General features: G+C 36.9%; 4 protein-coding genes across 13 annotated transcripts; 2 read left to right on the top strand and 2 right to left on the bottom strand.

Annotated features, from left to right (window-relative positions):
• The first annotated feature begins 15,506 nt into the window (after positions 1–15,506).
• Positions 15,507–18,840, top strand: LOC121798656 (ABC transporter E family member 2-like). Its single transcript, XM_042197764.1, has 9 exons — positions 15,507–15,817; positions 15,897–16,014; positions 16,093–16,182; positions 16,850–17,181; positions 17,262–17,457; positions 17,541–17,726; positions 17,813–18,082; positions 18,167–18,412; positions 18,495–18,840. The coding sequence occupies exons 1-9, from the start codon at positions 15,735–15,737 to the stop codon at positions 18,612–18,614; spliced, it is 1,641 nt and encodes a 546-aa protein (XP_042053698.1). The 5' UTR covers positions 15,507–15,734; the 3' UTR covers positions 18,615–18,840.
• A 544-nt stretch (positions 18,841–19,384) lies between these two features.
• Positions 19,385–34,095, bottom strand: LOC121798654 (myosin-6-like). The gene is made up of 39 exons (XM_042197762.1): positions 33,670–34,095; positions 32,641–32,769; positions 32,254–32,397; positions 32,001–32,146; positions 31,770–31,926; positions 31,596–31,654; positions 31,338–31,497; positions 31,009–31,158; positions 30,773–30,909; positions 30,528–30,674; positions 30,303–30,404; positions 28,201–28,258; positions 28,019–28,120; positions 27,645–27,682; positions 27,429–27,555; positions 27,150–27,320; positions 26,914–27,045; positions 26,719–26,828; positions 26,572–26,632; positions 24,975–25,152; positions 24,675–24,880; positions 24,432–24,551; positions 24,075–24,173; positions 23,766–23,978; positions 23,524–23,663; positions 23,258–23,369; positions 23,133–23,177; positions 22,922–23,002; positions 22,659–22,829; positions 21,975–22,118; positions 21,700–21,894; positions 21,479–21,607; positions 21,331–21,401; positions 21,134–21,233; positions 20,977–21,033; positions 20,810–20,866; positions 20,557–20,637; positions 20,386–20,468; positions 19,385–19,861 (listed from the first exon to the last, which is right to left on the bottom strand). The coding sequence occupies exons 1-39, from the start codon at positions 33,670–33,672 to the stop codon at positions 19,747–19,749; spliced, it is 4,530 nt and encodes a 1,509-aa protein (XP_042053696.1). The 5' UTR covers positions 33,673–34,095; the 3' UTR covers positions 19,385–19,746.
• Positions 34,096–42,064: 7,969 nt separating this feature from the next.
• On the bottom strand, positions 42,065–51,942 carry LOC121798994 (ribokinase-like). Of its 5 annotated transcripts, none has more exons than XM_042198292.1 (13): positions 51,830–51,942; positions 51,680–51,743; positions 51,457–51,546; positions 51,266–51,343; positions 51,111–51,185; positions 50,883–50,935; positions 50,239–50,389; positions 50,034–50,144; positions 48,957–49,080; positions 48,732–48,829; positions 42,772–42,910; positions 42,463–42,515; positions 42,065–42,377 (listed from the first exon to the last, which is right to left on the bottom strand). In XM_042198292.1, exons 1-13 carry the CDS (start codon positions 51,892–51,894, stop codon positions 42,294–42,296), a joined length of 1,185 nt encoding a protein of 394 aa, XP_042054226.1. In that variant the 5' UTR covers positions 51,895–51,942; the 3' UTR covers positions 42,065–42,293. The 5 variants fall into 5 exon arrangements, 4 of the variants coding, with proteins under 4 accessions (XP_042054226.1, XP_042054227.1, XP_042054229.1 ...); XM_042198293.1 differs by having other exon boundaries at positions 51,683–51,743; XR_006050128.1 differs by lacking the exons at positions 42,065–42,377; positions 42,463–42,515; positions 42,772–42,910 and adding exons at positions 48,263–48,321; positions 48,426–48,621.
• A 5,909-nt stretch (positions 51,943–57,851) lies between these two features.
• On the top strand, positions 57,852–64,577 carry LOC121798653 (WD repeat-containing protein WDS homolog). 6 transcript variants are annotated; one of them, XM_042197759.1, is made up of 6 exons: positions 57,853–58,067; positions 58,551–58,654; positions 59,268–60,039; positions 60,459–60,560; positions 63,253–63,888; positions 64,134–64,577. In XM_042197759.1, the coding sequence occupies exons 3-6, from the start codon at positions 59,380–59,382 to the stop codon at positions 64,320–64,322; spliced, it is 1,587 nt and encodes a 528-aa protein (XP_042053693.1). In that variant the 5' UTR covers positions 57,853–58,067; positions 58,551–58,654; positions 59,268–59,379; the 3' UTR covers positions 64,323–64,577. The 6 variants fall into 6 exon arrangements, with proteins under 6 accessions (XP_042053689.1, XP_042053693.1, XP_042053694.1 ...); XM_042197755.1 differs by lacking the exon at positions 58,551–58,654 and having other exon boundaries at positions 57,852–58,067; positions 59,318–60,039; XM_042197760.1 differs by lacking the exon at positions 58,551–58,654 and having other exon boundaries at positions 59,331–60,039.
• The last annotated feature ends 7,512 nt before the right edge of the window (positions 64,578–72,089 follow it).

Genomic DNA, 72,089 nt, shown 5'->3' with positions numbered 1-72,089 from the left:
TGTACAGCGACAGTATGTTCAGGAAAATACAAGAAGAAATTGTGGAGGGTAATGACAGATGCACGTGTTCTTGGTTTTTCATCTATAGATATGGTTGACACCTACAAGCTTGGGGATAGCCATCGCAATTCGTATTCTATGAGACACGATAAGACTGATGATTCATACTCATGCGAATGCAAATTGTTCGGTAGGCAGGGATATTTGTGCAGCCACATCTTTTTTTTTGTTCAGGAACAATGAAGTGAAAAAAAATCCCGAGAACTAATGCGAAAGCCGATGGATGAATACTCCGTTAGCCAAGGCTGTACATGGGCAGTTTGATGACACCGTAGCTACCAGCTCCATCGTTGACGATAGGCAAACTATTTCAAATCAAGGGATTTCGTTGTTCTACGGGTTTTTTTTGACAATTTGAGATGGACATTGATGTGCTTCGTGCATTCGTAGGTGGTTTGGAAGAACTTGGTAATTCTCTTCAAGCTGGAACTCCTACAATGTCGGCCTCTGAAAAGAGACGAATGATTGAAGAGTTTTATGGAATGCCAAGGCCTGAAGTAGTTGAGGTCCATACTCCGGATGTGGTCAAGACCAAGGGTCATGCTAGCAGCTCCGCGAGCCGTTTGATTTCAAAGAGAGAAGAGGCCATAAAGGAGGCTTCTAGGCCTCTTAGACGTTATAAGGCGTGCGATGAGTTGGGCCATCACGACTCTAGAAACAATCCAATGCTTAAAGAGATGGCGAAGGAGAAAGAGCTTCGTAAGGGCAAGAGGAAAGCTTGATGTTTTTTACCTACTAACATTATTAGTTTTCGTTGTCGGTTTAGTCTTGTCATTCATTTCGTTGTCTTAGTGTTATTAATCCTACCACTGTCAACATTTTATGCATAATAAATTTGCATTTTTAGGCCGTTAATGTGCATTATAAGTAAAGAACTTGTACATTATTGTTTACAAGCTGTTAACTTTATTCGAGTACAGTTCATTATTACAAACATTTTGTACATATCCAATAAGAGCCTTGAATTATTAACCTGTTACCGTGCATTATCATTCACGAATATGTACATTATTGCATTTCCGGATCAGTTCATTAATAAGCACATTATGTTCATTATTCGATTTATTTCTTCCATTACTTGGTTCATTACATTACTCCGTAACAGGCCAAGCAACAGTTAACCTTTTTCACATTATTAATCCCTTTAACTTGTTACCCTTTTTCACATTATTAATCAGTACATTGCCATTACTTGGTTCATTACATACATTATATACCCTTTTTCACATTATTAATCAGTACATTGCCATTACTTGGTTCATTACATACATTATATATGTTGTGTTTAAGAGATCACACACTAGTACCACAATATGCTTCAGTTAAGAGCTATGTATTGTTCAAAACAGGCTAAGCAACAAGTCATCTTTTTTCCCAAACAAAATGAGTTATCCAAAAAAAACCAGATAGTTAAAAGTAATGTAAATAGCGTTTCCAATGATTACTCATGCGATCAATCCAGTCCGTAATCTTCGACCCACTTCTCGAAGTTGAACCTAGGTGGCCTCTCTTTCCAAAACGTGGTGGCATACCTTTGGTTGTTGGTACCTTTGGAGTTATGTGGAGAAGTCAGCAACGCATTTGCAACCTTAATTCTGAAATTTTCCAAGCTTTTGTCCCCTTAGCGCTGAATCCGCACTCCCAATCCTTCTCCCTCTCGGCGAAATAAGTCTCCATAGGTTTGTGTTTAAATGACAACACCTCTTAAAGTGACACTGTGACACTACATATCCAGCAATATTATTAACGATACACAACAATAGTATAAACGCTAGAAAGCAATTTATAGATTGTTGTCTAGCGTATTGGATATTGCTGGCCGAGAACATTTGTTGTATATTGTATTGGATATTGCTGGCTGAGAAAATTTACCCTTGAGCATTTTTTATGATTGCCACATGGCAGCTGATTATTCGTCCACATGTACAAATGATTGGCTAGGAATGGTGTTATGGTACTACTTTAAGAGGTGTTGTCATTTTAACACACTCATATATATATATATATATATATGGGGTTTTGATCCATGCAAAACTAGATTTAAATACAGAAACGCAGAACAATATCATACGTAGGACACTTTTAGGTCATAGTTAGTTAATTTTTAGGTCATGCTAAAAAAGCATGACCTAAAATGATCTTAGCATGACATTAAACCCAAATATTATAATATGACCTAAAATTATTTAATTATGACCTTCCGTGTTTTTGGTTAATTATTGACCATTAGATCATCTAATCCTAGGGCCAAGATTTGAGCTGCATTTCTAGATCTAAATGCATTTTTATTTTGATCATCTCCCTATATATATATATAGGTGTGATCAAATACAAACTCTCTATAATACAAACTATACAAACTGATGTCAACGGAGTGTACAAATTCTGTCAACGGGGGCTGATGTCAACGGAGTGTACAAATTCTGTCAACGGGGGACTGATGTCAACGGAGTGTACAAATTCTGTCAACGGGGGCTGATGTCAACAGGGTGTACAAATTCTGTCAACGGGGGTGTACAAATTCTGATTGTTCTATGTCAACGGAGTGTACAGATTTGTAGGAAATGTTGACATTAGAAAAATCTCTTATATTAACCGTTGATTAATTGTATTAAGTGAGTAGGATTAAAGTTTGTATAGTTTGTATTATAGAGGGTTTGTAGTTTATCAGAATTTGTACACCCCTGTTGACATCAGCCCCCGTTGACAGAATTTGTACACTACGTTGACATCAGCCCCTATTGACATCAGCCCCCGTTGACAGAATTTGTACACTCCGTAGACATCAGTTTGTATTATAGAGAGTTTGTATTTGATCACACCTCATATATATATATATATATATATATATATATATATATATATATATATATATATATATATATATATATATATATATAGGGTAGTGATCAAGATATAACTAATCTTAAGTGTATAACTAGAGAACAAATCTCAGCCACACATCTTAATGGAACAAATATTATTTAGTTTAATAATATAAAATAGGAGAAGGGTATTTTTGGAAATTACATTTGAGATTTAAACCTGCGATCAATTACGCAGTTTTCTTCTTTCTCATTCCAAATCTGCGATCAAATCTCCTTCCAAATTTCCTTCCAAATCTGATCACTTCATCCAAATCGCGATTCCATGATCTGTGATGAAATTAGGTGTGTTTGGTTGCAGAGGATAGGGTGAATTTAATAATTGAATGCTTGGCAGTTCCTGTACTCTTTATTCTTCAATTTTTTCTGTAAAATTTGGGTTTGACTGTGGAGCAAGTCCCCTTGCAGTTTATATTTGTATCTGAGGTGGGGAACTTAAATACAGGAAATATATTGTAATGATCCTTGATAATTAATAAATTTTCATAACACGATCGAGCAAATGAGGGATGTATTACAGTTTGGTTTTACTGTATATGCTAATGTTTGCATCATAAGTCATACATTGTGATTTTCAAAACACATCACTCTTATTCTGATTTTACTTCACTCTTGTTTACAAAACACATCACTCTTAGCATGATTTTACTCCACTCTTGTTTACAAAACACATCACTCTTAGCATGATTTTACTTCACTCTTGTTCACAAAACACTTCACTCTTGTTCAGAAAACACTTCACTCTTGTTCACAAAACACATCACTCTTATTCTGATTTTACTTCACTCTTATTCTGATTCTACTTCACTCTTGTTCACAAAACACTTCACTCTTATTCAGAAAACACTTCACTCTTGTTCACAAAACACACCACTCTTATTCTGATTTTACTTCACTCTTGTTCAGAAAACACTTCACTCTTGTTCACAAAACACATCACTCTTATTCTGATTTTACTTCACTCTTGTTCACAAAACACATCACTCTTATTCTGATTTTACTTCACTCTTGTTCACAAAACACATCACTCTTATTCTGATTTTACTTCACTCTTGTTCACAAAAAACATCACTCTTATTCTGATTTTACTTCACTCTTGTTCACAAAACACATCACTCTTATTCTGATTTTACTTCACTCTTGTTCAGAAAACACTTCACTCTTGTTCACAAAACGCATCACTCTTATTCTGATTTTACTTCACTCTTGTTCACAAAACACATCACTCTTATTCTGATTTTACTTCACTCTTGTTCACAAAACACATCACTCTTATTCTGATTTTACTTCACTCTTGTTCACAAAACACTTCACTCTTGTTTACAAAACACATCACTCTTAGCATGATTTTACTTCACTCTTGTTTACAAAACACATAACTCTTAGCATGAATTTACTTCACTGTTGTTTACAAAACACATCACTATTAACATGAAATCACCAATAGGCTGATACAAGGTTTCACTTGTTTTTATCATAGAGCAGACAAATTCATGCTTATTCTGATTGACCTTAAAAAACACATGACTCTTCTGAGATTGATCATTTATCACAATAGGGAATAAGCTAAGCAGCGCAAGTGTGCATCATATTTTACACACACACGCAACCTTCCTCCTCCCCTTCCTCTCTCTTCCTTTTCACGTTGCTCTTCATCACCAGCGTGTTCTCCTCCTCTACCTTCACCTGCAGCAATTCCGCACCAATTTCATAAATACCTTCAGCTCGAGCGAGCTATTTCGCATCAATTTCATGAATTCCTAAAGAAATTTTGTTTCAATCAAGCAACACAGCTTAAATTCTGGTGAATTTCCAGAACAGAGAAGATGAGAAGAGAGAAGAGTAATTGCGGTTCTTTTTCAAATGAATTCAATTTGCGGGTGAAATCTAATTTTGGCTATGCAATGACTATTATACCCCCGCCTTGTTAATGTGGAGTAAATTTGTGATTGAGGGAACTAATTTCTCTTTAAATTTGAAAATTACATATTTTAATACTAGCCCTTGATTTTCTTGATCTTGTGGCTATGATTTGTTCTCTAGTTATTTGGTTAAGGGGTGTTTGTCATAGATCACTACCCTATATATATATATATATATAGAGAGAGAGAGAGAGTTGCGATCAATAAGTGAACCCTTCTTAAAGACCAAACTAGAGACTCCGTTGACATCAGCTATCCATTTTTATCAATCTTGTGGTTATGATTAATTTACAAATAATTTAATATTTTATTCAATAAATACTTTTTATTTTAATTTTTTTTAATTTTTTTTATTTTATTTATATTTTTTTAAATTTTTTTAAAATTGTTTTTAAAAAAATTCAATAAAAACTTGTCGGAGTAATAATGAACTATATTCACTAAATAATGAACTAAATAAAGTATGCTATGAAGTAATTTTGACATGTTATTGAAATACGTTAATGATCCAACAAATTTTAGTATTAAACATTAAGTGGTATTAATTAACTATATTCAATAAATAATGAACCAAATGAACGTTAGTAATGAAATGAATATGACATTTTATTGAAATACATGTGTTAAACGTCAAGCAGTAGTAATGAACTTATTACTTCATTCAGTCATGTCATTACTTCATTCAATTAGTTTATTGCTTTATTTCCTTAGTTTATTACTTCATTAAGTCATATGTTATAACTTCATTGCAATAGTTTATTACTTCATAATGTGTTATGACATAATTATCATTCAGTTGAAGTAAATTCGGTATGTAATCAATGGAAAAAATTACTTCATAACATACGTTCATTTAGTTCATTATGTAGTGATCGGGATGTCAATCGGGCCAACCCGTTCGGGTTGTCGGGCCATTCGGGTTATGATTTTTTCGGGTTATAAAAGTTCGGCCCTAACCCTTCGGGTTTCGGGCTAACCCATCGGGTTATTTGAACTAATTCACTTTTTTATGTTTTTAATATTTTCAAAAAAATAATACGCATTTTTAATTTTCTTTAATTATGTACATATTTTTAATTAGTCATGCAACAATAAAATATGTATTTTAAATGTTCTTTAATATTTTTAAAAATAGATTAAATTTTTCAAATTAAAATAACTTTTTCATTATGCCAATATATACAGAAAGTTGAATCTCTTATGCCAAATTTGATCGAACTTAGTTCGGTTGTTTTTGATAAAAAAAACAAATTTGCATAAATTTGCATAGATACCTATCGTCGCCCTCTCTCTCTCTCTCCCCAGAAACGCAGGTGATACCTTTTGGGAAAATCGGGTTTCTAGGGCACTTTGCCTTTAAGAAAACGTAAATGTACCCATTTTATTATCTCTTCCATATATGGGAAAAACGCCAATGAAGTTGGCGTGTTTTTAAGTAAAAACGCCACCCGTATTGGCGTGTCTATACGTAAAGACGCCAACATAGGTGGCGTTTTATATTTCTGTCATATTTTGGGCGTATTCTCTCAAATTACAATTACGTTGAAACACGCCAACTTGGTTGGCGTGTATTACTAGAAAACGCCTTTGGAGTTGGCGTGTTTAAGGAAAGACGCCAACATATTTGAAGTAAAAACGCCAACATGAGTGGCGTGTTTTAACAGGAAAGACGCCAACAACAGTGGCGTGTTTAAGGAAAAATGCCAACTTGAGTGGCGTGTTTTAAGAGGCTGATATACCAGCCTCCTCCCCCAAATCGCGAAAACATCACAGCACACACTTCGTGATTTTCTCCAAGCAGCGCCAATCTCCGCGAATTCGCCCTCTTCTCCGTGATTTCGCCATTCATTCATCAGTCGGTGCTATTCTTCCCCAAATTCATATATTTTCTTCTGTTAGTATGCTTATCTTTTACATTATTAGAGTAATTGTTGGATAGTTAGCTAGGTTTATAATGGGTTGTGAATTGAGTTGAAATATTATGCATTTTGGATTGTTTGAATGACGTTATTGTTGATTATTATGTTGGATTGTTTGGGTTTAAGTGAATTTGTATATAAATTTGATTATAAACCTAAACCCTATGGTTGTTATAGCTAAAAAATTGGGCAAATTGATTTGGTTTATGTGTGTTTTGGTTGATGTATATTGTTTAGTTTGAATTGTTAATTTTGTTTATATTGTTAGGTTGGGCAATTTGAAATTGGCCAAATTGAAATTGTTAGGTTGGACAAATTGTTAATTGAAATTGTTAATTTTGTGTAGGTGAATTGTGTTATGATTTTGGATGTGCAATGTTGTGTAGGTGAATTTGTGTATTGTGAATTATTTGATTTTGGTGTTCTATTTTGTGAAATTGGATTAAATTGTATCTAATTATTGAAATGATTTATGTTTGGTAATTGTTTAATTTGGATTATGAATGTTGTGTAGGTAAATTATGGCATCATCTTCAACTTCTGGTCGTCGGCTTGCATGTGGTCCTGCGGATCCTTCTGTATTGGATTTTCAGAGACAACACGTCTTTAATAACATATGGGCAGGAGTTCCATCCGAAGACGTACGCTGCCGACGATATGAAGGAATAATTTGGAATGTTCCCATACATCACCGTGTTTTGGCAATAGTGGACCAGATGAGGTTCGGCGGTATATTGAGGTGTGGTCAACCAAAGGACATTGACCACCATCTTATCACCTCTTTGATTGAACGTTGGAGGCCAGAGACTCACACGTTTCACTTCCCAGTCGGTGAAGTGACTGTGACATTGGAAGACGTGGAGGTCTTATGGGGCCCGAAAGTTGATGGAGAGGCTGTGACGGGTTACATCCCCCCGACGGAAGCGGGATATTGGAAGGACAGGTGTATGGATTTTCTAGGATTCATACCGGACGCATCCGAGTTGAAGGAAATGGCTTTTAAGCAGACAAGCTTATCGCGTCAATTGAGGATTAAGCTGAATGATGAGCACGATCACAACATATATGATCAGAGGGCTCGCATCTATTGTCTGCTATTACTTGGTGGTCTGATGTTCCCGAGTTGCTTTCTTGTACCACAATTTGTGTGAAGCTGCCGTTGCTAAGAGGACGGATGTCGGGGGAGCCTTGACTCTGTTACAGCTGTGGGCTTGGGAGAGAATCCCAAATATTAGACCGAGGATGCTAGATCCCGTGCATACAGACTATCTACCATGTGCAAGCGCGTAAGTTGTTCACTAATTCATTTTTTAAGCTTAATGTTCATCAATCTTTGTGCTATTCGCTCATAATTTAAATTTTTTAGATGGAATGGTCTGCCGTCATATATAAAAACACTCGGACATTGTATTGAAAATTTCCGAGATCAGTTCTCCATGATGCATGCCAACCAGGTACTTCATATACTTATAAATTGTTTTTTGTTTGTTATTTTTTATTGAAATTAATTTGAATAAATTTGTGTCACATGTAGTTTATTTGGAGGCCTTATCTCCACCGCGGTCGCCTGTGCGAGATGATTTTTTTTGGGTGGATCTAGAGAACGTTGTTGTTCAAGATACTCTTCCCTCAAGGATCCCTAGATCTACATCCAGAACTGGGAAAGGGATACGGGGCCTGTTTATGCGGAAACGGCGAGATGATTAAACTAATTTGAACTCTTTATATTATTAATTGGATACATTCTGTTGATATTGGTGTTTTTTCATTGATTTGAACTCTTTATATTAGTAATTTGATAAATCTTCTTTTTATATGTATTCATATTGATAATTTGAACTCTTTATATTACTAATTGAACAATCCGTGAGGATCGACATTTTGTGAAAAACGCCACTCGAGATGGCGTCTCTAAGTTGAGCAAAATTTTGCCAATTTTTCCCATGCGGACGTCCTGAACAAACACGCCAACGCCGTTGGCGTTTTTATGAAAAACGCCACTCGAGATGGCATCTCTAAGTTGGGCAAAATTTTGCCAATTTTTTCCACGACGAAGCGGACGTTCTGAACAAACACGACAACGCCGTTGGCATTTTTCATAACACGCCAACTACATTGGCGTTTTGTGAAAAACGCCAATCGAGATGGCGTCACTAAGTTGGGCAAAATTTTGCCAATTTTTCCCACGACGAAGCGGACGTTCTGAACAAACTCGACAGTCCCGTTCACGTTTTTCATAACACGCCAACGCCAATGGTGTTTTTGTGAAAAACGGCAATCTAGATAGCGTGTCTAAGTTGGAAGAAATTTTGCCACTTTTTCCCACGACGGAATCGGACATAAGTAAAACGTTACAATGTTCAATTCAGTAAATAACTAGGATTATAAAAAAAACAATGTTCAATTCAACTAAATAGTTGTTAAACGTTCAATTGTCTCGCCTTTTCCGCGTAAAAAAGCTACGGATACCCTTCCCGATTCTGGCGGTTGAGAGTCTAGACGGAGGAGTATCTTGCACAATGACCTTCTCTAAATTAACCCCGAAAAAATCGTCTCGCACAGAAGACCGGGGTGGAGAATGTGGAACATCACTGAGACCGATGTCGACGCCTGTACCACCAGTGTGGCTGACAGAATGATGACCTTGAACTGCAGATCTTGGTGGAGGTGGAGGAATAAAATCGTGATCGCCAGCATCAGTGTGGCTGATAGAATGACGACCTCGAACTGCAGATCTTGGTGGAGGTGGAGGCATAAAATCGTCAGCGGCCTCATCTACCAACTGAGTATCCATCCTTGAAAGAGCATTCGGGCAGTTGCGCCTGTCGTGACCTGGTTGACGGCAATGTTTACATCGGCGTCGGGGTCGTGGCTAGTCAGCTTCACGGACATCCATCTGATTAGGAATCCTAGTAGTACGGTATCGACCGCCACTTTTAGGCATTAACTGAGCTCGTGAACATTGCAAAGTCCATTCAGGCACGGCCCAATAATCTTGGTGTCTGAGTGGATTGAACACCGTAGAATATTGGTGTACCCAAACACTTGTGCGGTATACGGGATCAACAAGCGACAGCGTGTTGTCATTTCTAAACCGCGCAACTGTCGCTGCATGTGAACATGGAAGTCTCCACATCTGTCACTTTTGACATTTGCACTTCGACTCCAAGTACTTTACCTTCCACTTGTTATTACCCTTTCCACCAAGTCGACGTTTTGTTCGAACCAAATAAATCCATGCAATTGCGTTTGATGCTCTGACATTATGTAACTGACCTTTTACATCATGTTTGCACACTTTCTCATGCGCCCACGGGGTAAGTGGCGTGACACACTGTGTCGCTGCAATTGACCGCTAATTGAACCATTCTACAGTCCTCCAAAATATCATGTCAATGCAAGCTTTGATTGGGAGTTGTCTTGCGCCTCTCAACACATTGTTGTAAGATTCCACAATATTAGTGGACATCTCACCCCATCTTTTGTGTTTGTCGTACGCCAAATTCCATTTTTCTAACTCCACGGCATCAAGGTACTGCAAAGCCTCGTTGTCGATGTTTCGAAGTAAACGACGTCTTTTCTTAAACTTGCGCTTTTTGGTAGCTATACCAATTTTCCAAACAAGTCTTTTAACCATGATACCTTTGTGACTCTGCATAACATTCTTTCTAACATGTACCAAGCAAAACTTGTGATGACCTAAAGGTTCTTCTTTCCATATGGAAGAATACATTGCATCTATGATTCCCACATGCCTATCAGATATGACACATATTTCATGCTTTGCTACATGAAGTCTAATGCGTTCCATAAACCAATTCCAACTTTCTTTGGTTTCCTCATCAACAATGGCATATGCAACAGGCAAACATTTCTTATTAGCATCAAATCCAACGGCAATAAGAATTTTACCTCGACATCGTCCACGTAGATGAGTTCCATCAACCGTTAAAACTGGTTTGCATAGTTGAAAAGCCTCCACAGCTGGTCCAAAAGCCCAGAATACGTACTTGAATACCTTGTTCATACCATTGCTTAATATGTCATCGTGCAACCATTCCACAATTGTGCCAGGATTTTGTCTTTGCATTTCTTTCAAATAAGCTGGTAAAACTTTGAACGACCACTCTCATCCACCGTATACAAGCTCAATCGCTGTCCTCCGAGCATACCATGCTTTCTTGTAACTAACTTTGACATGAAATCTATTTTCAATATCCGCCACAATTGCTTTTACCTTGTAGCAAGGATCGTTTTCTATCTGATGTCGAACACTCAATGCTATCATACCCGACGAAAGATTAGCGTGCCCATTATAGTTACGATCCCCGATGCAAGTATGAGCAGGGCTAAACACTCTAATTTTCCAGTGTTCATCATGCTTTCTCAGTGTTGTTCGGCACTCCCACATACATTTCGGTAATGAGGTATCCTTCGGATTTCCTGGTGGCCACTTACAAACTGCATGCCATCTCTTTCCTTTACTCAATTCATAAAAATACTCAGTTTGTAAGTATGAGCAGGGCTAAACACTCTAATTTTCTTTTTTCTTTCTTCTCTAAGAACTTCATTCTTTTCACCTATGCATTACATCAAGTCTAGAAATGTCTACTCTTTATAATTCACCACCCAACACTCAAAACTCAAACCACAAAGCTCAAACTTGTATTTAGCACCCTAATAGTAGCAAGGTTTATTGATGAGGCTAAAATGAGGCTTATTTAAGTAGCTAAGTGATTGGCTAAGTGTTTACACAAACAATATGGATTAAGCTCAAAGTGGCTTCTAGGGGATCATGTGTTGGACTAGGCGTGTGATCATTTGGTCATGGAGTTCATCCTAGTGCCTTATCCTTCCATATCATTGACACAAATGAATACAAGCACTTCACTCGATAAAGCAAATCAATCCAGGATAATTTCCACAAGACATGTGACTTTCATACTCTCCTCAACTCAAGAAATCGGTTGTAATCACAACATGTTCTTTCAAATAAATCATGCACAAATTCCATTCATCCTAAGCTTCAAAGATCAAGAAAAATCAAGCAAGAATTCCCAACCAGAAAGCCGAAGATCTAGCATGCAACCGTCAATTACATGATTCAAAACACCTTTATCATACAAGACACCTAAGCAACATGTATCATGCATAACAAATCAATCACAACCCCCCCAAACTTGAATGCTTCATTGTCCTCAATGCAAGCAAATAAGAACATAAAAAGTAAAGGGAAAGCAAACTCCCCCCAAACTTGGCATGAAGTCCATAGTGCATTCGGGTGGGTGGGTGGGTGTATCTTCCTTTGTAGGTGTGCTTCCTCATAAGCTCGAATGTGAATCCTATCTCCATATTGCTCCTACAAAAAGAAAAACTAAAACAACAAAAAGAAAACAAAATACTCAATTCATAAAAATACATCGAAGGAAAGAATTGAGCGAACAAAACCCTCGATTTATTAAAAGGAAATAAAGAAAACTAAAAACTCATTGGGTTGCCTCCCAACTAGCGCCTTTGTTTAAAGTCGTTGGCTCGACTTAGTCTTCTAGCTACAACTCTGAAACAAAAAAAATAAAATGTTAGAAAGCTATACAAAAATAAAAACAAAAAGAATCCTAAATTAAATAACCAGTTGCCTCCCCGGCAACGGCGCCAAAACTTGATGTGTATTTTTCGAGCTTTTATATCAATGAATTAATAACACACAAGTAAATTAAATAGCTCTAAAATTACAACTTTTCTGCAAGAGTACAGATGCAGTTGTAGTAAAAGAGTGTCGATCCACAGGGATGCGTATGATTATTTAACAAGATTTGACACGATTAATAAACCAAATTTAGAAACTAAAATACGGGAATAGGGAAACTCAAGAGATAAAGAACATTGCTCCTAACAACATTCGGATGAATCACTATTGTATTGATTCTATATTCAAGTTCATAAGCTATTGAGAACGATGTATAAATTTTACACTCTAAAAGTACCGAACATACTTAAAGAATTATAGTACTAGTGCTAGCTGAACACATAGCCACAAGTACCTACTCATTAGACTAATATTCCCGCGGAAGCGCGGTAAATACTAGACTAACTTCTCAAAGCCAACAAGTATTATGGTTAGTTGAACACTTAACACATAAACATCTTCTAATCAAACTAAACTCCTACAGATGCATAGTACGTATTAATTCAACTTCGAAGACTTTTTTACATCAATATTCACTTGTGCATTCATCTCTGAACAAGGTAAAATTCACAAGTTTTTCATCTAAGTTTTCAGCCAATTTCCAAGTTAAAGAGACATTAGAAAGAGGCACATAATATACTACATTTGATGCATCAAAACATAGCATATATAAAATCAGAACTATAGACGAAAACCAAAGCAAATGATTAAATATATAATCTCTACAATAAATTCATCCTACTAATGTTAGGAGCAATGAAGAAAAATTATCCACACATGCTAAAGAAGAAAAACCGTAAGATTAATGGTGTTCTCCTATAGCCGGCGGTAATCCGTCTCCGAGATGATGAAGATTGGATGCCGGATCTTCCTCTCCCTCTCTTCTTTTCTCTCCTCCTTTCTCTACCCAGTCCCGTAACTTCCCTCTCCAATTTCTCTTTCTTTTTTTCCCCCAAAACTGCCGAGAAACTGCCTTTCAGCAGTTAAACATGAGTCACCCGGCCGGGTGGATTTTCAAAACTAAAAAATCACCCGGTCGGGTGATTGAAATCCCACATAATCTGGATTCCTCATGCCTTACGAATGTCACCCGACCGGGTGGATTTTTCGGTGCAAAACTCACCCGGTCGGGTGATTGATATCTGCCAACTCGGGCGTTTTTTTGCACTGCTGCGCAGCCTTCAACAAATGGCCATAACTTCTTCATCCGAGCTCCGATTGAGGCGTACAAGGTACCCACGCGAAGCTATTTCAAAGACGAGATAGTGGTGGTAAAATAAAATAATTTGGATGTCATCTTGATAGGTAACAGACAGTTTGAATCAGACCCCCTCATTGTAGTCACTCCACATGTACATCTATCAACTAATATATAAAAATCAAACTCTAATGATCAATTGATAGATGATTTAAACATACAAAATAGGAGAAAACTTAGAGTAGAATTTGCATTATTTGATTTACATCAAATGGTCTTGAAGCAACAAATTGTTCTTCATCCGACGGATCACCATCTGAGTCTGTCCTAACCGGGTCAGAATCTTTAGAATAATAAGGTGATTGTGGATCAAGAAAGTCGGCTTTATCAGGAGCTATTATGTCCTCAACCACATCACAATTGTCACTTTCCCCTAAATGCACGCCTCCAGCTTCAAAATCTTGTGTTGCAGCAAAATATGGTTCTTGGGCTCTCGTAAACGTACCAACATCAAAATTTGTGTTGCAGCAAAATATGGTTCTTGGGCTCTCGTAGACGTACCAACATCATAACTTATGACATGATGACTATGATGTTAAGTAGTTGCCGAATACTCAACATATAATTCAATTAGACCTCCAATAACCGTACTCTCACTAAACATTAGTTGCATGCATACTTCTTCTAGTAGAACACCTACAAACGTGACTCCGGATCCAAAGCATATAGTACGTTTCCATATTATTTGAATTTTGTTTTCATATATGCTTATCCTCATCCTTTCACAAATTTTTTCCACAAACTCATCGTACGAAATTGTTTCATCCAACATAATGAATCATTTAGCAAAAGGAGGATCATACGAAATAACTGCTCCGGGAATTATCTTTCCACCCCAATATAAATTCACACACCACGTCATACTATCTGCAATAATGTAAAACACAAATAAATATGTATTATTTTTACATTCATCATTATGCAGAGTCAGCCAAAAAATTGACAAAATATTTCTATTAAATACACTACAATATATATTATCATAACAATCCATTAAATATTGGTAACAAAATTAGATATACTACAACATATAATAGCATAACAATTGGTCAAAATATTTCTATTAAAATATATTTTATCATAATAATCCATCAAAATATTAGTGTGCCCATAACAATTAGTCAAAATATTATATTAATTACACTAAAATATATATTATCACAACAATCCATCAAATCCATGAGTCTAAAATTTGATATACTAACCGATTAGAAGGACTAATGTTTGGAAGAATGAGCCAAAATCGAAATCTCCACGCTCAAATCAACCACCGGGTCGACCCGAGCAAGGTTTTTCCGCCTTGGGAAGGGTTTTCGCGTTTTGGGGAGGGAAAGTGTTTAGGGTTCGCGATGTTGGGGGAGATCTGATTAGTATATGGTTCAACAGAAACACGCCGACCAGGGTGGCGTGTTTTATGTTAAAACACCGATCTCATTGGCGTCTTTTAGTTGAACACGCCAACTACATTGGCGTTTTTAAAATTGAACACGCTAACACAGTTGTTGTTTTTTCTTATAACACGCCAATTGAGTTGGCGTTTTCTAACGTAGTTGTATTTGGAGAAAATACAGCTAAAATACGACGAAATTATAAAACGCCAATGTTGTTGGCGTCTTTACTTATTGAAACGCCAATGCAGTTGGTGTTTTTCTTATATATGGAAGAGATAACAAAATGGGTACATTTACGTTATTTTAAAGGCAAAGTGCCCTAAAAACCCGATTTTTCCATACCTTTTCTTATGCCAATATATACATAAAGTTGAATTTCGGTTACGATTTTTTTTTATAATTTCAAGTTTAAATCTCGCCAGAAAATTGTTGAATTTGGATTACGTTTTCTTTTTTTTTTTGCAATTTCAAGTTTAATTTCGTCAGAAGCCAGTTGATTTAGGGTTTCGATTTTTCTTAGATTTTGATTTCAAGCTTAATGTCGTCAGGGATCTGTTGAATTAGGGTCACGTTTTGTGATTTTGATTTCAGGTGTTAATCTCGTTGAATAGAGATGTCGAATCAGGAACGTACGCTTATCGCCTCCGACAAGGATACATCCTTTCATTATGGCCCTGACTCCTTTAAATTGCTTAGGTGTGTTCATTAAACCGCAGTTTCATACGCAACTTGCTTGTTTCTGTTGATTTCTAACTTGATGTGAACATTTTCACAGATTACCTGTACCGAGACCTGGCGAAGTTCTGGGAATCGTGGGAAAAAATGGAATTGGGAAAACTACTGCTATTGAACTTTTGTCTGGGTCGCTCAAACCTAACTTGGGTCGCTTTGATGTAACTTTCTTTGCCTATTCACCTGCCCTTCCTTAACACGTTCCTTGACATTTTCTCTCTGCTTTTATTTTTTTGTAGGATCCTCCTGAATGGAAAGAAATTTTTAATTTCTTTAAGGAATCTGAGCTGCACGATTACTTCAACCGTCTTATTAACCATAAAATGAAGGTATTAGCTCATGTTGCTAGAATCCTTTTAGAGTTTTGGCTTCTTATATCTCATTCATTCTTGCAATCTTACAATTATATATATTATATTTCAATATCATCTTCCATTGCTTCAATATAATTGTTAAAGACCCTATTGCATTGTTGGAGGTTTTTAGATCATGAGAACTTCTATACCTGAGTTTAATATGATATTTAAGTTTAATATCCCTATACTCTTTTTGTTGGCTGTTAAAGGATTAGGTCTGTAGATTATAAGTTGTATTTGAAATTGTATATTGACCTATGATTGTATCAGCTTATCTTAAACATCAAGTCCTTTAATCTTGGGATTTATTGGCATAATAATGCAGATGAGATTTTATTTACCTTAAGTAACTAAGGTTTCTTATCATAAGCTTGTATATGAAATCATATATGGCCTACTGCCATATCCTTATCTTAAATATTAAGTTTTTAATCTTTACTTATTTGCATAATAATGATGATGGAAATTTTTCGCTTAGCAGGTGATACTACTAAATGCAAATGCAAATTTCTCGAATACCTGCAACTTAATTCATCTGCCCTACTCTATTCTATATGTCAACATATTGATATTTTCCATGTCTTTATTTTTCTCTAGTTCATTAATTTGTCACATCTCTTTGTGATTCATTTCTTCTCAGACAACCTTCAAGACCCATCACACCATATGTATACCTAAATTTCTTGAAGGCAAACTTGTCCCTAAAGCTGTTCAATGCAACGTTGGGCAATGCCTTACTGAGGTAGATGAGAGAGATATGAAACAACAACTTGCTGCTGACCTTGAGTTAATTCCGGTTATGAACAGTGATGTGGGAAAGTTATCGGGTGGAGAGTTTCAGAGGCTTGCAATAGCTATGGCTGCTGTAAAAAATGCAGATGTCTATTTGTTTGATGAGCCATGCAATTATCTTGATGTTAAACTAAGATTAAAAGCTGCCCAAGTTATCAGATCCTTGCTTCAACCTAATATGTCTGTGATGTTCATTTTTTCTGATAACTATCCAAGCATGAAAGTTTTACATGGTTATGACTTGTCGTCTTTGTTTTCAGCTATGTAATTGTGGTAGAACATGATCTTACTATGCTTGATTATTTGTCGGACTGCATATGCTGCTTTTATGGGTCACCTGGTAGCCACGGGACAGCTACCCTTCCATTCTCTGTCAAAGAAGGAATTAATATTTTCCTGGATGGATATGTGACAACCGAAAAAATTAGGTTTAGAGATGAATCTTTGACACTTAAGGTAAGTCGTATATTATTGCTGCTAACATGTAGCATTTGGGCAACTGAGATGCCAATTCCCATAAAATGTACTTCTCCTCTCAGGTTGCTGACACTCCACAAGAAAGTGCTGAGGAAATTGAAACATATGCAAGACACAGGTATCCAACCATGACTAAGACTTATGAAAATTTCAGTCTCAAGGTTGTGGAGGGTGAATTCATTGATTCCCAAATAATTGTGATGCTTGGAGAAAATGGGACAGGAAAGTCAACCTTCCTACGGATGCTGGTACACTTGTATAGTTTGTTTACTTTTGAAAATACATTTAAAAACTTGTTATATATGCTGAAACTGGCTGCCCTTCCAAATGTCAGGGTCGCCTTTTAAAGCCTGATCCAGTAGAAGGATCTGATGTTAAAATTCATAGACTCAAGACCTCTTACAAGCCACATAATTTACGTTCCAAAATTCAAGTTACCGTGGAAAGGATGTTGCATAAAGTTACTCGTGGTTTATACACGGATCCTGAGTTTGTATCCAATGTGATGGGGCCTCTGTTGATTATAGAATTGATGGATAAAAAGCTAGTGAATCTTTCTGATGGAGAACTACAGAGGGTTTTTCTCGCTCTTTGTCTTGGAAAGGTGAGGTTCCTAGTGAATGTTCTATGGGTCCTTTTTGGTGTTTTGCTTGTCAATTACACTTGTTTTCTTTTGGTGTGACTGCAGCCAGCTGATTTATACTTGATAGATGAACCAAGTGGATTTCTTGACTCAGAGATGCGTATTGTTGCTGCAAAAGTCATAAAAAAATTTATATGCCAAAAAAAGAAGCCTGCATTTGTTGCGGAGCATGATTTCATCATGGCAACATACCTTGCTGATAGGGTAATTGTGTATCAGGGGAAGCCATCCATTGATTGTGTTGCCAATTCACCTCAATCACTAGTGACTGGAATGAACCTCTTCTTATCTGTAAGCCAAATCACATTTATTCTTTTATAAAGTTCTTCCACAATGGTATTATTAACCAGTAATCCATTTTTGTAATATGTAGAACCTGGATATCACATGTAGAAGGGACCCCACAAGTTTCCGACCTAGAATCAACAAACATGGGTCGACTCACCATTTGGGGCAGAAGTCCACTGGATCTCTCTATTATATGGATGACTAACTGCGGCAATATTCGAATACTTTAGTAGTTAATATTCGAGTTCTTTAGTAGTTAATATTTGAGTACTTAGTAGTTAATATTCGAGTTCTTTAGTAGTTAATATTTGAGTACTTAGTAGTTAATATTCGAATGCATTAGTAGCTAATATGCTCTCTATGTTTGGACAAATGGTTTGTTTTTTCACTATTCGGATGTTTTAGTATATACGTGTATTTTGGTTGAGTAACTTTTCGACTCAAAACACTGCACAAACTATATGCACGCGTAAATGTGATATATTTACTGTTATTATTTTTGATATTGACTGTGTTTTAAAATACTACTATTATTTAATTATTTGGTCTCTCTTTTATTTTACTGCCTTGCCCACCATTAATTGGTTCTGTCAGGTTTTAAGAAATGAATTAAAAACTTATGAAAAAAGTAATTAGGAGATAGCTTTTATTTTTATATTGTGCACTATTAAATTTTAATAAATATTTAGCTGAAGGGTGGCTGAAGTAATTTATCAGCTTTTTTGCACCTAACAACCAACGAAAGGAAGGATATAGAAGCAACTGAAGCAAGGGGAAAGACTGAGATATAAAAGTAAAATTGATAGAGTCATAGAGATATAAAAGTAAAATTGATAGATTGAATTATTAGTGTTGTAGTATTTAGTTTGATTGATTATTGTGTACACTAATGTAAAGTCAAGTTTCTGGTTCCTCAGTGATTATTTCTCCATATCAATGCTTGTGATTAATTTACAGTAGTTTTCTCTGTTGAAGTATACAACGAATATGAAATAAAATACAATAGGAGAATAACTGAGATACAACCTATAAACATTCTTTTCACTATATTTGTTTAACATCAACGGCTTACGCTATATGGAAATGTAGCGTGGTAATCCTCAACCACCTCGAAAAGGGTAATGTATTACTACTAATCTAAAAAAAATGAACGTTGCCAATTTGGCTGGACAAAAACCAAACAAAGAATAATTTCCCTGCGACCCCAACTACAGACAAACTTCGAACAAACGAAAAAACAACATATAAAGGCATGATGCTCAACGAAAAAATTGAACAGGTTCAGACGAATTTACATTATGTGATGTCCAACCCCCCGTCATCTTCGTTCCACTGCCTCAGTTGTGTAAAAATTGGAAGGCATGATGCTCTAGAAGTTCTGGTGCTGGGTTCACATCTAAGAAATCCTTTATGTCAATGGAGTTGGAAAGATCGTCCACCGAGAACGGGATGCTGCATTTACATACATAGCCATGTGGTTTGATTAGCACAGCAGGGCAAAACCAGTTAACCACATGCAGCATAACATCTTTATTTCAACGTTACCAAAATACATAACGAAACAATATAAATAAAACCACAGGTCAAAACTTTACAACTATGTTGTTGTGGCACTCAGAATATAAGATGTCAGCAAATAGTTAACTGCATCATCAATCAATTAACAGCAGCTACAAATATGCTTTTATCTTTACTTTTAACAATCCAGAGAATTTATAACAAGACTCATATTTTCCTTGTACAATCTGGATGACCAGTACCAGATTCAATTTAAAGTTCTATGTACAGACAATAATCCTATACCAGATATAATGGATAATGTTGAAAACCCTTAGGAATAGAAGCAAATAATTAAAAATTAATCAATTATACCTACAGTAAAAGACAAATAAGTACTACTTGCCTTCCTATGGTTGGACTTCTAGAGACACACGGTCCTTATATCAAGCTCATAATTTAAGAAAAACAGAAGTTACCTGGAACTGTCATCCAACAGGAATGAATTGCCACCTGAAGTGCTCGACTCCTCTGTCATAAGCACCCTCATACTGGCTATAACCTGTAATTGAAGTAAAAAACAGATTCACTCTAATTAGAATGCCAGCAAGATGATGGGGGCATGTAGAAGACAATGAAAATCGACTTACTTCAGGGGACACACTACGAGTATTATAGTTGTCGTCCCAGTATATTGTACATATTCTGTGGAGCTGCTGCACATTCAACATCTGAGATGCCAATGGCATTCAATGTGAGATGATATTGATGATATTGCCTATATCATATTAATTTATAACACAATTATCTGCATGAATTTTCTTGTAACCAATTCAATTATTAGTTCATTTTGTTCGTTCCTTTTCTTTTGTGCTGAATCAGATGCAGAGGTTGATGACTTACAGGACACAAATCATTGGTGATTTCATCATAAGATATTCTGTACTTCTGATGTATAACCTACAGGTAGGACCGAACAGAAGGTTGGATAAGCGCGAATTCCAAAAGTGTATATTAAAGGATTAATAGACCTAACAGAAAGCATAGTCCTTCAACAGAAATGAACTTACCAGGAACCCAACAGCTTGTCTTATGTGTTTCAGTTCATCCCAAGCCGAACCTGCATACTGAGAACCAGGAACATTTCAACAAGGTAACAGAATAACAGATGGTCAATTTTAGCCTGAAAACTGAACGACTATTAATTTCACACCCATGTGGGAGTACCTCTTCTTTTGCTTGGCAGCACCACAACTCCAGCTCTGCCAATCCAGATTTGACATACTCCCCGTTGCTGAATGTACAGCACTCACGGCGTAGTAGAAGGCTACAAGTAATATATTGGACGTGATTAGTCATTAGTGATTCATAAACACAAAAGAAGTATACAAGGTTTCATACATAATAAAACACTCCATAATCACCTGTGAAACAGTTGTACATTTATAGACGCAAATGTTTGAGCATATATCTTCTGGATGAGAACAGGAGGAACCTGAAATGGTGAATACATATAAGCATAATAAATCTTGCAAAAATCAGTATCCAAATTCAGCATAATTACAGACATACAAAATTTTCTTTCAGTATGGTCAAAAGGGAGTTAAGGCAATCGATAATCCCCTGCCAATGATTTGTTTGAGAATCTTTGCCAAAGGATCGCCCAGATCTTAGCACATTTCCTTTATAGGTTCTTGGAGCCTGAGTAAAAAGAGAGAACAACAAAACACTTCATACTTCGTGCTATCAACTTTCAAGTAAAGCTCACATATTATTCGATGGTCTAAATATACCTGAATGCATAAGGCAAGCAGTGAACTTAACTCCTTCTTCAAGTTGTCTCGAATAATTCCATATATCTTCTCAACATATGCAGTGAGCTGCTGCTTGAAAAGGAGAGCAGGATACTTGGCTTCAACTTGGCGCACTGTATCCAGTGCTGCTGCTGCAGCAGCAAGGCTGACCGTTGAAGGTGAAGAACGGAAACCCTGTAAACAGAGTATTTATATTATTCAAGTCATCCAGTAGTACCATCACTCATATGGAAAATCAAAAAGAAAATGAATACCATGGCCATCCTCCCAAACAGGGAGGTCGGCTTGACAGGAGTTGCAGCAGCTGCACCAGCAGGTTTTAGACTTTTTTGGAGTAAGAACAGCAAAGTAGAGGTGTTTGACAACCAGTAAGCCATATGATTATTACTCTCTTGATCCTGCAGTCAGTTCTTGCTCAATGATTTCAAAACTCTTCAAAAGTAGCTAATGAAACTAGAACAAACTATTTCAGTTAAATTCTCCAACATATTTGTGAACCTAGACAGATTTGACCTACAGATTTGTCCTGAATAAGGCATGTACAATTAAATATGTTATAGAATATGAATATCCCACATCGGTTTTGTGACATAGTCTAACTTAGTCTCTCGTGCTATATATATGTGGCCTATGTTGAGTAATGGAATATACACCTACCACTCTTCTCTACTATGTCTATATACTTCTCCCCATATAGCTATATTTTATTGTTCTACAAAACAGATATGCCATCCACACCCCTCAACTTGACTAAAAGAAAGAGAGTACTAATAATATTATTAAACCAAAAATTACCTCTACAAGAGAATGAACATTGAAACTTTATTGCAAATAACACCTAATTGTGTAGGAGCGTACTAGACAATTTGACTACACATTCAAGCAAAATGATCATCCCCCATCCCAATGAATATATTACTGAACACAAGACCACTTACCTCAATAGCTGAACCAATCATCTGAATGAGACGATCAAACACACTAGTTCGCTCTGCTTCAAATGATCTCCAGTGTAAAAGAGACTTGTATATTGTGAAAGCAGCAACAGGTTTTCCTTGACTGAATCCCACATCTTTTACCACGCATTCCATGAGAGTATCAACATCCTCCTGTATCAAAATTTGCAATTATTAAAATCCATAGATAACAAATTATAATGTATGAGTTATGAAGAACATCTCAAAATTATAGCAAAACACACATGCTGTTGACGGTCAGATGGCGGTCTCCTTGGTTTGCTGTCAGGAGTTTCATAAGCTTTTTCTGGGGATTGTGGTAAATCCTGTGTCAATTATGCAGTGGCCAGTAAAAATATTACATTCAAGAAGTAAATAACAAAAAAGATAGACGCAGGGTGAGCTCATGCTCAATCAAATTCCATATTATTTTCCAGGGGAAAAAAGGAGCAGTACATTGGCTCTGATTGTGTCGCTAGCATGGAACCCATTTTGCAATACCTGCACATAAGTTTAAGGAAATAGTCTGAGATCAAGCATGCAGATTACAGAAAGTTAATTAACCCAAACAATTAACCCACCTTGTAACCAAACTCTGATGGATGTCCTGCCACTCCTTTAGAAGCGGTCAACAAGGTTTGCTGCCGAAGAATTTTGTTCTCAGTTTCCATGTCAGAGATCTTCTCCTGAAGACTGCACCGCATAAAGAAAAAATATAATTTCGCAACAAATTTATGTATGCAAATATGAGTACATGGCTTTGCTCCAAAAGAATAGAAGCCTGACGCAAAGAATATCTAATTTTGATACAAATATAACCTTGAAAAGACATTTAAAAAATACTAACGTATGCATATTAGTCTTCAACTTCACCATCAATGATTCTGCGTCCATGGCTTGCTTCAACCTCTCCTCACAAAGTTTATTTGTCTCTTCATATTTCTTCTCTGTTTCAACTATTTTGGATTCCAGAGAGCTGACCAGGGCCTGCATGAGAAGATACAACCATAAAAAGTGGCATCACCGCATCATTCATTACTTATGAGTTATGACTGAACAGTGCAAGCACAAACATTTAGACCAGCTTACCTTAAGTTTTTTATTTTCAGCACCGAGTTTATCCATCATTTCATGATCTATCACCGGAATCTCCTGAATTACAGGTACTTGCTCAGCAGCCCTTGTTGAAACTTCCTTTTCCTTCAACAGCATGTCTTTAGTTTCTTTGAACTGTAGCTGAAGCTCTTTCAGAGCTGTTTGAAGTTTTGTGTTCTCTTTTATTTTTGCCTCTTCTAGGTCAGTCTACGGAAAGAATGCATGTGAAAAAAATCATAAAATAGGTTGACCTCAAATTTTCAAAGGAAGAAAAGAAAAGATGTCTTCAAATATATAACATACTCTCATTCGTTTCTCTAGCTGCAATCTCCAAGTCAATTCTTCAACTTGCTTCTCTAATTTGTTCTTGGCAGCTTGCAGAGCACCAGTTTCTCGTGCAGCCTGAATACAAGAATTGATTATGCAGTGTAACATCTAATAAAAATACAGTCCCATACAGATTACAATCCAACACAACAATTATGGTTATTGTGGTCTTTTCGGTTATCACTGTCGCAGTTATAAGAGAACAAATCTACACATGGCATATTTCAATAGACTAGGGAGAAGCAAGTTCCCCCAAATGGTTTAATTCACCTTTTTTCATTTTTATTATAGTTTTATGTTATTTTGGGGGGGGGGGGTGGGCTTTTTGATTACCATCTTCAGTTTACGCAGTTCTCCACGAGCAACCTTTGACCTCCATGCACATTGTGTGGTGATTGCAGCTTTTTTCAGCTTTGTATATTCTAAACGAGCTAATAACTTGCGGCTATGACTCTGCAATCATTAATGTCATCCATCAAATCCAGATGTGAAATGAAAATGAAAATTCCTTTGCCCAAACAAACCAAAAATGATATAACAACTATGTCTCAGGTGATATGTCATGAGTTAAGATACCTGGATCACAATAGCAGCTCGCGTCTCCGATCTACAGCGGAGTTCATTACGAGCAGCCATTGCACGCATTCCAGTTTGAATGCAAAGGGCAGAAGAGCATATTTCTCGGAATGCTTTGCTCGCAAGATGCATCCGCAAATATTTCTGTATCCTAAGAGAAGCAACTTCTCGACGCATGCTTTCATAAACAAGCCTCGTAAGTTCTCCTGGGGTAAGTGATATAGAATTTCACATGTAAGATCTTAAATGTTGTGGTTTGTTATAATTGTGTCAAGTCAGAAACCAAAAACTAAAGGCTACCTCTGCATACAGATTGAATAAGTGTTGTAGACCGACGAATTAATATGAAGCTCTTACGAGCCATATAAGAACGGACTTTCCGCTGGATTATACTTGCTGATCTTCCCAACACCTCAGTCCTCCGAGCATCCAGCTCGGCCATCTGCCCAGCCCTCAAAAACACTTTTGTTTTACCAATCTGCAAAAGCAAACTGAATTAGAGATGCTTGCATTCCACATTAAGAATTATATAATTTATGTTAAACATGAATAAAAGCAATTGTATATGCAAGGGTATTTATCATACATCCTAAAAACCAGAAATGGGCATACAAGAATGAGACCTGTTGAAGTCCAAATAGCACATTTTTATGGTAGATCAACTTAACAACTGAAGAATCAGAACAAGATATACACATCTATTAAAAATCAAATTGGATGCACACTGAAAAACAGAGGCGTGCATGAAAAGTCACAGATATTTCCATATGACACAGTTTTATGGTCATTCAACTAAAAAAGACATGTATTCATGGATAGCGCATACTCCAATATAACATATTATTGTACATGTACTATGTTTAAGGTGATGCTGAGGAGGGAGACTTAGTCACAGATGCAGCAGCGGGCATCAAAATACAAGCAGCGAACTTGAGTGCAGCATCAAGAAAATTGTTTTAGCTGGAGATCATTATTTTTACGTCACTTTCTATATTTCTCTACTTATTTAGATGGATGTGTATGATAGGTAGAATTTTATCTTTAGAATTAAATTGAAATCCAGTTTCTACTCCATCTATGCACGGAGTCTTTGGACTTGTACTGTACACAGAAACATGTTATTCAATATTATACTCTTTTACGATTTTCTTCTCTGATGTGAGAAAAGCATATTCATCCTAAAGTCTCATATACAGTGTGTCATGAGCAGTGCAAGCTGAAGTAAAAAGGAAGTACGAAAAACTAATTTTGTGGCTTTCAATAGTTGTAGAATCCACAAAAAATCTCACTTTCTCGCTAAAACCACCAAGTTATACAGTAAACCTAATATCAAACATGAACACAATCAAAATGCCTAACTGCTTTACATGTCTTCACATCTTTTTCAACTTTAATATGGAACAAATGCATATACGGTTATAATAAATCAGTAATGCTACTAATAATCACTCTTGTACTGAATTTCTCATTCCATATTTGATCCTATGAGCAGCTAGGTGAAATGGCAAAATCTTTCAGTTAAAATATTTTTTGTATATACACGGTACATACAAACTTATTTTCATCAGATGAAGGGAATTTTAGTGAGTACAAGTAAACCAAGATCCACACAAATACTAACATACTACCTCCGTCCACGAAAAATAGTCATATATTTCCATTTTGGGTCTCCCACCAAAATTAGTCTCAATTTATTTTTAGTAAGTTTTTTCTCTCTAATAAGGTGAGTCCTATTTCCCAATAACAACACTTCAACCAATTCTCTCTCTCTCTCTCTCTCTCTCTCTCTCTCTCTTACTTTACCAATTTTGTATTAAAAGTCATGCCGTCCATAACTAAGACTACTTTTTGTGGACTGAGGATCTGAAAACCCTCTATTGGAGAAATGGTTCAGTACCTGATATCCATCAAGTCCTACTTTCTCCAGAAGTTTCTTGCAAGCAGCCGCCTCACTAGAACTATCATAAATAAAATGTAAGCGAAAAGGCCAACATCCATGACTATGATGGGGGGAAAGGTAAAATCATGGAAACACCTAAAATACCTTCCTTTTAAGACTTCGGGCGCGAGGATGCCAAAGCGATGTACAAATTCACCGAATAGTCGTTTAGTAGGATACCCAGCACAGCTGATCCTAATTGCTTCCATAACACCCTGGTTTGAGAGGCAACTATTCATATATAAAACCAAGTTTGCACAAACCAAGAAACCAACAAATAGAATTAAAAACAAGTATTACCCCACATCGCAGTTGTTGCAGGACATTATGATTCTCAAATATTGCAGGCTTAAGAAGGTTGTTTGGCTTCACACAACGAATATAATGAGGTTCAGTTGAACTCAAAGTTTCAAGAAGAGATTGTAATTGTTGCTGCGAGAAGAATCAACAAAAGAAAACTTAGTATCTTTATGTAACAAACAAAAGGATGAGACTCAAAAATGGAAATTAAATATATAAATAAAGCAATTTGATACCTTAAATCTTGAGCCAATAGAAGAGAATTTTGACTGTTTAGAGGACTCCTCATCTGATACTGGGAACAGGCCCGAAACAAAGGAACATTCAGAAGCATTCAGGAGCGCCTGATGCTCCCCAATTACATAATCCTTGTTTTTGTCCAGAAACAACTCAGTTTGATAGGTTACCTGACAAAAAAAAACATTCTTGTAAAACAGAACTTCAGCAGAGCCTCGCTCAGTGAATCCGCACACATTTTCACGAAAAATGTTTAGGAGCACATAGTTGAAACTCACATCACCAGCGTAATGGCAAATGGTAAAATCTGAACGAGCTAACTTGGGCTTGCTGAAGCGTTTATGGCTCTTAAACTCCCGGTACAGACTTTCAGCAAATGTTTCATGCGTTGATCGAGGCAGCATGCTGCAAGACAGATAAAAAAGGAATTATTATTATCTGCAGTAACAGGTCAATGAATATCGAACAGAGTCCCTATAAGATATAAAGTATACCAGGCTTGATCAAGAAGTGCAATAATGCCACCCCTCTTCTGCAAAATTCAAAGAAAATCCATGCATATTAGGGAGCGAGTTAGGTGAGTAGGGTATAGAGCAGAGTTGGCATCAATAATATCAAAATTGCTATCTAAAATGTAAAAGATTTCCATAAACATAAACTATTCTAGAAATTTTCAATCATGTGTCGTGTGAAATACTTTTACTTTCTTTCAGTATAAAACATCTCCCTAACTGACGATTAGCAATTATCTGGAGAAAACCACAACAAAGAATAGATGAATGATGAATAAATGCAACAGCTTATAAGCAAGTAAATGAACAGTTCAGAACAAAAACTGTATATTAAGATGTAGCAAAATAAACTCAACCTTCTCAATCATATCTAAAATATCTTGATTGTCAATGAACTCAATATAGCTCCAATTTATTTCTTCTCTTGTATACTCTTCTTGCTCCATTTTGAAAACATGCTGAAAAGTAAGGTACAACAGATAAATATGTTAAAGAGTAAAAATATCAGTAAGCACAGAAAATCAAAAGAATTAGCTACCTGGTTAAAGTGCTGCTGAAGCTTCTCATTAGTCAAGTTTATGCAAAATTGTTCGAAGCTGAGGAGGTAAAAAGAGTATATTTAAGATAAAGATACAGAGAAAATAGTTGTACTTAACCACATTGTTGGTCAAAGAACACTGCATTTAAGCAACTATTTAAAAGGTTCAAAAGTCAAGACTAGGCATCGTCCAATGAACATATAGTGGTCTTCACGACTACCCTATCCAAAATGGTAAAGCCTACAGAAAATACACAGGTAAACCCCTCACTAAACAACCCACTGACCAGGACATACTATGAAACCATCATTATCACATGATATAATACGAGAATCAGAAACCTAATATGAACCACAAATCCGCATCCTAATCCCCCAACCATCCCTAATCTCCAAATTCAGCAGTTCCTTTTGTTACAGTAAAATCAAAAAACCAAATAGCTCTTAAATGATTTGCCATGAGCATTATGTATGGCACACCACTAGCATAAAGAGTATGTATGGCACACCACTACCATAAAGAGAGGAACCAATATTCAGGTACATATTTGTGGAGCAGCATTTGTTATCATGGATTTATATTTCGTAAGCTGCAGAGGGATACCATTATGGGTTCTACATTTTCAGGAGAAACTAGGAGTTCAAATAAAGAAGCTACAAAATAACAAAAAATAGGATATGCAGTATGTAAGACTGCCTTGGCCTCCAGGTTTGTGTGCGCTGTGTGGTATCTAAGATATTGATAATTCAGTTGAAAAAATGTAGAAAGAAAGGCCTTATTTGATTTCATTGAAAAGACACAACCTCACTAAAAATACCCCCAGCTGTCTCAACCCACTCTCACTTGAAATAGCCACTTCAATTTTTGGACACCCAAAAACCTATATAAACCCTTTATCGTCAAAGCTCAAACATATATCAGCACTCCAATTGGACCCACCATTAACACCTTATTCTTTATTTACATCCACGAAATTACAACGAGGCCCACATATGCATGATCAGTGTTGTCAAAATGGCGCCCGGGTCGCTCGGGTCGCCCGGGTCGCCCGGGTCGAGACCGTCACCGCCCCAACATGGGTGGGTTGATCGAGGTACGGGGTCGCCGCCGGGTCGCCCGGGTCGAGAGGGTCGCCGCCGGGTCGAGATACAGGTAATTCCTAGACCTTTATTCTCTGAATCTTTTCCTTTTTAATGCTGATTTGTTTTTACTAAAATAAACATAAGTATAAAAGTAAAAACTTACCTAAAAGTCTGCTGATTTTCTCAAATCTTTCACACTTTTGCTCTGACTTTCACTAATCTCAACAGGAGCACACGTTTTTCTCCTCTCTAATCTCAGCAGTGTGCTCCTCTCTAATCTCAGTCTTTTTTCCTCAAATCTCTCACACTTATATTCTGACTGCACACGTTTTTTCCTCAAATCTCTCACACTTATATTCTGATTTTCAAAAATCTCTCACACTTATATTCTGACTGCACACGTTTTTATCTATATATATGCATGAACACCATCAAGCTTTTCAAACCCTAAATTCATCCTCTTCATTCCTAAACAAATATACAGAGCCACCCTTCATCTATTCCTTCCTTTGTTTAATCAAGGTATTGTTCTAACTTTCATCTTCTTTTTGAATTTTGTGTGCAGATTAGTGGGTCTCTCGACCCAGTCGACTCGTCGACCCGCGACCCGAATTTTCACCTTATCGACCCGGTGCGACCCTCGACCCTAACAACACTGTGCATGATAGAAGAGGTATGACAAATTCTTGTTTCTAAACCAGTAAACAATGTCAATCAAGACTGTTCCTTTCCACCCAAAAAGGAAAAGTAACACATACACTTACAGACTTGCTGGAAGTATCAAATAATATAAATAAAGGCTAAAATGAAAGCACAGCGCCACAATTTAGAGGCAATAAACCCTGAGTAACATTCTTTCTGATGCCCACCACAGTACCACCCTAGTGACTAGAAAGACGGGGACTGGTCGGTAATCAACTGAAACTATGCTACTTTTGGCTAGTGTGTACATCTCAGTTAAACTGACGAAATGGATCAGACCAGGTCAACAATGAAGACACAGCGTACCAGTTAAGCACCTGTTAGTCTTGAAACTCTCAAATCCATAAATATCCAGCACCCCTATTAAATACTTCGAATTTTTATCTTGACCGATTGAAATATTAATGGTGTCAACAAGCCTGCAGATAATGGTAAAAGATAGTAAGTATCATTGTCAACAAATCTGAGTAAGAAGGATAAGCCCCATCCGTTTAAGGTTTCTTATTGATGCTCATCTCTTTAAAAACAGAGGTGATACTTACCAGTCAAACAGCCTTGAGTAGACAACTTTGGCCAAAGCATCTCTCCTAGAAGCAGCAGTCTTTGGATCCACATCCGTAATTATGGACTCATCACGAGTCGTAATAACTTTTTTGCAGAGTGAGTCCTCCAAAGCTTTCGCATCACACCTACAAGATGATGTTGCTTAAAAGAAGAAAATCCCTGATGAAAAATAAAAATCAAAGTGACGACTCATCCTGTCAGTTAAAGGCTTTAGGGGAATTACATGAAAAGTTCAGCAGATGTTCTTAAATGAAACCAAGACTTTTCATCTTTAGGCGTGGATGAGTCAATCTCTTTCCCCTTTGCAAATTCAATGTTCCCAAGGTGGAGAATTGCAGCAATGACTCGAAAAATGGCATCCTTTACATTAATTTAAGAGAAGAACGAAAGAGCAGAGTCAAATATAGCACATATCAAATAAATAGCATGTCATCTTATAACACTCAGGTTAATTAATACCTGTTCCTGAACACTGATTCCCACAGTATCCATTGCTTTCCTTGTTGCTACATATTCTTTGGCATCATCAACTCCATCAAGCTCATAGCAATTTGTCTGGTTCAAATAATGAAATGTTCTTGGGTTTCCCAACTTGTACTTTTGAACTTCCTGAGAATGTTGGAAGCAAATGGGATCTGATCAACAAAAACATTGAGCTCCAAGCGAACATCAATAAAAGATTGGTTGGGTAACTATTAATATAAACAAGATAATCAAGCTTTAGATTTTAGTACAAAATCATGAAATGTGGCAAGGGGACGTAACACCAATCATAATGGTTCAATTACCTCTTGGGGTGCAGCACACAGCATATAGAAACAGTGATAGTTTCTCTCAGGATCAGACAACTGACAAACACGAGATCTTTCAAGCAAATATGTTCTGACAGCAGCACCGGAGATTCTACCTCTTTGATCAAACTGAAGTTCGACAAACTTACCAAAACGACTACAATTTACATTGTGCGTGCATTAGTGATTAGTTGCAATGATGCATAAAATAAAAGTTACATACTGCACACAATAGAGACCATAGAATATCAGTACCTTGAATTATTATTTCTCACTGTCTTTGCATTACCAAATGCCTCAAGAACAGGATTTGACTGCAAGAAAAATCACCAAATATATGTAACAATGATGAGGTCACACACTCAGACACCAAAACCAGGATCATTACAACCATTGCTGGTGCATCGAACATGATGAAGCAGTTATTACCTCAAGAACTTGTTGCTCTACTGACCTTCCTTCTCCCGCAGATCGTCCTCCCATGTAAGCAAGGTATCGCATAAGCAACTTTGTACTTTCTGTTTTACCTGCCCCACTCTCACCACTAACCAAAATTGCTTGACTCTTTCCATCATTTATCATAAGCCTGTTCATAAATTGGTCTTGTCAATAATGAGATACATCAATGGACAAGCTGTCATCAATCAAAGCACTGCACACCTGTAAGCAGCATCTGCAACAGCGAATGGATGTGGACTCAGCTCACCAAAGGCCGCTCCTTTATATTGTTCCATCATATGACTATCATAGAGATGAGGCAATCTTTGAAATGGATTAACAGCAATCAATATACTGCCAGTGTATGTCTGAAGAGTGAGAAAATTGGTTTCAATTATTCTGGGCAAGCTTTACCAAAGATACAACTATGGTGCAAAGATCTATCATATGATGAACAAATAAACACTGAACTCACATATATCTCGTTGATATCATATCTAGATTTTAAATTCTGTAGAACTCCAGGTTCATGCAAATATGCTAACTTTGTCATATCATCCACCCCACAAGATGGAGAACCAGCATCTTTGGGATAGACATTAGAAGACCTAACAAAAACCTGCAGAAAAAGTCAACAAGTACATTTATATATAAATCATTAAATTAGTGGATCGAGAAATATGAAGTGTTATAAAAGAAAAGAGAGGAGTTAGTTTGTTTACTGCATGAAAAGCAATATAGACAAGAACAATGTTTCTTCAAACTAAACGAAAAAGGGCAAGTAATGGGAACTAAAAATCATGATAAACAGTTCTTCCAGAAACCAACATTTTTAGATGACATAAAACTAATGATGACTGACCGTATTCCCTGATGTACAAAGGACTGTGATGTCTTCACCATTGACTGCAACAACTTCTCCATCGATCCAGGCTTCATTAGGATCCTCCACCCAAACAAGAGAGCCCACTCCTGTAGCAGCTGAAGCAACCTACAGCGTTGAACAGCATTCAGCCTTTAGAATGACTCTGACATGACACGCAATTGAACAGAAGCCCTTTCACTCATTTAGAATGTTTCTATACAGTTGAAATTCACATCAAGCTATGGAAGTCCATATTTTATTCTAAAAACCTGTTGCCAGGCTCATTAATTTATGGTTTAGGACTCGCTGCAACACATATGTAAACCATGAAGCCCATATTCAATTTCAAAATGCCTGTTCCGGACTCATGAAAATCAAGGTTACAAGCTGCATGCAGCATAAACATCTAACTCTCAAATGGATACGTTCCTTTCTAGCCAACCACATGCCGGAGAAAATTGTATTTTTTTTTCTTCAGTTTAATGTGGGTGCCAGGCAATGAACAGTTGACAAGTCCATTTACAGTTTTACAAAACGACGTGGTATCAAATGAATATACGTAAACAAATAAATTTTGAGTGCTTAAATAAATATGAAACATTCCCATACCTTGAATTGAGGTTAGCAACCGAAAGTCCAAAATATAAGATTAATTAGATATTTTCAATGGCAAAAAAATGAGTGGTGATCAAACACATCCACTCAGTTGGAAATCCTCAAAAGATTCAAATGTACACATCGATTCATAAATTATAATGAAAACGCATATACAACAATAAGATGGCAAACAAACTAGAATTCTAGGCAGGAACAGCATATCATCCCTTGCATTCGGTCAACTAGCCAAGTCATTAACGGGAAAATCAGACACAGAAGGAAACAAAATGATATATTCAATAACAGATCAATTCAAGTTATCGGGAACAAATAACGTTTCGCCAAAAAAAACTCAGCACAAGCACTTCAATAACAACCCAACAAATCAGAAAGAAAAAAAAATGAATAAAAAAGATATTAATTCATTACCATTGTGCTGCAACAACTTCAACCAGATCAGAAACTCCAGTTCCACCTCGATCAGCGCAGCCAATCCTCAGCCAAATATCAATAAAGAAATGAACAACACTTCACACAAACAGATCTAACACACCTCTGCAATTCCAACTTAAGAGAATGCAGAATCTAACACCAAATCACTTCAATCTACAAACTCTCTCCAACAAATTATCGCTATAATCTTATGCACAAGCTCTTCAATTCATTCACATATGCCAGCCAAAAAATATAAATGGAGGAAAAAACTAAGATCTGACAGCAAAATGAGCTTTGTTTAGTCACCGCTCCGATTTTTCAAATGAAAAAGTGGAAAAATCGAAAGAGGCGTTCAGCTTTGAATATGTGCGAAGAAACAACAAAAGAGAGAGGGAGAGAGATAAATAGAAACAATATTAAACCCTTGTTTAATTAGCAGTGCAAGTAAACGTAAAGTGAATTTTTTTTATTTTTCCTTTTTTTCTTTTTCAGAGGAAAGTCTTACTCTTCTCTTCTGTCGCACGTTGTTCGGGATTTGGTCTTTTTCCTGCTTTATTCGCTTATTAATTATTCAATTCTCTAATTAATTACTGAATTACTAATTGCAATAAGATTCATTAGCTAAAATGGTCTTAATTAAAACAGATAATTCCGTAAGTACCCTTCCTATATCCTCGGTATTACGAATAGGAGATTATACCTATTCAGACAAACGCGGAAACTAATTATATTGTTGTGGGGCCAACCCTGCCGCTGTTTACGGTTAATTGAACTCACGCGCCCCACGCCCTGCCATCTCCATGGAATATTCCTGTTTTTAGAATTAATTTTGCCTCTTCTTGTCATTTTCATTTTACATTTCATCGTTTTCAATTTCGATTGTGTAAGATATGAATTTTGGAAGGCCAGTTTGGTTTTTCCATTTCTCGGTTTTATAATTTCAATAACAAATTCGTAACTGCTTAATTCTATTAAAATATTGCTATCCTAAATTTTTGTTTCCTAAATATTGCTATCGTAAATATCCGCATTTGATAATCAAAATCAAACAATAACGGTCATTTCTGTTTCCTATCGAATAAAATTTTGTAATTTACTAATAGATCAGTCAAAAGATAAATGAAATTCCGACTTTTGTTAATCAGATTCTAGTATTGCAAATGAGAAAAATAAACCAATTGTATATTGAGTCAAGCCTTTAAAATAAGATTTTCCATATTACGCAAAATCTGAGTTAATATTTACTTGCACATATATATAGTCCAGACTCCAGAGTAACTAAACATTTGGTTTTTTCCGCATTTTTATGATAATCATATGCAGTAAGCTAAATATATTGAAAATATGCATTAAATTAATTACGTTGCTAATGTGATCAACTGATCATTGTGATTGTCATTTAGAATTACACGACTATATTAAAAATGAAACATGTTCTTTTTTATTGTTTATTAAAAATAAAATATTTTCTAAAATAAAAATAGTGACATTTCTATTTTTCCTCTTTTACTTTACTCTCTATTAATTAACTCATAAAATAAGACTACATCAAATCTCGTGTCGAAAATTAAATGTTCCATATTTATTAGGACGGATAGAGTATATACTTCTATCAATATGATTTATATGCCAAATTCTACAAAATATGATATTCAATTATAGTTACTGATTATAAAGTCGTGCTTTGGAAAAATGGTACGCATACTCTTGTTTCCTTGCTACATGTTTTAAGACATAGGAGTACTATTTTTCATCAATTTCATATGTCCGAGTTTGGTAATCAAAATCAAGCAATAAACTATCATTTCTATTTTCCAATAGTGTCGAATATAATTTTGTAAATTTACTGGTAAAAAGATAAAACGCAATCCCGACTTTGTTAATTACATTTTAATACTGCAATTAAAGTTTACTGTATCGAGTCAAGCCTTTAAAAATTAGATTTTTCATATTAGTAAAATCTGATTTAACATTTAGTGCACATATAGTCCGGAGTAATTAAGTAGGAGTATTTGGTTTTTCCCACATTTATTGGATAATCATATGCGGATAGCTGAATATGTCGAAAATATTGTGTTGTACTATATATATATATATATTTTTTAATATAGTGGATTTGGTGGATTTCACGTGCAAGTAGTATCAACCCCTCAAATTGAATATATAATTATTTGTACAGTATGACTTTATATACCAATGTGCAAAATTTAATATGATATTCAACTATAATGTCTGATTAATTTAATTATTTAATATGATATTCAACTATAATGTCTGATTATAGAGGTGATAGTTATGCTCTCTGAAAAAATGATACTCATACTTTTGTAGCCGAAAAAAATACATTAAACATTATTTATATTAGCAAAATTCCAATTTATATTTTGGAATTATCTTTCTCCCTTGCCTTTTATCAAATTTCTTACATAAAATAATAAATGTGCTAATATATTGGAAGAACACGAATCAAATACGTCAAATATTATTTTTAAGCTTTGTGTAAGGAAAAAAAATCAATTCTTTATGGTATATCTTTTTATATGCATTAGGCCGCACTAGTGATCATTCGTTAAACTCAAATGTTATCGATATAAACATAGTGTTAAGAAACCTAATCAGATGAAATGAGGAATGATATGCTACATATCTTATATGAACACCACGTACTCTCGTTTGACGCTTTAGAATACACGGCTTTTATGATGCTTTAGAGTAACATTTATCAAATTGAGACGGTAGTATTAAATTACAATATCATGCATTATCTCCTGTTTTAGTAAATCATACAAGCATACGAAACACACGTGAATGGGTTAATTGCTAAATAAAACTCATACTTTAACCTCGTATGTATTTTAACATGGAGTTTTAGACTTTTCAATAATGTTTCGTCCAACTGATTTCTACACACAATTTGTTTGGGTTTCCAATAAATACAGTTACATTGGAGATTTTCGTCAAATGGGTTGAATAAATAAGATTATTATGATAAAGTAGGATTGGATTATATATTTTCATTAATTCTTTGGATTAGTTAATTATTGCTCCCTATGTGTGTTAAACTGGAGAATTATGAGTGAGTAGCAAAAAAAAAAGAAAATAAATAGATTTTGTTCAAAATCTAGCAAAAATGCATTCTAACATAAATTTAGTTGTAAGTTTGAGTGTAGTATTAACGATATTATTGGGTACTAGTATAATTTTTGGTGCGATATATACACTTATTCAATTATAAAAATAAGTCTTAATAAAGTTCCTATAAAAATTTTTTTGCATCCACCCTATAATAATATAGTGCAAATAATCTCCTACTTGATATGATAAAATGAAATGAAGATAAAATTGGAATGTAGATGAGAGTGTAATGACAATTTGTTTATTATCTCTTATTCTATTTCATCCTCTATTTATCATACAACAATTTTATTCCATTATACAAATCAAATAAATGAAATGGAAATAGGTAACCATCTAACCATCATTTCATTCTTTTCTCTATTAAATCATATTAAGAAGGTGCAATGTAGCTCGCCCTACTTCTTGGTCGGTTTTTGGTTGGTAGCTTTGGTTGATGTTTGTTTAGTTTTTGGTTTTCTTGTTTTGCTTGGAGGGTGCTTTTCTTAGTCCTCTCTTAGTTACTCTTTGTTTAGCTTGCTTGTTTTAGTTTGAAGTGTTTTTTCTTGTTTTTTTTTGGACTAGTTTGTATGTTCTCAATTTTGATTTATTTGTTCACCGATCTTAGAGCGGTTTGAGCCTTTTCTCCCTTATAAAAAAATGGATGATACTAATTAAACAACCAAATCACTTCTACTATTAAAAAAAAGCTTACCTTTTCAAGAACATAAAAATTTAGATGCAATTATTTGCATTGAATTTTTTTCAAAAATAGCAACAATTTAAGATGAAAAAAAACCTTTCCTAAATTAAGAATAAATTAACTTCATCTCTTGTTGTTTAAGAACACTTCCATTTGTGTTCTTTAATTTTAGTTGGAACACCAACAATAAAGACGATTTTGAAGTGTTGGTGGTATATTTAGAAACACAAATAAGAGTCCTTAATTGCATTAAAAAATATGAAACAATTTTTTGTTGTTGTAGTGTTGTCAAGTGAAAAAAAATAATTTTTTAAATAATTAAATTAAATTATTTTATCAGTCATATCGTATATCCCAAACTAAATACGTAAATATATCACTAAACAAATCCAAGATATTTCTTGTAAGATCATATTTAGCAAATACTACTACTTCCTACCTGAAAGTTGAAACGTTCCACTACTAATGTCACCATTAAATATCGCATTACATAACAATTTGCAACTGTTATGAATTAACTCTTTGCAATTACGATATAATGCAAGGATATGCTAATTAATCTTTTGATGAGTTTTCAAATACGGATCTGTTTACCTATTTTTCTTTTACAAATATATAAACTGGAACAGATCCTGTTAACATATTTATTTAATTATTTTAATAATTTATTAGGAGTATTTGCCTATTTGACACGTTTAATAATGGGCACAACTCATCTCCAAGTTTTCCCAATAATTAATCAATAAGTTTCTAAATAGAAAACGTAAATATGGTACTATATGATAGTGTATTATATTAAAATTATTATGTAATGTATATTTTTAAATTACAAATACAACCCATATACAATTGCTTACATTCATAGGAAGCACAATAGTTGTTGTTTAGTATTCGTATTTGTAAATTAACAATACAACCTGTATACAATTGCTTGCATTCATAGGAAGCACAATAGTTGTTGTATAGTCCAGATATTATGGAGTGTTTTCATGTCACGTATTTGCGCTTAAGTTTATAATTGTAGGTTAAAACCGCAAGATTATTGGGGTTTATTTAAAGCTACAAAAACTCCATTTAGCAAGAGATATTGGATTCAATTTCACTTCCGTGTAGGTATTCACGAAATACTCCCTCCGCCTAACAATGAATGTTCCATTTTTTATCGACTCAGATTTTAAGAAATTATTTGACTTTATAAAAGAAATGTGATAAAAAAATAGTGGGATGTGTGTGTAAGTAAAATGAGTTAGTAGAATATGCGACTTATATGTCAAAAATAGTATAAGTGAAATGAGACAATTTTTTGTGGACAGGTGGAAAAAAGAAAATTGTAAAAAAATAGTGGAATGTGGATACTACTTTATATATTAATTTTATTATAAAATATGATTGGAAAAAGGTTTGTGAAATGTGAGCCCTATTATCATTTATGGAATATTTCAATTGAGACTTCTAAAGTGGGACACCCAAAATGGTAAACCAGGACTCATCAAGTGGGACGGCTCCGTCCCAAGTTATTTGAGTCGTATTCCTTTTTGGGTTGTCCCAAGTTACTTGAGTCATTTCTCTTTTTTGCTAAAAACAAAACATCTAATCACACTTAATTTTTTTTGGGTAAACTGCTTTAAAAGTCATGAACTTTTACCAAATTCCGGTTTTTCCAACGAACTAAAAAATTGGCTTGTAATGTAACGAACTTTGTAATCTGTCGCCGTTTTCCCATGGCGGGTTTTCCGACTATAAAGCTAGCTGACATGTCTTTTTCAGCTGATATGGCTGCTAAATGTGTATTGAGTGGATGAAATGGATGACAAATTTTAAGTTGACTTTGCCCTATCATCAACCTACCACTCCTCCCTACTCTCTTCCTCCTCTTACTCTTCCACCAAACCCTCCTCCCTTGCCACCACCACCACCCAGCCCTCCACCAGAACCTCCCCCGAGCCCACCACCAGCTCCGCGCCCGCCACCAACACCTCCCCCAAAGTCCACCTCCACCACCAAGGCCGCTGCCACCAAACGTGTCCTCCCCATCCACCAACAACATCAGAGCAGTGAAGCTTTCCTTTTCCGACCCCCTATTTCCCGTTTCTCACCTTTTTTCAAATTCCGGCAGCGAAGCTTCCTCCGTCGGCGACAGAGGCGGCTTCAGAGCTGGGATTCATCAAATCCAAATCTTTGTAAAATCTCCTGCTCGATCTCCCATCCCTCAAAGCTGCACCCTCGCTTACCACTCTGTTCGCAACCACCTTCTCTGGTGTCGCCGCCGCCTGTTCACCGGAAAATTTTTACCACCACAATGGGTCTACACATAGTACGACGTCGTTTTGGCTGTAGAAAACGTCATCATTTTATGATTTCCAGGCGATCTCCACGTCATCTTTCAGGCTTGCCACGTAAGCTAGTTTTCAACCGGAAAATTATAGGGTCGGGTCAAATGGGAAATACTAGCAACCCAGTAAAGTTTGTGACATTACACGCCAATTTGTTAGTTCATGGGAAAACCGGAATTCGGCAAAAGTTCATGACTTTTAAGACAGTTACCCTTTTTTTTACTTTACTTTCTATTTTTTCTCTTACTTTATTCTCTCTTCTACTTTATTTAACTCATTAAACACAATTTTCTTAAATCCCGTGCCCGAAAAGAAATGCATCAAGTAACGTGGGACAGGGGGAGTATAATTTAACTAAAACAACCATTAACAAAAAATTTAACACAAAGTATATAAATTTTTACAATAAATGCTAGATAAGATTTTTATCTACGTTATTCTCGATTTTACTTTACTATTTATTCATTTTAACTATTTATTACGATTTTTTCAAAATTAGTGTAAAAAATGAAGTGACTCAACTTTTAGGGCCCGTTTGGTAGCTATGTCATGTTTCGATTAGGCATGATACAATTCATGATATGTATCATAGTTTCAATTAGTTAAGAAATATATATTGGGTGTTTGGTAGATTAAGATAATTGTGAGTTATCTTATTTAAGTGTTTGGTTCAACAAGTCACAAATAAGGATTAAAATTGTAATTGTCAAAATTATCCTCATTAATTTTTTTTAATTACTTAATTATCCTCATTAAAATTGTAATTGTCAAAAACTGGCTGGGCATTATCTTTCCATCCCACTTCAGGTCGTGCTTCATTCGTAAAACAGTGCTCAACAACACTCCATCAACTTCTGGGGTCCAAGGTAATTTGTAAAAGAAGGATTCTTGTGGAGGTATGTTGAGAGACATGGAGAGTGATGGGTTTTTTTTTTCGACTAATACGAAATTGAAATACAATATTCCACTGATAGAATGTTGAGATGAAAGAAATTGAGGATCTTTTATAGAGAGAAAGTAAGGACCCTTCATGTCTGTTATTAAATGCATAGAGTTCAGAATATGGTATAACGGCAAATGCATCAATAAAAATTCATTCTTTGTTGCTATTACGGATAAAAGTATGAAATGGTGAGTTGGACAAACCCAATCCTTTGCAGGCGTATTGTGAATATCTGTACCAAACTTGAACAAGCTCAAGAGGCCCAAGTTTTACCAAAATCTGGAAATAGGAAAACGTCGGAAGAAATGGAGTCGCCGGATGTTTGAGTCGCCGGAAAGAATGGAGGGAGGGAGGCAGAATGAGAGAATTGTGGAAGAACTTCTTGTTGCAATTTTTATGAAGTGAGGCGTATTTTTTGTGAAGTGAGGAAGAGGCGTTAGTTTTGGATTAGGGCTAGAAAATTTTAAATTATGGGTAAAAATGTATTTTGCAAAGTTAATTAGGTATTCTTGATATGTAACATGCCAAAACGGGTGGTTACACATGTGACTGAAACATAGATTTTTTAATAGGCTTTGTGTGGGCGGGATACAGAACACGGACTATTAAGTTTATTAATATAGCTACCAAACGGGGTCTTATGTAATCGTAACATTTCTACCAAATGTTACAGAGGGAGTAGAAGTTACCAAATGCACAAATAAACCGGGATTAATCCTCATATCTAATCGTAACATAGCTACCAAATGGAGCCTTACGAGACAGAGGGAGTAGAAGTTACCACCAAACACCCTACACATCTTAATATGGAAGAATGGTCAAGAATCAAGATTTCTCCAACTTTTGCCGGAAAATAGTTAAAAAGATAAAGTACTTGCGTTATATTTTCAGAATGTGTAATATCGAAGTTAAAAAAATATTCCATCTCAGACATATAGTTCCCACTTATGTCCATTTCAAGTATTTTCCATAAATGTACGTGGAAGATTCCATACCCAAACACAGAAATTAAAAACTCGATCAACAGGGTCAATAATACCCTATTCGGCTCAATTTAACTAATTTTAAATGCGGAATGAGGTAGACTAAGATAATCATTGCATGTTATAGGTGCGCCTCCACTCGAGATTTAGTCTAATTAATACTATTATTATACCAAGCGGAGAATAATGCGTCATCAGTTTGCACGTCTAAACATGCGATATGCCCATATTAGATACGGGTCACAACTAAATATTATGCGGCTATATTATACAATATATTATCCTTAAAAATTAACATAAATTAATTCTTTGCTTTGAAATTATAATCCTAAATTATGAGATTACGTTTATACTTCAGAATAAACAAGAGCTGCGGAGTATTCAAATTCATGATATCTAATGCAGGCATTGCAAAAGGTATACAAGGATATCCGTCCACAAAAAAACTGCCAAAAACACTATAAGAAATATACCAAGTTGACGACATCGGCTTATTTTCGTGCTTGTTATCACATCACTGCTTTGGCCATCACTTGGCATCTCTACACTAAAAAAGAAGTCAAGCGAGGGTCGCTGCGTCGTGGAAGCCCGGTTCTAGCTCCCAAGGCTCTGCAGTTAATGCCAGCCTGAAATTCACACAACCTTACTTCATATCTTAACTACTATCTTAGTTTTCTATATAAGCATTATAGGAAAAAAAGTTAAACTGACCACTTGAGAAGCGAAAGGCAACATCTTTTCCGGGGGCATGTTGGTGCATAGAGCTACGGAGTTAAAACCAACAGTAGTGTAAATATAGGATCAAACCAGATTATGAGTTCACAAAATTTAATTTTCAGAAATACAAGATCTTGTTGTGGTACAAGGGGTTGTGGAATATTGAAAAATGAAGGCATTCTATGTATGTTGGAAGCAAAATTCACCACCCAAAAGTGCTACGATTGCATCAGATTGGCTATCACATATTCATATAGAAATGTGAGATTTAAACTGGACATAGGTCAAAGGTGGTTCACTTACCATAAAGGATTGCTCCAATAAAAGAGTCACCAGCACCGGTAGAATCAACAAGTTCTGATGGTGGAATTTTCTCAGCTGTTCCTAAAAGCAACCTGCCGCCCACAGTGCCAATTCCCTTTGCATGCAATTTTACTTCACTCTAAAATATAGAATCAAATCAAATCAAAGAAAAGGGCAAATTCGATAAAAAAAAATATCTTCAATTTGAAGTAAAATGATGTAGGACATTCCACAGGAACTTCTTGTTGGGATTCAATACGCACAAGACTTTCACACACTCAGGTGAATCACACACACACTCACAGTTGTATGATAACTCACAATGCAGAAGAACACACACTCACACTTAGAGTATCGAAGATGGTAATCTTGGAGAGAAAACTTGAAAACTCTTTATTGATTTTCACTACTAACTACGTACATGGTTTTGAGCTATTTAAAGCTCTACAATCAAGTAGCAACTGCTACTAACTAACTACAAGAAGAATCAAGAAAGCAAGAAGAATAACTGCTACATCTCGGCTAACTAACTGCTGCACCAACGGCTAGTTTCTCTAGGCCGAACTTCCTTCTCGGTTCAGGACCGAACTGTTGCTTCTTCTTTTTCGGCTCAAGACGAACTCTATTCTTGACTCAAGACCGAACTTTCTTTTCGGCTCACAACCGAGCACTCTCTTCGGCTCACAACCGAGCTCCCTTCTCGGTTCACAAACCGAACTCCTTTCTCGGTACACAAACCGAACTCCTTTGCTTCTCGGCTCAAGACCAACTGTCTTCTCGGCTCAAAGCCGAACTCAAAGCCGAGCTCAAAGCCGAGCTTCCTTCTTCTTCTCTTCTTCTTCCAACTGAAATGAGCACTCCATTATTACAATTCTCCACCTGAGGGCTCATCTCAGTTCTCGCACAAACATTGATCAACTTCTTGCAATGATCAAACTTGTCTCTACTTAGAGATTTAGTTAGCATATCTGCCGGATTGTGCAAGGTGTTAATCTTAACCACCTTCACCCTTCCCCTTTCAATCTCATCTCTAATAAAGTGCAACTTTATGTCTATATGCTTGCTCCTTTCATGGAAACCCGGATGTTTAGCCAAGCATATAGCTGAGCTGCTGTCACAATGAATCACCATTGTTTCTTGGTCAAAACCAAAATCAGAAATTACTCCCTGGATCCAAAAGCTCTCCTGTACAGCTGCAGTGAGAGCTATATACTCTGACTCTGTAGTTGAGAGAGCAACTACACTCTGCAGACCTGATTTCCAACTGATCACAGTTCCAAACATGGTGAACAAATAACCTGTTTGAGACTTTCTGGTGTCCAGATTTGCAGCATAGTCTGCATCACAATACCCCTGCACAACCTCCTCAGATCCACCTTCCCAGCCATTGAACACAATCCCCCAGTCCTTAGTTGACTTCATGTACCTCAATATCCATTTAAGAGCATTCCAATGCTCCTTCCCCGGGTCTGCCATGTATCTGCTAGTCACTGAGATAGCATGAGCAAGATCTGGTCTTGTACAAATCATAGTGTACATGATACTCCCAACAACACTAGCATAAGGGATAGCCTCCATCTCATCAGCCTCTTGCTTAGTTTTAGGAGCTTGTTCCTTTGATAATCTGAAACTCTGGGACAAGGGTGTTGAGGCAGGTTTAGCATTCTCCATTCTGAATCTCTGCATAACCTTGTCAATATAATCAGTTTGCAGCATCCACAGCTTCTTGCAGCCTCTATCTCTCTGAATATGTATGCCTAGGATCTTCCTTGACTCTCCTAGATCCTTCATTTCAAAGCTCGACTTCAGATCTTGTTTAACTTTCTGAATTTCTGTCATAGAAGGGCCTGCAAGTAGCATATCATCCACATAGAGTAATAGGTAGGCAATGGGAGTCCTGCCTGCCTTCTTGATGTAAATACAATCATCATATTCTGACTTGGAGAAGCCAATCTTCTTCATCTGTGCATCAAACTTCTTATTCCACTGTCTAGGACTTTGCTTAAGTCCATAAAGACTTTTCTGTAGCAGGCACACCTTGCCTTCTTCTCCAGTCTTCACATAGCCCTCTGGCTGTTCCATAAAGATAGTCTCCTCTAGATCCCCATTGAGGAAGGCTGTCTTCACATCAAGCTGTTGTAGCTCCCAGTCTAGCTGGTTCACAACTGCCAACAAGATCCTAATCGAAGTGTGCTTAACAACTGGAGCAAATACTTCATTGAAATCAATTCCTTCTTGCTGTGTGAAGCCCCTAGCCACCAGCCTTGCCTTGAATCTGATTCTATCTTTATCAGTGGTCTCAATCTTTTTCTTAAACAACCACTTACAACTGATCAGCCTCCTTTCTTTTCCATCTGTAGTCAGTCTGGATTTATCCACCAAAATCCATGTTTTGTTCTTGAGTAAAGATTCCATTTCCTCATTCATGGCTTCAATCCACCTTTCTCTGTCTTTACTCTTCATGGCTTCTTTATATGTGAGAGGATCTGCAATATCAATGCCCTCAGCAGCACAAAGTGCATAGTAGACCACATCAGAAAACCTTTCAGGTGGTCTTGTATTTCTTCTGCCTCTATCTCTTGCTATCTGGTACTCTCTGGCAGAATCTGCTGTAGGCTCATCAATTTTTCTACCTCGAGCTAGAGCACCATCATCCTCTGGTTCAGACTCACTTTCTGAGTCAGAGGCTCCACCTGCTCCTTGGCAAAGTCCCACTGGCTCCACCTTGAGGAAATCACTCTCAACTTCATTGGAGTCCAGCTTCCTTTTTAAGTATGGCATCTGATCCTCCAAGAACACAACATCCCTACTCACCACCACCTTCTGCCTACCAGGCTCAATGCACCAGAGCCTATACCCCTTAACACCCCTCTGATACCCCAGCAATATGCATTTTAGGGCCCTAGCCTCAAGCTTACTTTGCCTAGCATGAGCATAGGCTGCACACCCAAACACCTTGTATTTTGAGTAGTCACTATGGGCTCCATACCACATGTAATCAGGAGTCTCAGACTTAAGGGCAGTAGATGGACACTTATTTATGAGATAGGCTGCTGTATACACAGCCTCTCCCCAAAATCTGTTGCTCAGACCAGAACTGAGTAACAAGCACCTTACTCTCTCTAGGATAGTCCTATTCATCCTCTCCACAACACCATTTTGCTGGGGGTTACCAGGAACAGTGCGGTGCCTCTTCATACCCTTCTCTTTGCAAAACAGATCAAACTCAGTAGACAGGAATTCCAAGCCATTGTCAGTTCTTAGGCATTTAACACTCCTTCCCTTCTCTAGCTCCACCTCTTTACACCATATCTTGAATTTTGTGAATGTCTCTGATTTTTCTTTCAGTATATACACCCACAGTTTCCTAGTGTAGTCATCAATAATAGCAAGGTAGTATTTCCCACCACCAATTGAGCTTACAGGTGAAGGGCCCCAGAGATCACTGTGTATGTAGTCTAATGGGGCTGTAGAAGAGTGAATACCTGTAGGATAGGGTGCCTTCTTTGCTTTTCCAAGTATACACTGCTCACAGGGGTCCATCTTGTTGAAATCTCCAGAGATCAGGCCCTTCTTGATGAGTTCTTTCAAGCTTCCTTCTGCTGGATGGCCCAATCTCTTGTGCCATAGCATTATGGAATCATCTGACACTGCATTGCTTTCTCCATCAACAGCCTTAGCCTTCAGATAATAGAGAATGTGCTCTCTGTCAGCCTCCATCATCACTGCATTCCCAGATTTCACAAGCATCTTTCCCTGACTCATCAATATGGTGAACCCTTTCTCCTCCAGCATTCCCAATGAGATGAGATTTCTTTTCACTTCCGGAATATACCTCACCCCAGTTAGGATCTTTATAGAGCCATCTTGCAAACTTAGCTTCACTTTCCCTATCCCTTTGATCTGACACACATGGTTATTTCCAAGAACTACAGTCCCTGATGCTTCCTGAAGATCATGAAACCAAGATTTGTTGGGGCACATATGGAAGCTGCACCCTGAGTCCATTATCCACCTGTGACTGATCCCATTATCACTTACATTCATGAGTTGAGCAGGGGGATCAGTACTCTCTACACAATCAGAAGTGTTGTGGCCCTCAGAGGCTAGTTTTCTCTTCCAGGCATGGCAGTCCTTCTTCAAGTGCCCTGGTTTCTTGCACCAAAAACATGCTCTGGTTTCCTTCTGAGCATCAGAACTTGAGGGTTTAGAGCCCTCAAACTTTTTCTTGAAGTTCTGTTTTTTGAACTTCTTCACATTCAAGGCCTCTGCTGCTTGAACATTGGAGCTTGCAGAGCTTCTGCTGGTAGTCTTCTGGAGTTCCTTAGCCATCAAGGCCGAGTAGACTTCTGCATAGGTGATAGGCTTATCTCTGCCATAGATAATTGCATCACTCAACTGGTCATACGAGCTAGGCAAGGCATTCAATGTAAGAATGGCCTTGTCTTCATCTGAAATTTTAACATCCACAGAGCCCAGATCATCAATGATCTTATTGAACTCCTCCAACTGCTCTATGATAGATTTTTCACCAGAAAAACTATAGGCATAGAGCCTCTTCTTGAGATACAGCCGGTTAGCCAAAGATTTTGCCAGGTAAACTTCATCTAACCTGTTCAAGATCTCCACCGCAGTCTTGGCTTCTTGAACTTCCCTCAAGACCTTATCTCCAAGGCACAGAATCACTGCAGAATGTGCCTTGAGCTGCATCTCCTCCATCCTTGCCTGAGCTTTATCATCAAGCATTGGAGCCTTTCCTTTCTCTTCTGTATTTGCAAGAACTGCGGCCAAGCCTTGTTGAATCAAGACCGCCTTCATCTTCATCTTCCACAGGCTATAATCATTCTTGCCTGTGAACTTTTCTGCATCAAGCCTTGCTGCCATCTCTGAAACCGTTTGATCCTCTGCAAATCAGCTTCAATATCCCCTTCCCACAGACGGCGCCACTTGTTGGGATTCAATACGCACAAGACTTTCACACACTCAGGTGAATCACACACACACTCACAGTTGTATGATAACTCACAATGCAGAAGAACACACACTCACACTTAGAGTATCGAAGATGGTAATCTTGGAGAGAAAACTTGAAAACTCTTTATTGATTTTCACTACTAACTACGTACATGGTTTTGAGCTATTTAAAGCTCTACAATCAAGTAGCAACTGCTACTAACTAACTACAAGAAGAATCAAGAAAGCAAGAAGAATAACTGCTACATCTCGGCTAACTAACTGCTGCACCAACGGCTAGTTTCTCTAGGCCGAACTTCCTTCTCGGTTCAGGACCGAACTGTTGCTTCTTCTTTTTCGGCTCAAGACGAACTCTATTCTTGACTCAAGACCGAACTTTCTTTTCGGCTCACAACCGAGCACTCTCTTCGGCTCACAACCGAGCTCCCTTCTCGGTTCACAAACCGAACTCCTTTCTCGGTACACAAACCGAACTCCTTTGCTTCTCGGCTCAAGACCAACTGTCTTCTCGGCTCAAAGCCGAACTCAAAGCCGAGCTCAAAGCCGAGCTTCCTTCTTCTTCTCTTCTTCTTCCAACTGAAATGAGCACTCCATTATTACACTTCTAGACATGAAAATCCATTTGTAAAAGTGTTGTATGTTCCATAGTAGATTCGAGATAGATATTTTGAAAGAGCTACCTTCATATATCTTTTTTGTGAAGAAGCAGAAACTTTTGGCTTATACTTCTCTTGAATTTAATAACAAACCACATCTGTACTAATAGTTGAGCACTACATTATAACACACTTCCACTCAAAGCTCATACTTGTATGTCAGATAGGGATTTTCATTTGGTTCGAAAGTACAATGGTGATCTATGAAATAATGTCCCTCCTTTATCCAAAATATCAAAGGTAAAAATTAACAATAACCAAAGTAGTGAAAAATGCTTGAAAGTAACAGTTGTGGAAAAGAGAAATGGCATTACTGCAAGAGAAACTCACCGACGCCACACATGTAGGCAAGGTAGTCTTAGTATCAATTTTGTACTTCAGAGCAACTAATATTTCCTCCACGTCAACTTCTTCAGTTAAACCATTTTCTACAAAGAATGAAGTGATAATTGAGATACAAAAGAAACAGGCAAACATAAAGGCTTCAAGTTACCATTATCATCTATCTATCTAAGAAGCAACAACAGAAAAGAGTGTAAAGGGATTATATGTCACCATTTGATCTCTCCAGCATGATGCAACCATCTTCACCCAATGTGACTACTACGAATTTCAAATTTGGCAACTTTATGAGCATGGAAACAAGTGCACTTGTGACCGATGGAGCACCTGTCCATGACTGCAAGACAAAGATCATAAAAATTAACTACACTACGAGCTCGTGAAGATTGGAAAATGAATTAAACGGTAGCTTCCCGGCCAGGCATGGAAATTTGACTTAGGGTAACTGTATTATATTGTTAGGTTAAAACCAATAACTTCTTGTAGGGTTAAGTGTATTAATATTACAAGCATATCTGCACTTATCTCAGCTATTATCTTACTGAAAATCCTAAAATGAATTAATATTGACCTATGTTAAAACTCTTAAATCTTGACCCACATCGACTTGGTGATGATCCTAGCTCATCTATATAAGTATGGATAACCCTCTCCCTTAAAAGGCCTTAAAAGGGGTGAGTGGCCCATTTCTAATATGGTATCAAAGCGGGCCCAAGTCGATGATGGATTTTACCTCTTTATCTATTCTCTTGCCTACCCACGTGATGGAAGTCCGATGTGTCATTCCGGCCCCACACGTGAGGGGGCGTGTTAAAACTCTTAAATCTTGTCCCTCTCTTGCTTACCCACGTGATGGAAGTCCGATGTGTCATTCCGGCCCCACACGTGAGGGGCGTGTTAAAACTCTTAAATCTTGTCCCACATCGACTTGGTGATGATCCTAGCTCTTCTATATAAGTATTGATAACCCTCCCCCTTATAAGGCCTTTAAAGGGGTGAGTGACCCATTTCTAATAACCTAAACAAGTAGCATGTTTTTTGAGAGGATAAACAAGTTGCATGTTAAACTACTGTAGTACATAGTGATAATAAAAACATATCATAAAGGTAGGTCAGAAAGATAATCAAACAATTATTATGAGTTTTATGATGGTTGAAAGTACAAACAATTGGGTAGCTCTTGATTTCATCAACAAAGAGAAGACAGCCCTGCTGGTGCATAATGTTATCCAATTTACCAATGCAGTCACATGGTAAGCTTTTTAAACGAAACAATTTAACACAACATACCTGTGGAAATTTTGCGGAACAGATTGCATAGCTTGACAAACCCAATAGATCGTCCAAACCTTCTCTCTTCCTTTCAGCATCAATTAGAATAGGAATACCTCTGCGAGTTGCCTGCTCTGGAAAACCAATGCGAAAGGTTTACCTTTAAAATCAAACTTTTAGAAAGAAAACAATTTTAAAAGGAAACCATGGATGCAGCAATCACCTCCTGTGCAATAACTAAAGCGGTATCATGCAATCTTCCATCAAAGTAGACGAGCCTAGCTCCATCCACTGCTGCTAATAGTTTTGATTCTGTCAGATCATCAGGTATCATGGGAGGATATCCTGGAGTGTGAATACAAGTTCTAGTTTTCCTGAACGGAACGCATAAAAATGGAAGTTACACTTGATATCTATGCATATAAGCTTCTTTTGACAGTTCATTACATCATCATCAATTTTCAGTAAAAGAGTACTACGTACAATATATGATTCCATCAGTCAGAAACAGAACAGATATTCAGTTCAAACAGATTGATAATGTCCGGATAATCATAAAGTTAGCTCTGAAACTGAAAGCATGTATTCATGCATATTAAGTGTACAGTTCAATACAAGTTAAAAGTAATAGCAACTATACTGGAAAGTGCATCTACATTCCCTTGCCCTTTTCTTTAACTAACCATTAATTTAAATCTATGTACCAGGTACTCTCCGCAACAATTTTGATTCAGATGTGTACAGGTCTCTCATATAATTTCACAGATAATAGCATCTGAATAAGGAGTAAAACATTAAGAACTACGAACTGAGATAATGGCGGGACCAATAAAACATACAGTATCTTACTAGTGCAGAAACACTCACGTTTCATCGTCAACAATGATATAGGTGAATGGTGAGTTCCCCCCATCAGAAACCTGAAGAAAAATCAGGATGCATCAAGGTATAGTATAGGCAGAGTATATGTAACCTTCAAAGTAATTAATTGTCCACCATAAACTAGAGTTTGAGAAAATCTCTACATAGCAGAGTAAGATTAGCGCAAGCAAAGGTCAGTTTGACAGGCATAACGAGATGAAATCAAAACCTTACCACAATAAACGATGAATCAACAGCATCAGCCTCCAGCTCCTCCAATATTCCTTTACCTTGAGAATCATCAGCAACCTACTTGAAAAAATGCCACATTCAGCCTGCCTATTAATCTCCAAATTCAATAAGAAGAGCAAATACATGAATCAAGGAACCTTAGAAATGAGCCTAGGTTGCAATCCCAAACGAGATGCACATGTCAATGCATTCCCTGCATTTCCACCTCCTTGGACCTATTCCCAAAGTGCACATGCCCGCATTTATCAAAATATAATTTCCGAAATATGTTGACCAACACTTGTGACACTAAAATAGTAGGACGAGTATCAATAAACTGTAGTATTACCTTGGAGCTGGTGCTTCTGGTCTTATCATCAGGTTTCGGGTAAGTAGCCACTGCGGCCAGAAAATCGAGCGTAACTGATCCACAGCCTACCTGCACACTCCACCATATGTGCAAATGAGCCATAGATACTGTAAAATCTCTACTCCACAAGATACAGCAGAGATAAATGAATCATAGTTGAAAAGCAGGATCAAATCTAAAAAAAGGCAAACAAAGCAATTACAACAATGCGATTATCGGGGAGAGGAGGCAGCGCTGGCCCTGCGGACGACATTCTAAACCTGCAACTGAACAGGCGGTGGAGAAAATAAATCCGGTCGTCAATGGTGGAAATTAGGTATCGGTGAGAATGTTACAGAGAGAGATAAAATACCTGGGAGAAAATGAAGAGGAAACTGGGGATTTGAGTAGAGCATGTTGAGTGGAGGTCAACAACATTGTTGGTTGTTAATCTGGATATGGATGGAATATTAAAATACTCCACACTGCTGTGGTGTGTGAGAGCTGACACTAAATATTCATACTAGACATTTTATCCATTAAAAAATATTCTGATAATTCTTAGTAAAAAAACTTATAAAAATAATGTAAACATTTAAGGATAACAAAATTCAAACATTTATCCTAAACTAGTATTAGGCCTATGCTATGCACATATTAATATATTTTTAAAACGTTAATTTTTAATTTTAAATTAATTAAATAAAATTAGAATCAATATTAACAATGAATAATAGGAGTAACAATTTTAGTTATGTAAGAATAAAAAATCTATACAAATCAACATTGAAGCATAATAAATTTGAAACAAATCACATAATATAATGTTTAAACATTAAATCATGGAGTAGGAAGATAAAAATCTATAACAATAAATAATTAAACACAATGGATAATTACTCATCATTTTTAAAACTTCTTTATACACCTCATTAACTTTAAAATTAAAATTAATCTCATCATTATAAACTAAAATCTTCAATTCTTCACGATCGTCACTCTTTAATAGAACTTATAGGTTAAAAGATAATAAAATAAAATAGTAAAATTTACAAATCAATCAAAGAATTAGACTATGAAAAAAAAAATCACAGGTATCCATTTCCCCATGATTGTAATGAGGTAGACAACTAAAACTGCATCCATGTGATGAATGACTAACACGACAACACTACAATGCACTCGAAGAAAAAAAAGAGCGAAGTATTATTTTGTTCCATCTATACATGTATTGTATCTACTCAAGAAGTTTTCTAAACATGGGCAAGGAATGGAATACATAAATGAAAGAATGGAATGCATAAGGTAAGAAGCAAAAAAATGAAATACAAGGCCATTCTCGATAAGGTGCCCATTCAATTACTATTGTAAACATGACATCTCAAATTGAAATCAAACCTGTGTTCTGGAGCTGCCCTGAACTGGATCCGGTAATTTCGTCATAGCCAAAGCCCGTCTTCGACTGTGGAGATGGAAGCAAATTTTCCATTGAGTTTTGGAAAAAATGACTTTGGATTGAATAAAACTAACTAAATGTGGGACGCAAAGGTAAACTAAATACTTATAGAAGTGTAACTGTTATGCAAGTCACCTTTGTAAAACCTCTCACTCACTCCATGTAGGTTTTTCGTATTTTTTTTTCCTCAAACACTATCACGGTGAGGGGTTAAGGCAGACCCCAACCCGTCTATATAAAAAAAAATCACGACAGAAACATACATCCACCAAGTCCAAAAGTGACTCGGTCCGCACAGGAGATACAAATCACAAGAGCTAACAAAGCTACAATGGTATCCCCACAGACCGGGTACAAACCATCTAACTAGCAAAAGAACTAACATAAAAAGTAAATAAATACAAGGATGATGATCAAGGGTTGGCCAACTCCAAAGGAAAAAATAAAAACCATAAATCAAAAACACGAGCCAAATGTAGTAGTCATTCATCTCCATATCTGAATCTGAAGTTCGGATAGCCCAACTGGTCCATCCTCACGAGCGACTTCAAATACCGAGGCACTGAATCCGCATCATAGAAAGTGATGGCAGGGGGTCTGTACCCCCTACCTGCTAGAAAATCGGCTGGTCGGTTGCCCTCTCTAAAGATATGAGAGAACATAACCTGCAACTGTGAGAGCAAAGTGCGAATGCGAGCCATGTGATGTCTCACATCCGCTGCTCCCCCTCGTCCTGAAGTGAACACCGCGACCACTGCTGCTGCATCCATATCGACCCAAACCTGCGAAGAGAACTGCATAGCCAATGTCAACCTGTGAAGAAGAGCTAAGAGCTCCGCCTCGAAGGCCGACCCAGCTACGAGGGGCGTGCAAAAGGCCCCCAGGAGAGAACCATCTGAACCACGAACCACTCCCCCACCGCCAGCTTGTCCCGTCGAGGTGATAAAGGCCCCATCGGTGTTCAGCTTCACCCAAGGATCGTCAGGTGGATGCCAAAGCACACTCAAGGACCTCAGAACTCGCCGGCGAGGAGGAACCGAAGGCACGAAGTCGACAGCCGGAGTGCAACCGCGCCAGTGAAGGGGTAGGAGCACACCCGTCGTCACCAAGATCCGCAGATGCCGAATAACCTGCCAGATAACATGGGAAGAACGAAAAGAAATGCCGCGGTGCTTGCAGCTATTCCTCTCTGTCCAAATAAACCAATATACTAAACAGGGCAGTGGCCCTGTGAGAGGACCTCCACCAAAAACCTAATCTATGTGCAATATCAGTGCACGTGTGAATGTGTGTGCTAATGTAAGGGAACCAGTCATCGAAGAAATCCCAACCCGATCTCGCCAGAGGACTCGACACAAACAAATGCTGAAAAGACTCGACTGAAAAAGAAGAGACACAACACAAACACTTGGAGGCAAGATAGATACCACGGGTCTGAACATAACACTCAACAGGGACCCTGTGGAGGAGGAGGCGCCAGATGAAGACAGAGATAGTCGGGGTCAGCCCAGCATTCCAAACCATGCGAAGTCCGAAATGTCTAGGGGACCGTGTCCGGATGGGCTCCCAAGCTGAGGCCGTCGAGAACTCGCCATCGCCAGTCAGGCTCCATCGCATCACATCCCCCCCGCCCACCTCAATCGGAACATTCCTGATAAGATCCAACACATACAAAGGCACACCATACAAAGCCAAATAGTCATGCAGATTTTCAAAATGCCAAGAATGATCATGCCAGAACCAAGAAACCTTAGCGGCAGGAAGATCAGTCCCGGGCGGACATGTAGGTTTTTCATGTTTGCTTGATGTAACTGCAAAATTTGAAGGCTCCACTAATCACACATTTTTAATTTAATATGATATTTTAAATTAAATGGCAAGTCATCCGCAACAGTCCCACCACATTCCAAGACTAATTAAGAGCCACTACTCCTAGGGGTGGGAAATTATACCGAAATACCGTAATACCGGATTTACCGTACCAGAAAAATACTGAAAATACCGATTTTTCGGTATACCGCAGTTTCCGGTACGGTATGATACCGTACCGCAGTGTTTCGGTACGGTAACGGTATCAATTTTTCTATACCGAGGTATACCGAATCCACGGTATACCGAAACTTCGGTATATACCGAATCCACGGTATACCGAATATTCGGTATACCGTGGTATACTGGTATACCGATAGATTATTATATATATATATATATATATTAATATTAAATATGTTGTAATATATATATTACATTGCAATAATTTAATATTGCACTGGTGAGACACTTTCTAGTCGAGATTCATTTCATTGCAATATAGCTACCCTATACACTAAAAACTCAAACCTTGAAACCTAAATTCTAAACCCTTAACTTTAAAATATACTCATCATAATCAACAAATGAGCTAAATTTTGATATATGTTGAATTTTAGTATTTTCACATTAAAAAAATATTATTTGCTAGTATTTTAAAAATTTATTCAAATCAAAGGAAGACCGTGTCTTGTTAATATTTTTGAGAATTTGTATGCATGTTTATAATGATAGATTGAAATTAAAGTCTAGGGAAAAAAATTGAATCTTTATTTCATTACACTTGTAAATCTATTTGGAGAGTTTATTTATAAGACCAATTATTATTACTATTGGTCTAAATAGCCAAAAATAATCAATAAGTACCTTCATTTTATCATTAACCACGATTATGGGATAAAATTCTGAATATATGTAGGGATGTCAATGTAACCCGAACCCGCGGGCCGGCCCGAATAACCCGATAAAAATACAGGGTTAGGGTTGTAATTTAGCAGCCCGAATTTAAAATCGGGCCATTCGGGCTGACCCGTTCGGGTTGTCGGGTTAGGCGGGCTGACCCGTTCGGGTTACGGGTCGGCCCGTCGGGTTGTAGGCTTCTGCACAGCGAGCAGTTTTTGTAACGGTCATAACTTTCTCTACAAAGCTCCGATTGAGACGTGCAATATATCCACGCGAAGCTCTTTCGAAGACGAAGAGAATGATATGTATTAGAGGTTTATCAGACTTCAAAATCGCGAGAAACATTGACTCAAACAAGGCTGCTGCACATCCACATATTTTGTGTACATTTTCTAATCAATTTTCTATCATTTCTCAACAAACATATAACCATACCAAAATATAGAAATATAATCAAAATCATCCAAGACAACCCTCTAAAACCATGCAAAATCCAAATATGTCAACCGACTATATAAGATCACGAAAAAAAATCACCATGTGGTTCATGGATTCATAAATACTCGTATATAAAAGCTTTCTTTTAGTATATTTCCAATATAATAGTACAAAGTGTTTTGACGCCGCTTCGCCATTGAATTATGCGTACTTTGATGATTCTTAAAACAAAGATAAATTATTATTTGACTTATTTACAGCTGGAATAAATTAAATTTGACCAATCATAATTCAAGAAAACTTAGAGTTACTCTAATTAGCTAGCATCTTGATAATTCACTCTTTAACAATTCAAAATATTTTTGTTACATCTACGATGCACCTCTCACGTTATGAAAATTTTATTTAATTTTCTACGAATTGATTTATGTTTGAATTTTGAAACAAAGTGTTGATTTATGTTTTAAATACATAAACATAAACATACTATTGATAGATATTTTGTAAATAATTATGTAATGAATAAGTTATTTAAATTTAAATAACTTAATCTTTTTTAAAATATTAAAGAAAATTAAAAATATGTATTTCATTGTTGAATGATTAATTAAAAATATGTATATAATTAAAGAAAATTTAAAATATGTATTATTTTTTGAAAATATTAAAAGAATTAAAAATACACATTGGCCCGAATAACCCGATGGGTTAGCCCGAAACCCGAAGGATTAGGGTTAGGGTCGAACTTTTATAACCCGAAAAAATCATAACCCGAATAGCCCGTACCCGAATGGCCCGACAACCCGAACGGGTTGGCCCGATTGACATCCCTAAATATATGTAATCAAAATAATCCAAAAATATATATTAAAAGATACTTAAAGATCAACATCATCGGCAACAACAAATATAATATGATACTTGATAACATGCTAACCAAAATATAAAATTGAATAGAGTGATGGACGAATTACCGATAGCAAAAAATAATGAACAATCGAGAAACCAATTAGTAAATGAACAAATCAAGAAACCAATTATTTTTCGGTATACCGTTACCGTTACCATACCGTTATTACGGTATACCGTAATAACGGTATCAAAAAATATCATACCGAATTTCCGGTATACCGGAATTTCGGTATACCGAAAATTCGGTACGGTATCGGTATTGAATTTTGACATACCGTACTTTTCGGTACGGTATGTGGTATGGCACGGTCGGTACGGTATACCGTACCGACCCACCCCTAACTACTCCCACTAATTAAACTAATTAGTAAAATCATATTCATTGATTAATTATAGGGGAACCAAAAATGAAGAATGAGAGTTACAAAAGAGGTGAAGAGGCAAAGACTCCCCATGACCCACTCACGTCCCCACGTTGTTTTTTTCATTAGTATTACAAAAATTTCATAATGGCAATCTTGCGAATATTCTCAAAACTCCCCTTTTATATGTTGTATAGATTGTATAGATGTATAGATAGATAGACACAAATTTCCACTAAATCACATTCCAATCATATTGTATCCAACCAATCATTTCTACAAACCAAAAATCAGATCATAGTTTTAATTTCAATGATATTGAGAAACCAATTAGTTGGAGGCTAAAAACAAATTTATTAGAAAAACAAAAATTAACCAACAACAAGTGATTTTTATTTCGAATATATTTAACGGCTTCACTATTTCCATAATTTCCACGTTTTAAAAAATGATTGTATTATCCAGAACATAACCATAATTCAGGCAAACTTCCAAATATAATAAATACTATAAATTGCCAGGGAATAATATTATACAAGGTGAGAAAAAAAAATAAAAATTCAAATGAAATGCGATTGGAATGATCTGGTTAGCTGCTGCTTGCTCCTCACTTATCAGTTATCACTGATCACATCACAATTGTTTACCCCCATTTATTTCTGCGAGTTTCGATCAAACCCTAAATTCGTTGCCTGAATTCCACTATCAATCGCTTGGAACATCCATGACAGGTAGTTTTCATTATGATTTTTAAGTTGGTTTTATTTATTGCTGTTGATTGTTTTGGTAGGTTAGCCCATATTTTTGGTTCTGTTTCATGAATTGGTGTGCAATTGCTATATCTAGGAAGTTACTCTATGGGTTTATCAATTATCACGTAGTGTGTTGGGTTTTGTGAGAAATAGATATGGTTGTCAAATAGTGAGATATAGAGATCGCAGCATTTATCATAGTTGGATTGATACAAGAGTTGTTAGCTGAGCATATAAAAAACCTCTTCAGTATTTTGGGATAGCAGGAGTAATCGATGGCCATTTTGACTGTATATCAGTGCAGTGCATATTGAATTTAGTGGTGCCAGCTTCATCTATCTGTGCTCCGTTTTCCTGTAAAATTATGGCTGCTATGATTTTTGGTTATCATCACATAGTAATCTTTACTATTACGGACTCCCTCCATCCATTGAATAAATGTTCCACTTTGACTCCGCGCAGATGTTAAGAAATGTAAAGAAAAACCTCTTCAGTATTTTGGGATAGCAGGAGTAATCGTTTGCCATTTTGACTGTATATCAGTGCAGTGCATATTGAATTTGGTGGTGCCAGCCTCATCTATGCTCCATTTTCTGTAAAATTATGGCTGCTATGATATTGGTTATTATCACATACTAGTCAGGGACGGATCCAGGAATGTAAATGGAAGGGGGCAAAATTATATGTATAGGAAATTTAAGAATTTAAGAAGGGGTAAATATAAAGAAATTTTAAATTTTTTGCAAAATTATTAAATAAAATAGTATATATCAATATATTTGAGGAGGGGCATTTGCCCCACCTAGTAATACATTACATCCGTCCCTGATACTAGTAATCTTTACTATTACAGACTCCCTCCATCCATTGAATAAATGTTCCACTTTGACTCCACGCAGATGTTAAGAAATGTAAAGAAAAGTGGATGCTAGTGGAATGTGTGTCCTACTTTTATAGTGTAATTTATAATAAATGTAAGTGAAATGAGCTAATGGATTTTGCATTCTCATTACCAATAATAGTAAAAGTGAAATGAGACATCTAATGACGGACATCCTAAAATGACAATATGAGACATTTAATGGTGGACGGTGGAAGTATTATAGTATTTCATTTGTATTTCCCTGCATGTATTCTCTGATCATGTGCTGAATGATATTATGTGAAGCCAATGTACAGACACATTAATTGCTCTTCTGTGACCACATTGAGTTGAAATTGATCACAAGGTGGCCAAAACAGATGGAGGATCTATAGTGCATTTTTATGTATTTTGGAGCTGCCCGCTGTTATGGAGACATTGGATGATGTAGGAGATGATGTGATTGGTCCAAGAGGCCTGATTGAGAAGCAGGAGTTGGTACGAATCATTATTCAATGTTTATATGCTCTAGGTTATAGCAAGTCTGCTGCCTGTTTGGAATCTGAGTCGGGTATTACATGTAAGTCCCCCGAATTTGAATTATTGGAATCACTCATATTAGATGGAAATTGGGGTGATTGCATTGAGTGTCTTCACAAAATAAATGACTTGGATGATGAGACAAGAGCTTCAGTATCTTTCCTCGTTCTTGAGCAATGCTTGTGGGAATGTTTGGATTGTGAGAACATATCTCTAGCGTTGGACATGATGCGGAAACAGTTTTCATCTTTGAAAATTGGCGCAGAAATAGTTCACAGACTTTCTTATGAACTCCTCTCTTTGAAGGGATTGAGGCTGGGTTGTATTGATAATGATTCAGTTCAGGACTTGCGAAAAAAATTGCTCTCAAATCTGGAAAAAGTTTTACCACCACCAATTACACTACCTGAGAGAAGGCTGGAACATTTGGTTGAAATGGCTATTTCTGCTTGGGTTGATGGTTGTGTTTACCACACTTCATCTGATTCAGTATCACTGTACAGAGACCACCATTGTGATCGAGATCAGTTTCCAACGGAGACCACTCAGGTTGATTTATACTGTCTTTTGCTGCAAACTGAAAGATTCCCGTCTTTAAGCACTTATGACTTAGTTTTGAACTTATTGCTCTTTTTCTAAGATAGTGGTTTTGTATGTTTAGTACTATATATTAAATTCCATGTATGTTTAGTAGTACTATATATTAAATTCCATTATGAAAGTGCTCTCGCTCTCTCTCTGAAGCGGCTTTGTGGATTGTTCCTCTGTCAATGTCAGAAATATAAACTCAGAGGGATTGTAATGTTATGAAAAGGATTGTAATGTTAATTCATATATGACAAACAATGAGCAGTAGACTCCAAAATTGTAGTAATTTTTTTTTATGTGTGAGGCAAATGAAGGTTGCCCTAATGAGCCTGTTTGCTTTCAGTTTGTAACTCGTATGTCTATTCTTTATCTTTGTTCAGATATTGACTAATCATCAACATGAAGTATGGTCTGTTCAGTTTTCAAACAACGGAGAGTATTTGGCGTCATCATCAAGAGATTGCAAGGCCATCATATGGAAGGTATATGGTATTTATGACTTCCTTTCAATATCTTTTGATAGGGTATTGTTGCTGATGTGTATTTATATACTAGTAGCAAATAGCATGGTATGTAATTATTATTTTCTCAAAATAAATCCTGAGGGTTTTAAACTGTAGTATAGTCTCTCATTTACATGGTATGTAATCATTTTCTTCAGCCCATATTGTTGAACTTGATTTGTCTATGATCAAGTATGCACTTGTTGATCTAATTCCTCATCGTTTTAGATATAAAGCTGGTGTCATCATAGTAAGCACATTCCTCTATTTTTTTTAATTAACTTTGCATATGAATTTACCTTTTGAGATATAAATCTGCGGTCTTCGATAAATGTCACTGAAGTAGTATTTAACTGTTTACAGTAATAAATTTAAATAGGCAAATAAATTGAATTTAGTAGACGAGTAATTGATGCAATTGTAATTCAGACTTTCAAAATGATTCATTTATAAAAGACAGAAGAGGACAATTATAATTTTAAGACGAATTAATTTTAGTAAAAGTCAAAATTTGGGGGAAAGAAGAAAGAAAAACCTGTAAAAGTAGAACACATTATTGAAGCCCAATTTAGTTGCAGGATATTATTTGTATACGTTCTATACCAAAAATTTCAGGCTTCTGTAATTCTTAACGGTGAATGAACCAAACTAAGAGTTGAAGAAAATAGCTGAGTTTTATTGGAAGGTTGTCCACTATATGTATCTTCTTTCTTTACATTCAACTATATGTTTTGGTATCTTGGGAGTTTATTGAAGCCTGTCCGTCATTGCATAGATGAATTAAAAATTGTCATATTTATCCAAGATCCATTTTCACATTAGATCAAATCTATCCAGGATTATATCTTTGTCAGCCCCAAAAACTTGTTCTTCAATGATGGATAAGCTGTTTATATAGGAGAATTGAAGTATAGATATTCTCTATGCTGAAGCAATAGTTCCAATCCTTTATTCTTTGTGTTAGTAATATAATTTCAGTGAGCATGAGAAGATGCTAATCAGTTTACTAAAGAGTAGTAATATTAGTCTATCAGTAGATTTATAAACTCATTTTAATTTTAACTTAGTTAATTTTGAAAACTATGATTAGAATGTTACTATTCAGAAACGGATTGAAGATGTAATAGTCTAATCAGAATTTGAAACAAATGTCTGTACCTCAATACCTCTGAAGTTGTTGCTTGATGGACTTATAGCCCCTAAAAGTAATCCCTATATGGTTTTTCTTGTGTTTCAAGAGCTTGTTTATCTCTCAATGTAATTATATTCATTCTTCGTCAAATGTTTGGATGGTGATATTAGCTCTATATCTTAGATGATGACTTGGGGTTATATTTTGATGACACTTCAGATGTGTTCTTGCCAAATTAAATATTGGTTCCAACATAGTAATGAATAATGTCTGAACACAACTTATTAGCATGTTTGTCCTGTTGCATTGTGGTGTATGCTTAATACATCGGTAAGTGATAAAAGATTGGGTGGGGCAACATATAAGCTTTCTTCTGCCCAACATACCATCACTCCCAAACTATTACTTATCTTTGTAGATCTAGTTAATATTTTCAATCAAATAAATCCACCGCCTGAGTCTTCTGACTTTTTTACTGGCTCCGTGAAACTCCACACCTGTTCATTAGGGAGTAAAGGTTTAGAAGAACAACAGTATTATCTTAAGTGCACATTTATTTTGTGTTGGTATTATTTTGATAATGTTTTGAGTGGAATTGAACTAAAATAGGATAATGTTAAGTTGTCAACGCACTTAATTCAATATAGTTATCATTTATAAGTTAATGCAGAACCATGGCATAAAGATGCACTGTGGCTGTGATGCATAGTGAAATGTATGTTCTCTATCAGGGATGCTAGAATATCTTGCTGGAGGCTGTGTTCTTTTTACCGGAAAAAATGTTTCTTCTCAAGGATCAACTCTTTTATTCATCACTTTGATTGTGCTAGCAACTGCTTGTCAGGAAAACCATATAGACTGGTGATGTATTGGATTTACAAATTTCATGATATGTTCTCGTGTCCAGAGTTTAGGGAACTGACAGTTGCTCCATGTTTGCGGCTTCTTTTCCCTTGTTCAGGAAGTTTAACCTTTGTTAAGCATGCTTTCTGGTGAAGTTGGTCACTTAATCTCTTAGAGGCTTGAGTGACTCCAACTGCCAAATCAGGTGAGGCAAACATGCTAAGCTCGATTGCTCCAGAAATATTAGTGGGTTCCTATTTTGATGCTTTATTACTATTGTTCTGTGAGTGGAGGATTGTGTTTATTCTGCTACATTAAATATGTTGTAATATGTCTAACAGATACACGGAGACCTATTGCTGATCTCATAAACAAAATAAATTCTTCCTCTCTGAATAACCTCGAGTTAAACATGATAATTGCAAACCATGTAAGGTAAGAGGAAGAGGATACTCTGGAGTTAATGAAATGTTACGACCTTTCTTGCCATCCTCTCTTTATTATATTATCTGTTAAGAAACTTCAACAGTAGTTGCCAGTTGTATCTTTTTTTTTTCTTTTTAATATCAAGTTAATGCTTTCTACATTGAAATGTCATCTTCTGTTTTGTAATCTCATTCATCTATTGTTTACCAATTTATCAAACCTTGTTACACATATGTTGTTTCTGAGTGCGCGTGTAATTATTTCTCCCAGGTGCAGGATGATAATAGTGTAACCCTGAGATTCGTGTTACGTAGCCACGAAAAACCCGTTTCATTTGTGGCATGGAGTCCAGATAACACCATGCTACTCACTTGCGGAAATAGGGAAGTTCTTAAACTTTGGGATGCGGAAACTGGCATATGTAGGCACACATTCGGTGGCGATGGTTTTGTTGTTAGTTGTTGTGCTTGGTTTCCTGATTCCAAGCGCCTCGTCTGCGGCAGCTCAGATCCTAAGAAGGGCATTTACTTGTGGGACTGTGAAGGTAATGAGATTAAGGCATGGAAAGGCATGCGGATGCCAAAGGTCCTTGATATTGCTGTGACTCCAGATGGGGAAGACCTCATCAGCATTTTCTCCGACAAAGAGATAAGGATATTGAATTTGGCAACCAATGCTGAACGTGTTATTTCCGAGCAGCACTCTATCACCTCCCTTTCGGTATCTGGAGATAGCAAATACCTGGTCGTCAACCTTAATAGCCAAGAAATTCACTTGTGGGACGTTTCCACAAAATGGATCAAACCATGTAAGTACAACGGCCACATGCAACAGAAATATGTCATTCGTTCCTGCTTTGGGGGTTTGAACAGTATGTTCATTGCCAGTGGCAGTGAAGATTCCAAGGTACTTGACATCTATTTTACAAAGTTTTATCAAAATGCTTGCTTTGGATGATATATTAGATTGACAATACATTTAACCGAATATTTTGAAGGACTAAACAATCAAGCAAACTCATAATTATTCATTCCATCAAAGTATGTGGGTGGATTAGCCTATATTATTTTCATCTATCTAAGCTATAAATCACCTCACACACACTTCTCATATCCCTGAGAGGCGATGTAACAAAAAATGTGTGTTAACAGGTCTACATATGGAACCGAAGAAGTTCTGACCCACTCGAGATCCTGTCTGGCCATCTGAAGAATGTAAATTCCGTCAGCTGGAACCCGAGGCGACCCCAAATGTTAGCTTCAGCAAGTGATGATAATACAATACGCATATGGGGCCCGTGTCGTTCCAATAGAGCAGAATGCGATAACTTCACTGAGTAGTCTTGTGCATATGCAGATTTTCTTCAATACCAACAAATTCACTTTTTTTGGGTTGTAAATATGAGGTTGTTTCCTCTTTTTGGCGTGTATATTCTGAATGGTCGTTTTTGTTAATGCCCTCTTCTCTTTTTGTCCCCTATTTATTTCACACATTTTAGGGTCTGTTTCCCTAATTGTTCGTCTATAGATTTGTACTTATGATTGATGATTGATTGGCGGAAGTGAAGGATTTTAAGTAGTAACCTTCTTTTTTAATCCTGATTCTTGATTCTTGATTATTGTTCTGTTAATGCCCTTTACTCGGTTTATTATTATGTAAATTGACAGTGTAACAAATAAATTGGATGTCCAAAAAAGTAGTAGCAGGTATTACTTGTCCTGACCCCTACCCACTGGGTATGGTAGCGCTACTCGTACTTTTTATGGACGGACGGATATTAAATTATTCAATTGGGATTTTTAATAGGTTGTAATTTTATTCCAGAGTGCCGTGCAGTTCACTCTCGTTTCTTTATTTCTTAGGACATGAATAATCCCGTCCCCATTTCCGGCCCCAAGTCCCCTCCACGTCATCATTCCTCTACAGTTGTGGCACAGGCCACAACTCTTCTAACCTTGCAAGCCGCAACTAATAAATGACACTATTCACAACTCCAACATATTTAACTCGTAAACGCAATTCGTTCAACAATTGAAACCGGGAAAATGCATTGTTCATTAGAAAATTAACATTACAGTACTAGACGAAGCAAATTTAAAATACTACAAACCCGGGCCACGACTACTACTTCTTCATTTGGGCGCGAAGGCAGGCGATCATCTCACGGTGCAACTCGTTCTCGTCGTCCGACATCTTCGACGTATCCCTCGCTGTCAACTCCGTCAGCTGGCTCATCCGCCATGTAATTCATCTCCGACAAAGTGTCGGACATCTTATCCAGAGACGGATTGATCGGCGGTGGCACCATGGCGGAGTTGCTCGTAGTTGCCTTCCCCTTTGCTTTCCTATTTGCCGTCTTTGTTCCCATCGGGCGGCTCTGAATGCTAGGAGAGGAGCCGAAGACGTCGTCGTCCGTCACGTTGAGGTCGATCGCCGGACCTCCATCGCTCGAAGAGTAGTTTCCGGAGGCGGAAACTTTGGTGCTCTTCGCCGCCCCAGTTGCTGTCGGCTCGGCACCGCTCGTGTACTTCGGGCTCTTCTCGACGAGCTTCCAAACGTCGAAGTACTTGAAGGCCTTCCTCCCGTCAGCGAAGAACGCCTCCTTCGCCTTCTAGACGAGGTCCGCCTCGCTGTGCCCGCTCGGCCACATCCGGACTACGTTGGGCCACTTTCCGTTCTACTTGCTCATATCCGCCTGGACCCGGCCCCAATGCTTGCGCAGCTTCACGTAGCTACGCTCGATCGACCCTTTAGGACGGCCAACGTTATACTTCTGAGCAATCCGCTCCCAGAAAGCCTTGCTGGTCTACTGGTTGCCAATGATAGGATCCTCGACGACGTCGATGTAGTTCCTCGCAAGCCACATTGTCTCTTGCGGACCGTACTTCTTCGGCCCATCCTCCTCGCCGACCTTCTCCTTGCCATGCTCTTGAGCGGGCTCCATCTCGCTGATCTCGAATTCATCGGTGTTGACCGACGATGTTACATCAACGTTGCTACCGACTCCCGGACTAGGCTATGGCTGCGATCGTTGCGACCCCGGTATGTACCCATTGTTCGAGTTAACGAACTCCTCCATCTCACGTTCATCGTTGTTGAACCAATCCATTGACGCCGAAATAAAGGGTATAATATAGATTGAAATGGAATGCACGTAAGATTGATGCACAAATGGAATGCTCGTATTTAAAGACACAAAATCAAAAAAAAAATTAAATAAATAAATTGGACTTGCGGCCCGGCCTGAGAGCGTGTAACGTTGGGCCGGGACTCGCGGAGGCGGCCCGTCCCCTGAATAACGCCGTCCCAGGCCTGGCCGCGGGACGGGCACCAGGCACGGGGACCGGCCCAGGCCGTGCCGCCTCCTCCTCCAACGCGCGGGACGGGCCGGGACTCGCGATTTGCGGCCCGGCCCCAAGCGTTATTCATGCTCTTAGAACTTTTCCATTGTCATGGTTTGTGTTTGAATTTGTGAATTTTGGTGTGTATGCGAAATTGGATTAGAATGAAACGAAAAATAGTGGGCAACAAAGAAGCGACCGAATAGAAAAGAAATATAGAGAATTGGCCAATGACTTAATGGTCAAGTAATATAGAGAATTTGAGTGTTCTCTCGAAATTCTAATCGAGGAATGAATCTCATTCTTGGCTCAACTACCATTTCCATTTATCTTATGATGTACCCAACACAAGTCCGTGTCTTAATCCTCCGAGGGGAGGCAAAGCGTTGTACAAGGTCAAAGCACACCACTCAACAAACAAAATGTGTAATGACCTCAGATCCAAGGACTATTACATACTTTATGTACTAATAAACTGTAGACACTCAACAAAACAGTTTAATAGTAGGGTGTACCAATACTCTCCAAAGTATACCATGTGTCCATCACGAGTATCTAATATCTCATAGTTGTGAGAACAACTACATTCTCGAAGAATGTGATGCAAACCCCATGCTAACCTATAACATATCACCAATATCCCATTCTTGATGATCATTGGTTAGGGCTATTTTAGAATTATACTATATCATTAATGTCTCACACCATTAACGACAGTCACAATTCAAGGAACAAATATTTAGAATAAAATCAAACATTTAAAACAATTATTCCAATAAGTGCACAAAACCCATAGGAAATAAAATTTTCATATAATGTGATCAAGTAATATTGTCTCAACACAAAATGTTTCTAAGACATATAAAACTGTAACTCCCATTGATTCAAAGCCATCTACCAACATGCATAACACCTAAGCTCTCAAAGTGCTTGTTGTGTTTTGCTATACATAACGGTTTGGTGAAATGATCAGCCAAGTTATCATCAGTGGGTACTCTTTCTAATTTTATGTCGCCTCTTTCAATTATTTCTCTGATCAGATGATATCTTCTGGGAACATGCTTGTTCCTGTTCGTAGCTCTGGGTTCTTTTGCTTGCGCAACAGCATCAGTGTTGTCACAATACAAAGGTATTGCACTATTGGCACTCGGAATGACACCCAGTTCTTTAACGAACTCTAACAAAGCAACAGCTTCTTTGGCAGCTTCAGATGCAGCAATATACTCGGCTTCGGTGGTGGAATCGGCAGTTGTACCTTGTTTGGAACTATTCCAACTCACTGCTCCACCATTGAGGACAAAAACATATCCAGACTGAGACTTATAGTCGTCATGGTCAGTGTGGAAACTAGCATCAGTGTACCCAGTAACTGATAACTCTGGTTGTCCACCATAGACTAAGAAATATTCTTTAGTCCTTCTAAGGTACTTAAGAATAGTCTTAACAGTTTTCCAATGTTCCTCACCAGGATTTTGCTGAAATCTGTCTGTCATGCTAAGCGCATAGGCCACATCTGGCCTAGTAGAAATCATGGCATACATAATATATCCTATCGCCGAAGCATACGGGATCCTTTTCATGTTGTCTCTTTCTTTGTCATTAGAAGGACAATCCTTCTTTGACAATACAATGCCATGTCCCACAGGAAGAAAACCTTTCTTAGAATTCTCCATTGAGAAGCGCCTTAGCAACTTGTCTATGTAAGTGGATTGTGATAATCCCAACATCCTGTTAGAGTTTAGTATACTGAAAGCATCTTTCGAATGCTTGTATATGTAATAACTCTTTTATCCATTTGTTACCATTTTATGAGAAATAATATTTTGTTACAATGTATTTTGCTTATGTATTGCTTATGTATTTATGAGATGTTGAAATATGTTTTCCATTTAAATACATAGTTTAAGCAAAATGAGTCTAAGTCTTCTGCATAGTAGACGAGTTGTGAGCGGCGTTCACAGTAGGTAACTTGTCAGTTCATGCAGAAGAAAAACTGTTTCACAACCTAGATAGGCTTTGACTACCTATCGTGAAAGGTTGCGACGTCAGTCCGAAAGTTTCCTTACCTAAGGAAATGAACGACGTCAGTGTGGTATAGCACTGAAAGGATCAAACAGTGACATAAGTCTTTCTTTGCTATTTACTGAAAGACGAGGTCTCGGTGATTGTCGTTTCTTAATCATTGTTGACATAACATTGAGCATACGATATTAATTGAAAACTACTTTGACTTATCAAATGGTGAGGGAATTTCGTTGCCCAAGAATCCTGATAGATTGGGTAATGATCATTAATGTCTAAGTGGTGCTAGTATTGTTATTGCAATGAATCGTGTGCTGGGAGAGGCCAGTATGATAATATCCTCAAGAGGTGTTTAGGAAAAGGTTTTATTATTCAGAAAACTGGCCAGTTGGAATTTATTCCATGAATAATAAATAATGTTTCTAAACTAGACCACTCTTGGAAAAAGAAATTAATTAATAATAGTCAGATAGCAGACTTGATATTAATTAATGGATATTTATATATTTAACACGAGAAATGATTTAATTAAAGAGGATGTCCCGGAATACTCGTAATTTCGGTTTGGACGGGCAGTCAATATTATATCTATAGTGGATGATAATAATATTTAAGTTTGGGCTTGAATTAAATTGATTTTAATTTAATTAGTGAAAGCCTGAACTGTGGCCCAATCCAATCCTCCACAGATCCCTGGTCTGGCCCAAAATAATTAACTTATTATAAAAGGGAGAAGAAGAGAAGGCAGATTTTTTAATTCTGGCGTAAAAAAAATTCATTCTCTGCGTTTTTCTTTGGGTAGAGATTTCTGTCTTCAAATTCTTCTCCAGCTTTTGAGGATTTGACAAGCTTTGCCCACACAAAGGTCAACTCCGAGTTAAAGGGAACAGATCAGAAGATCCGTGGTAGAGACGATTGAAGAAGGAGTTCGAATTCAATTACTTGAATTCATACGGTAAATCGTTGTATTTAATCGCATATATATTTAATATGATATGTGATTATAAACATGTTTCTAGTTTACAATCGGATGAAAACATGTTTAGATGTAAATCGTTCAATCAAACTAAATGATTTCCGCTGCAAAACCAATAATTGGTATCAGAGCCTGTTTTTAGGCTCTGATTGTTTGATTTACTACGTGCTTTGATTGTATGAATAGCATGTTTTATAGTTCTCGATGCATGTTTAGTGTTCAATTAATTCGGTAATGAATTTAGAACTGTTGAACTATGAACATTCGAAATATTGGGCTGCTCGTGGCTTTAAAACAGCTCCTAAAATTCATACGCTGATCAGAATTCACGCAAGGCAAAGGGAGCTGCTAGCCATTTATGGTTGAGAGCAGCTCCATGCCACGAGAATTCAGTGGGAACAGCCGGTTAGAACCGAGGGCAGCTCCGGATCACTCGCGACTTGTCGACGGGAAGTAGCCCCTGATGGTCGATAAGTTTTGACCATGTTACGGGACTGGCTAGTCGACGAGGAGGCGAGATCAGTGGGAGCGGTAGGGCGTTGCTGGCTGAATTTCAGGCCGAGAGCAGTGCCGGCGATTCCCAGTGTGTGTGGCTGACGGAGGAACCTGCTGGTCGCGTTTTTTCCGGCAGAAAACAGTCTGTTGAGGCAGACACGAGCAAACAATGGAGTCGATTGGTGGTCGGTGCTGCTGACCGAGTTTTTTCGGTCGAGAGCAGTGCCGGGGCTGCTGACCGACGATCAGTTTCGAGGTCGGACGAAAGCTACTGCTGGACGTGATTGTCACATCCGAGAGCAGCGCTGAACGTTCCCGCAAGATCCGGCCATTGCGAACAAACCGCAGATACCGGAAGTTTGAAACTGATTACGTGATTAATTAAACTTGTCGCATGAATTACGTGAATAATGGTTTTGACCTGATCGCATTTTTCGTGGGAACCGACTTCGTGATTTGCGTGAATATAAACTGACTACGTGTTTAAACATTTGTTACATCAATATTGAAATGTGTAGTCTGTTTCTGTGATGTCGTGAATTGTGAAATGATATCTTTATGTGATTTAAGGATAAGTTTCGTTAATGAGACATAAATTAATTTTAGAAATTTTGGATTCCTATCCAAAATTAAAATTAATTATATGGAATATCATTAAATTAATTTATTAAGATTTACATAGGTTTGAATTTTAATTTATATCTTAGGGATTTTGATAGATTATATCTATCTAGATATATCCTAGTTAGATTAAATTTGGTTGTTCAAATAAATCCTATAAATCTAGGATTCCATATTTTTTTTATGGATGAAATAAATTGGAATTTAATGTAGATTATTTCCATAATATATACTTATCATGATATAGATAGGTTTTGAATTATAATCTTTATCTATAAGATATTGATAAATTTCATTTATCTAGAATATATCTTAAGATGATTTGGATAAGTATTTTTCAATTAAATCCTATTATATCTAGATTTCCTAAACTTAATGGAAAATGATGAGTATTATAATTAATATTATTATTTAATAATAATCGATTCATATTAATTAAAGAAAATATTTGATTAATTATTTATAATTTATTAATTATTAATTAATCAAATTATTTAATTATCTTAGTTTAATTTCATGGATTTAATAGAACTACCTATTAATTTGAAATTAATATAAGTGAACTTTCTGCCTTATTCACTTAAGTGATAATTAAAAGAAAAACCATACCTTAAAATAACTAAGCGATAATTACGATCCCTGTCGTATATGGTCTCCAAAGAATTAGTCTATGTATGAAGCAGTTTCTAATATTAACGCGACTCACCTTAGTGGGAGCCTTAATCCTAAGAAATAGCAAGTTCATTGGTTAGACTTCTCAAAATAAAGTTCAATTTTATCTAGACGTGATTTCCAATATTATCGCGACCCACCTTAGTGGGAGCTTTAATCCAAAGAAATTGCAGAGTTCAGAAGATTAAATTAACTTGTGAGATAACTGTAGAATTTTGTTTGTGGGGTGCGACCTTCCCTAGAAGGAGTATCAATACGGAAACGAAATCCTTGGGGTGAATATTCAATGGTACAGGCTTAGGCAACGTTTGGAGGCCATGCCACCTTAGTGGTCTCTGGACTATTCGTCGATGTTGTGACCAGAATTTTGTTAAATATGAATCTTTTACTTGACCTCCCTAGAGGCGTACTTAATTATATTTAACTGTTGTGAGAATCTAAACTGTTTTAATGGTTTTTACTCTTTAGAATCTTACATAGTTTGTAACAATAAGCTATTTATTTTCTCAGCTAAATCCAAATCAAAATGTCGTTCAATCCTCTTTCCGCTATTCTCAAAGAACACAAACTCGAAGGTCATAACTATATCGTATGGAAAAAAAACTTGGATATCGTTCTCACTGCCGAAGAGTACAAATATGTGCTCACTACGGAATGTCCACCCGAACCTGCTGCAAATGCTTCTGCAGCAGTGAAAGAAACATACAGAAAGTGGCGTAAAGCCAATGAGATGGCGAAGTGCTACATGTTGGCTTCTATGTCAACAGTACTTCAACATCAGCATCAAGGCATGAACACTGCTACTGAGATTATGAACAATCTTAATAACCTGTTTGGTACTCAGAATCGAGCGGCTAAATCTTTAGCCTTTCGGAGCATCATGACTAAGGTTATGAAGGAGGGTGATAAGTCGTATTCTAGGCCTTGGTTACGGGTCAGTATGATGTGCTTAATTGATTATATTTGCAAAAAAGTTGTTT

This window comes from Salvia splendens, chromosome 4 (assembly GCF_004379255.2).
Source record: "Salvia splendens isolate huo1 chromosome 4, SspV2, whole genome shotgun sequence".
Taxonomy (NCBI): domain Eukaryota; kingdom Viridiplantae; phylum Streptophyta; class Magnoliopsida; order Lamiales; family Lamiaceae; genus Salvia; species Salvia splendens.
Note: the sequence above shows the minus strand (reverse complement) of the source record. Positions and strands in the feature narration are given on the sequence as shown.

What these genes read in the sequence shown, in the direction of transcription:
- LOC121798654 (XM_042197762.1), bottom strand. An exon ending in TAGAGCAACAAGTTCTTGAG is followed by an intron (nt 31,655 to 31,769) that starts GTAATAACTGCT and finishes TTTTTCTTGCAG; the next exon opens with TCAAATCCTGTTCTTGAGGC. An exon ending in CTATTGGCTCAAGATTTAAG is followed by an intron (nt 27,046 to 27,149) that starts GTATCAAATTGC and finishes TTCTTCTCGCAG; the next exon opens with CAACAATTACAATCTCTTCT.
- LOC121798994 (XM_042198292.1), bottom strand. Translation starts at nt 51,894, where the DNA reads ATGTTGTTGACCTCCACTCAACATGCTCTACTCAAATCCCCAGTTTCC. An exon ending in CATGCTGGAGAGATCAAATG is followed by an intron (nt 48,830 to 48,956) that starts GTGACATATAAT and finishes CATTCTTTGTAG; the next exon opens with AAAATGGTTTAACTGAAGAA. An exon ending in TGCCTACATGTGTGGCGTCG is followed by an intron (nt 42,911 to 48,731) that starts GTGAGTTTCTCT and finishes TCTATATTTTAG; the next exon opens with AGTGAAGTAAAATTGCATGC.
- LOC121798653 (XM_042197755.1), top strand. An exon ending in TTCCAACGGAGACCACTCAG is followed by an intron (nt 60,040 to 60,458) that starts GTTGATTTATAC and finishes ATCTTTGTTCAG; the next exon opens with ATATTGACTAATCATCAACA. An exon ending in GCAAGGCCATCATATGGAAG is followed by an intron (nt 60,561 to 63,252) that starts GTATATGGTATT and finishes TATTTCTCCCAG; the next exon opens with GTGCAGGATGATAATAGTGT.
- LOC121798656 (XM_042197764.1), top strand. Translation starts at nt 15,735, where the DNA reads ATGTCGAATCAGGAACGTACGCTTATCGCCTCCGACAAGGATACATCC. An exon ending in CTAACTTGGGTCGCTTTGAT is followed by an intron (nt 16,015 to 16,092) that starts GTAACTTTCTTT and finishes ATTTTTTTGTAG; the next exon opens with GATCCTCCTGAATGGAAAGA. An exon ending in TCCTTGCTTCAACCTAATAT is followed by an intron (nt 17,182 to 17,261) that starts GTCTGTGATGTT and finishes CTTTGTTTTCAG; the next exon opens with CTATGTAATTGTGGTAGAAC.